General features: G+C 36.9%; 2 protein-coding genes across 3 annotated transcripts in view; both read left to right on the top strand.

Moving 5' to 3' along the window:
- UFL1 (UFM1 specific ligase 1) overlaps positions 1–6,877 on the top strand; it is a 33,623-nt gene extending 26,746 nt beyond the window's left edge. Inside the window, exons 14-19 of the mRNA XM_039225344.1 lie at positions 893–1,059; positions 1,141–1,271; positions 2,841–2,921; positions 3,203–3,288; positions 3,822–4,002; positions 4,872–6,877. Of these exons, the coding sequence (XP_039081275.1) occupies positions 893–1,059; positions 1,141–1,271; positions 2,841–2,921; positions 3,203–3,288; positions 3,822–4,002; positions 4,872–5,090 (865 nt within the window). The 3' untranslated portion in view covers positions 5,091–6,877. The remainder of the gene's footprint in view (positions 1–892; positions 1,060–1,140; positions 1,272–2,840; positions 2,922–3,202; positions 3,289–3,821; positions 4,003–4,871) is intronic.
- A 5,647-nt stretch (positions 6,878–12,524) lies between these two features.
- Positions 12,525–56,006, top strand: FHL5 (four and a half LIM domains 5). Of its 2 annotated transcripts, XM_039225343.1 has the most exons (7): positions 12,525–12,683; positions 13,298–13,318; positions 44,477–44,647; positions 45,467–45,641; positions 46,592–46,761; positions 50,789–50,975; positions 55,767–56,006. In XM_039225343.1, the coding sequence occupies exons 3-7, from the start codon at positions 44,489–44,491 to the stop codon at positions 55,928–55,930; spliced, it is 855 nt and encodes a 284-aa protein (XP_039081274.1). In that variant the 5' UTR covers positions 12,525–12,683; positions 13,298–13,318; positions 44,477–44,488; the 3' UTR covers positions 55,931–56,006. The 2 variants fall into 2 exon arrangements, with proteins under 2 accessions (XP_039081274.1, XP_039081273.1); XM_039225342.1 differs by lacking the exon at positions 13,298–13,318.
- Positions 56,007–72,089: the final 16,083 nt, after the last annotated feature.

Here is a 72,089-nt window from a genome sequence, read left to right as displayed (position 1 = left end):
TTATTTTACAGAAGTGAAATTGTGTATAACTTGACCATTACTACCTAATGTGATTTTCCTTCAAGTTAGTTCCAGTGTGTAAGCTATAAATGAAGTCCCAGAGCCCCGTGCATTTAATGTTGAATTTAGAATATAGCTTTTTGTAGTGAGATTTCTCATTTCACTGAATATTTTTTGTGCATGAATATATTACATCATCATGTTTTTCATATGTAAAAAGATGGAATAATTACTTCTAAGCATTTGCCATTACTTTTTTAAAATAATCCATTCTGGGGGGCACCTGGGTGGCTCAGTTGGTTAAGCGTCCGACTTCGGCTCAGGCCATAATCTCATGGTTCGTGAGTTCAAGCCCCGCATCGGGCTATGTGCTGACAGCTCAGAGCCTAGAGCCTGTTTCAGATTCCGTGTCTCTCTCTCTCTCTCTCTCTCTCTCTCTCAAAAATAAACATTTTAAAAAATGTTTAATAAAAATTTTTTAAAAATCTATTCTGAGTTTTTGAGCATAAAGTTTTTAATATGTTATTTTTTATAGTACTTTAGAAATTGAGAATTTGTTATTCCCAAGGATAGGGAACAGATTTATAGTCTATTCTCCAAATTAACTTTTAAAAACTACTTTGAGTTGAATTTCAATGAAGCTTCTGTTACTGCTATTCTTACTATCTTTAGTGCAATTAATTTTGAGGACTCTAAGATTGAGAAAATAATACATTTAAATGATAGGTCCTAGACTTAGAGGACAAATTCTTGTGAACTAGTCTCCAAATTAATCTTGTTTGTTTAAAAAATATAGAGGTCTTCTCTTAAGGCCTATTTTCATAGAAACAAAATTTCTTATATGCATAAATCCAGTACTTTTAATAATTTAATATGTTTATCTTGTGCACAGACCTCTAAATAAAACTTACCTCGAGGTGGTGCGTTCAGTGTTCATGTCTTCAACTTCTTCTGCCTCTGGAACTGGTCGAAAGCGCACTATCAAGGACTTGCAAGAAGAGGTTTCAAACTTATATAATAATATTCGGCTCTTTGAAAAGGGTGTGAAGTTCTTTACAGGTACATTTAGTACTGTTTCTTCCATTGATTCCCATAATTGTTCTTGGACATTCATTTTAATAGGACACCTTTATTTTCCAGATGATACGCAAACTACTCTTACGAAGCATTTGCTGAAGACCGTGTGCACTGATATCACTAACCTCATTTTCAACTTCTTAGCTTCGGATTTAATGATGGCAGTAGACGATCCTACAACCATTACAAATGAAGTATGATAGTGATTTGCTTGCCGTTCTTGATGTGTTTTGTTTCAAACTGAAAGCATGCTTTATTTTCTCGCATCAGAAACAGTCTAAAGGAAAGTAAAATATAGGAAAAGGTATTTAGGGAGAACATCCATCAGACTTTTAGTTTAAATTGGTCTGTTGAAAGTAACAATGGTTAATTACTTTAGAATCAGCACTTCTTTTTTTTCCTAATTGTTATGGTATCACATCTCCTTTTCCTGTTGAGTTGCAAATCCCATAACAGTGCTCTGTCTGGCCTAATCCCATAACTCCACAGTCATTTTCATTTAGTGGCACCATCTCTTTTCAATATTTATATAAATTGCAGTTTTATTTGTTAAAATTATAATCACAAAGTAAATTCAAAATTAATTTCTTCCCTTCTTGAAATATAAGGTAGAGTAGTGACCCCCAGTTGCCTAGAGAAGGAAAAGTGTGATCTGTCCCTCATATTCCTCCTCCTCTACTTCTTCTCTGTCTTTATATGTCCACTTAATGTTTGAGATTTAGGAATAATGAAAGGGGCAAAAGTGCCTCACAGGAATGACTGCATATCACTGGTTATGACCTAGGTCCAATGCTGTTGTCTCTTATGATGTGGCCGTTGCCACATAGATGGTGTAGGTTGTTTGGGGGGATGTTTTTTAGCATGTGACTTGCTCTCATAGCAAAGACCACCCCCTAAACTTCCAAACAGAGATAGTTATTTCTTCCTCCTACCGCAGCAAAGTACTGTCCCCCTTCCTCCTTCACCTCGACAGTGAATCTCCAAATGCCTGGACAGTTCATGTATCCTGCCTCTGTGCCAACCTCTCCTATGGGAAATATGTGGGTTCCTGTCCTGTGCCCTTCCGGGGCTACTGAAGGATTTGGTGTGACATGTGACAGGGAGTCAGTAGGTTGCCCTAGTCTTCTGAGACTCGCTGTAACTTTCAGGGCCTGCTGGCCAAGCCATTCCAGTAGGCCTCCACCAGAAATCTCACACTAGGTACGGCCATCAGACCTGTCAAGAATGCCACCACACTTCTTGAGACACGTCTATGTGGGCAGTGGTGCTGAAAAGGCCACACACCAAATAGTATAACAGCTGTCCATCCATAGAGCAAGTTCTCTAGTCTATAGGCATTCTTAAACTTTATTCAAGAGTGAGATCCCCTTCACTTGCCATTAGGGAAAAACACTCTTCCCACCCCAATGAAAAAGAGAGGGAGTACCGTCTTGTCTCAAATTCTCTTTTTCCCACAAGATGAAGTTCTCTCTCCCTCCTTCCCCCCACTACTCTCCGCGCATCTTCCTCTTGCATTGCTGGGCCAGAAGGGGGAAGCAGAGCTGTATATAGCCTCATTGGCTGGCGGGCTGTTGGCTAGCTCTCAGATATTAGAATGCTTTGGGCATGTTTTTTTCCCTGGTTTGAGAGCTAAAACTCAAAAACAAAGTAAGTTCTATTCAGTATTCTATTGCAGTACCAAATATACATTGTTTTGTCTTGTTTGATCTTATATCCACCATGTGTCAAAGTCACAATCCCAAAAGAATTTTTTCCCCTTATAGGTAAGAAAAAAAATTTTAAGTAAATTATCAGAAGAAACCAAAGTAGCTCTCACAAAACTCCATAGCTCTCTGAATGAAAAGGTAAGTAAAGTTTGATTCTGTTTAGATAATGGGGCTAGAATTTGTGACCTTTGAGTAGATTTTTACTGGAATAATTGTAAACTAAATCCTGGGAGGTGAAAGGGAAGAAAAGCTGGGGACATTTTATCCTCTTTAGTCATAAATCACAATGTCATGTTTAATAAAATGACCTTTTTAAAAATTTTATTTAGGGTGTAAAATTATAGAACATTATTAAATGACTATATTTCTTTGGACAACCTGTTAATAAAAATAAATTATGGCATTAAATACCTTTTCAGAGCATAGAAGACTTTCTTTCCTGTCTGGATTCTGCGGCAGAGGCTTGTGATATTATGGTGAAAAGGGGAGACAAAAAAAGGGAAAGGTAACAACACTGAATTAATCTTCATTATTAACAGATTCTTAGACATGTGATATTTCGTATCTGAAGTTGGTGACTATCTGGATCTTGCACAGAGAACTCTGGCATCCAAAGGCTGCATACCTTTAAGCATATTCAATACATAGGTGTCCCTCTCTGACCCATTTTGATAGGGTAGCAAGGTTCCCTAATCCCATAGTAGATCAAGGCTGGGAACTTTGTTAGCTTTGAGACCTTATAGAAAACTTACTTGCATCAGTGCACTTCTGTCTGACCCTTTACAACCCAAAATAAAAAGTATACTTTGAGTATCTGCTACATAGTTTTCTCTATCATTTTTTAGCATATATTCATTTATCCACACTATTAGGGTCAAGTGTATCTATGTTTCCTATTTAAAAAATCCCTTAAGATGCTTATGGAGCTAGATAATTTAACTAGAGAGGCTTAAAAATGAATACAGAAGGGAATGAGTGAAATTGGTGAGACCTTGTTAAAATATGATAGTGTGATTTTGTGATTTTATTTTTGTTTAGGCAGATACTGTTCCAGCATCGACAAGCACTGGCCGAACAGCTCAAAGTCACAGAAGACCCTGCTCTTATTCTGCATCTCACATCAGTCCTTCTGTTCCAGTTCTCAACCCACAGCATGCTCCACGCACCTGGAAGATGTGTCCCACAGATCATCGCTTTTCTGAACAGTAAAATTCCAGAGGTATTACATTGTCAATGCACTCGAAACTTTTAAAGCTTTTAGATTCTGAAGAGCTTGAATGGATAGGTATGAATCATCGTGAACAGTAAGTCACAAAACATGTTAATGTGATTTCCTGTTCAATAATGTGAACAGTGATACAAGATTGATTTTTAAAACCTCAGCCTAGCTTAAGAATCTTTGGGGATCCTACAGGATCTGTAGTAAAGAAATATTCTGAGTTTGAAAATTTAACCTTTCAAAAGAGATACAATAAAGTCCAGTCTTCCATTTCAGTTTATGCAAATTCAACCTGTCCTTCAAGGACCAGTTCAAAAAGTCTTACCCTTCACAGATTCTTCTGAGAAACTTCAGCTAAAAGTAATTTGGCTTCTTTGAACTTCCATATCACTTCTTAACCTCTAATGACAGAACCTAACTAAGTCGATTTACGTTAAAATGATCCGTATTCATGTTTTATCACTCCTAACCTGTCAACTTGCCAGCAAGGAGCTTGCTGGATTCAACTTTCTACTTACATGGCCCATAATTTGTAAAGATGTGTGTGCGTTGAAAAAATCATGCTTGTTCCACAGAAAATTAATTCAGGGGCGCCTGGGTGGCTTAGTCGGTTAAGCGTCCGACTTTCGCTTAGGTCTTGATCTCGCTGTTTGTGGGTTCGAGCCCCGCGTCGGGCTCTGTGCTGACTGCCTGCTCAGAGCCTGGAGCCTGTTTCAGTCTGTGACTCCCTCTCTCTCTGACCCTCCCCTGCTCACGCTGTCTCTCTCTCTCTCTCTACTGGAAATAAATAAAACATAAAAAAAAAAATTAAAAAAAAAGAAAATTAATTCAATGTTCGTTAACTTTTGTTCTCCTTTCTTCTTTCACAGGATCAGCATACTCTTTTGGTAAAGTATCAAGGTTTAGTTGTAAAACATTTAGTCAGTCAGAATAAGAAGACTGGCCAGGGAGATGATCCCTTGAGTGATGAAATAGACAAAGAACAAGAAGATATCACCAATACTACTCGTAAAGAGCTTCAAGAACTTTCTTCATCCATTAAAGACCTTGTTCTCAAATCCAGGAAATCATCTATGACAGAAGAGTAATGATCTTAATTTACTTTGTCATATGGTAAACATTTTTCCCCAGAGTTTAATAAGGTGAGTGGTTACCAAAAAGTATTCACTTCACAATCCTCAATTCCTCCCAGTAATGCACCCCCACACACACCCCTCACAATTCAGTCTAAACAGTAGTGTTGTATTCAATGTAAATCTTATAAAAAAAAATTTATAAATTGGGTTCAACCATGGAAGATTTCTTTTTCACATCATAATTCTAAAAATTACCATTTCAGTTTTATTTTTATTTTCAGATGCTGAATGAAGAATAAATGTTCTGATATCTTTCATCTCTAGAAAAGGACTCATTCATTGTGTTGTTAGATTTCAAGTGACATTATTACGTTTATACACATATTAGGTGAAAATTGAAAATGTAGCCATGTTTTTTTTTAAAAAGAATAAAAACCCTTTGGTGTCAACAATAAAAATTCTGTATTTTAAAATTAATAGACAATGATTCAAACCTAAAATACAGAAATCTGTAAAAAAGAATTTTTTATTACTAAGCCCCTGCTTTTTATTTCTGGCAGATAGAGGGCCTCCCATTGCCCCCACAGGAGTGAACTTTTATGTGGTTGACAGTTTCAGGGACACCATTACAGGTGGAGAAAAACACAAGAGGGGCCCATAGATTGCTGTGGTCTAGCCACTAACAAGAGTGAGAGAAAAGATAAAAATTACTTCTTAATAGATATAAGTCACATTAGAGTAACTAAAAATATAATACAGTATTTTTCTTCAACCCAATTTGCATTTCTGAGTGTTATTTTTTATATCAGTAGTCACTCTGGCACCTAATTTTTTGTTGTAGGAGGATCTATAAGTGCATTGAAGTCATTGAAACTTTTTTTTTCCAAAAACGAAAATCCATGTAAGAAAATAGGCATTCTTGTTTTCTAAAGACTATTAGTAGTTAAAAGCAACTAAAATAGTTCCTTGGAGTAATCATTTCAAGCAAATGAATCTTAAGCAACAATTTATTATTATCAAAAAGAAACTTATTTTGAATATAATAGTAAGTTAAATCTCAAATATTAAAAAAGTACTATTTTATATAATTCCTTATATGGCATTTAAAGCTTCATGTTTCAAAATGTTTGAATACAAATATCAGTCTACCTCTACTCTAATTCAGACAAAGTGTTAACACTGAGTGAAAGAAATTGATATAATTGCTAACTAAACATTATTATTAAAGTTGATAGGAATGTAATGTAAATTTAAAAATGTTTTTCCACTGATAGATAATTTTCTATTAATGTATTTTCATATGGGCAAAAGAAGAAAAATGACAAATTCTCTGTGACCAAAATCTCCATTTAATTTTGTTTATTCAGCTTTCAAAACATTATACACCAAACTTAAGGTTTTAGTCAGTCTTTAAGAACTTATCATTTATGTTTCAGCAGATACCAAAGTAATCCACATTTGTATCAAACTAGGTCATAGACAATGAAGCAAATAAAATCATCCTGACCTTCTTAATTTGTAAGAATAAGAATAGGAGAGACAACCATGCAAATAAAAAGAAAATGATTTTGTCTTGAATCACATAAGCTTTCTGCATTTAACAAAATGATTCATATTTTTCACAGTAAATAACAGTTTTTATTGTTTTTGAAAATAAAATGGCATAGCTGATTTTGTATGTAAAAATCTAATTTCACTGATAAAATAAAAATTCTTAAATGGCTATCTGCTATGATCTTGCTGGGCAGATTTAAGAATGTTATTAAAAATAAAGTCTATTTCTATTAAATTTTCTGGTACTTTGAGGCTTCCATTATTTTAATTACTACTAGGATTAATTGATGCATATGTTATATGTAACATATTTACATTTTAAAATTCTTTTTCTGAATATTTTTTAAAGGTGTTATTATATTTTCTTACACAAAAATAGTTCGATAGTCGTCAGTGTCTCATTTCTTGAAAGTGTGCCATTCATGAACCATCTTCCCTGAGTAAATCATTTTCAGTTAGCTACGTGGCAGCAAACGTGCAACTGTACTCCTACCTGCCACTTCCTACTATTGCAGGTACACTAGAGATATCGGGATAATGCATTCGTGTGTTCCATTTCCAGACCATGTGTGGAGAGTCAAGGGAAACCCACTTCTCACCATCAGAATGATCCAGTGAACAATGATCTTATCAAAATCAGTGAATTTTCAGAAAAGATATTAATATGAAACCAGAATAATAAATGTATAAGTCACTCAATCTGAACACAGAACCATCTTGATCTTTTTAAGGAATGTATTTTAGTCAGACCATAATGCACCAAAGATGAGGTCAGAGTGCAACAGTGATAGTTCGTGAAGAGGGAGCATGAAGCTGAAAGCAAAATACAAGCGGGCACAGTCCCCAACCCCTCCAGGAGAATATGTGTGATATTCCTTGGACACTTCTGGCTTCCCAAGAACAAAGGAAAAGAGTTTAAGTGCTTGCCATGGTAATGCAGGAGCCTAAGGAAATCCCCTTACTGCCTACAGCCCATTGACAAGTCCTTGAAACAGGCAGATTGACCTCCCTCTAGGAGCTCCGCTGCCTCAAGGATGACACTCTGCTAGGGGCAAAAGAGAATCTTAGTTTAACATTGTCGCAACTTCGAGGATACTGTAATTTACTTCCTTTATCTCAACTGCCCCAAGATATGTGCTGGCAATCTTACTCCAAGTTTAAGGCCCTTCGATACACATCTAAAGGGTCTCATGACTGAAGTTTTATTAAATGGTAATAAGTGGCATTGCCCTAGCAACAGCTAGCCCCTCCAGGTCCTGGAAACCTTGCTTACAAAATTCTTTAGAGACGAACTCTATCCCTGACCCCCTCCCAATCTGAGGATTTATAATGATATATAATGAGAATATATAATGAGTTACCCGTCATGACCCTGTGCAGCTCTTCAGGCCCATAGGTTCTGCCCTGTGTTTTAATAAATCACCTTTCTGCACCAAAGATGTCCAAGAATTCTTTCTTGGCCTTTGGCTCCGGACCCCCATCACATCAAAACTTCAGTGCAGCCTATAGATTGAGAGCGAACAGTTCATTCCTTCCCCAGAAATGCTACTTGACCCAGGCCAAATGGGTTAACATGTTAGGTAGAGGTTGGAGACAATGAAAGGTTTGCTTCTTTGACTAAGACCAATGAAGCCTTTACCCTAGTACATATGGGAGATGAAGGGAAAACATACATAAACTCTGGGATGCACATTTTCCACAGAAATCTAGGACACATTAAAGTGCCCATTAAAATGGCCTACAGATTCATACAAGTTGCTCTACCTTGAAGACCACTGAACAAAAAATTGAGTAGAACTTGGGAAAAATTTGTTCCAAACCATCTAAAAAAGAAACCTTGACTGTCAGACTTTCAGAAACACAACGTTTATTCAATTTACCAAAAAAAAGAAGGAATAACTACTTTGAATATGTATTAAATTTGTATAAGTTCCCAGTGTTTTATTACTTGTTTTTACCAGGCTTACTTCTGTTTGCACCTCTATTTCTCTTCAGTGATTAGTAATACAACTAATCCTCATGGTGGATATACGTTTAAAGAGCAGGAAGAAAGGGATTATGTTGTGGTGTGATGGAAGAAAGGGGAGACATGGTGAATTTCAATCCTGGCCTCAACAGTCTCATGGATCTTGTATGACTATGAAGAACTAGGAATACAAATGTAAATCTTAAAAATGCACTTTGACTTAGCATAATACACTCTAGTTTCATGCACGTAGTTGCAAATGGCAACATTGCCTTCTTTTTAATCACCTATTTGATCAAAGACAAATAGATGAGTTCACTCATATGTGGAATTTAAGAAATACAACAGATGAATAAGGGGTGGGGAGGGAGGAAAAATAAGATAAAAACAGGGAAGCAAACCATAAGAGAAATAGAACAAACAGGGTTGCTAGAAGGGGGTAGGATGGGCTAAATGGGTGATGGGCATTAAGAAGGGCACTTGTTGGGCACTGGGTTCTACTCCTGAAACCAATACTACACTGTATGTTAACCAACTTGAATTTAAATTTTTTTAAAAAAGATATTAGTTGAATAAATAAAGATATGAAAAAAATACACATTGATTTCCAGGAGATGGCAAGAATCAACAAGCAGAGGATGCTATGGGGGAAGAAATGAAAAGTCCAACTGTCTTGCACAGCAGGGAAGGGAACTGAACAGCCTGGAGATGACCTCCTGAACTGAGTCTTGAAAGAAAAGTAGGACAAGCTGAGTGAAATCAGGCATTTCCGGAAGAGAGAGAGGAGGAGATCTGTAAGTACTAAGACATGCCCTAATGAAATAATGAGACATCTGGAAACCCTAAGTATGAGACGTGAAAAATGATCTGGGAAAGCATTTTAAGCCTAAGCTTGGAGAGACCAGAAGGAGATCATGAACTACGTTATAAGTTCACTTGGCGAAAAAGTTTCACCATTATCCTGAAAACGGGGAGTTTAACAAGGTTCACCAGGAAAATAAGGTTATTAGATTTGTCATTTAGAAAGACCACCAATTCTGAAAGGCAGTTTGAGAACGTATCAAAATCCTTTAAAATTACTATTATTTGTGAAATCAATGTCTCTCCTGTCTGAAAAGTAAAAGGTGGACTCGATGTGTATGAGACTTTTTCCTGAGCCTCTAGCTGAAGAGGAGCATGGACAGCCTGTCTTGCACAGAATGGAGGGAGTCTTCATGGCTCTGGAAAACTCTTGCTTACTCAGATGCTAGTCCGCCCAGGAAAAACCCTATATCTGACTAGTCAAGCTAAGACAAAGTTCTCACGGGGTTTCTCATATGTTTCTTGTCATTCAATATGAAGAAGTAAAAGCACTTGATCAAACTGCTTTCCTACTGAGCTTGTCTACTCACCTAAAATGTACCTTTAACTTAATTCTACCACACAGACTTACAGATCCGGTAATTGCTAGAAGGCATGAAACATGGTAAGTATAGAAAATACAGTTGTTTAAATAGTATCTAATAAATGTAAATGAACTTCAAGTGACTGTGCTATATTTTTCTCCTTCCCCCTTTCTCACCAAAACCTAAGTCCTTGTGACTCAAACATGATAAATGCTAGAGTAAGTTTTGGTATTGAAGAAAATAAATCAGAGAGCGAGAGAGAGAGAGAAAAGAGAGACTACTATTCCAGAATATATCTCATGTGTTTCATTATATTGCAGCCTTTATTCACAACCACTTTAAAGATATTTGATTTGGAAAATCATTCATGGTATATTAGGTTAAAAAGAAAAAAAGGATGCAGAACTCCATATACTGTGGTCTTGGTTTTCTAATTAAATGTACTGTATAAACATTTGTATAAAGACATTTATATTAACATGTCCTTCTATAGTTTCCTGCATATACATGCCTATTTTCCAAAGAGATTTGGGCTAAGATTTGGCTTGTGGCTATCTCTTTTACTGCAAGTCATTTTAAATTTTCTTAATTTTTTCAGTTCTTATTCCAGGTGTTCTGCAAGAAGCATGCATTTTCTTTCTTTAAATATTTTTTAACATTTACTTATATTTTGACAGAAAGAGAGTGACAGAGTGCAAGCAGGGAAGGGGCAAAGAGAGAGAGAGAGAGACAGAATCTGAAGCAGACTTCAGGCTCTGAGCTGTCAGCACAGAGCTCAACATGGGTCTTGAATGCACAAACTGTGAGATCATTACCTGAGCCAAAGTTGAACAGTCAACCAACTAAGCATTCAGGTGCCCCAGAAGCATGTATTTTCTAATTTGATAACTGATATTTTAAAATATTGTTTTAGAGGGATGTAGAGAAATAGGGACCAGACTGAGACCAGACCAGTTGGTCTATAACTGATCAAGTAATCCAAGTGAGAAACTTGAGAACCGGAGTGTAGGGACGATGACAAATTTGAGGGAGAGCTAACCAAGTAGAACCAGCAGAAGTTGGGGATGGGGATGACTGAAGGGGATGGTGGAGAATAAGTGAGGACAGCCTAAAACGACGGCTTGGATGATTGCGTCCGCGCCATCAGAGAAGAAATCCAGCAGACTAGTGGGTTTGAAGTGAGGAGAAGAAGTGGAGGTTTATTGGGGACTGTTCAGTTTGAGGTGCTTGGGGACCTGTAGACAAAGATGGCCAACAGACAGCAGGGTAGAGGTCTGGAAGCTTAGAGAGTGATAACAATTGAGAATACATGTTTGGGAGTCATATAATTGCTAATGGTTCCATAGCTCTAGGGAAGGCTGAGATGAGTAAAGGGAGAGGAGGCTGAGGGTGCTAAGATCAAGGAGGAAATCCGGAGAGTATAACAGTAAAACCAAATTTAATGAAAGCAAATTTCTAAAAGAAACAGACGTGGCCAGAGATGAGAAAATTCAAGTAAGGTTAAAGATGGTGCCCTTTAGAGTGCTAATTAAGAACTTTTTATGAACTTACTGAAGCTTTTTTTGGTGGAGTGGTTCAAGTGGAAGACAGATTGCAACCATCTGAGGATGAAGCAGGAGGATCAGAAGTTATATCAGTGAATGTAGACTACCCTCTGAGGAAGCATGGGTGTGAACAAAGAAGGTGATGACCCCATAATTAGAGGGGAATGTATGCAATTTTATATCTCCAAGACTCCACTTCCTCACCTAGAAAAGGATAAAAATAATGCCTGACTAGCGATAGTGTCGTGAGGATAAAAATCTATCACTCATTGAATGTACTTGTGTCCTTTCACTGAATCAATGCTCATCATGTTTTCATTTTCATATCTGTTTTTTAAGTTTATTTATTTTGAGAGAGATGGAGAGAGTGCGAGCCGGCAAGGGGAAGAGAGAGGGAAAGAGAAATTCAAGCCAGCTCTGCTCTGTCATTGCAGAACCATGAGATCATGACCTGAACTGAAATCAAGAGTCAGACACTTAACTGACTGAACCACCTAGGTGCCCTTCATTCTCATCTCTTAAATCATAAAAGTCAGGTGAATAACAATGCACACAGTTGACTGGCTTTGCATTTCCCTAACTCAAGTTTGTTTGTTTTTTAACTGTATATACCTGAGTTCGATCCCACAAAATAACAACATATAATTTCTTTAGCACTTAGAACAAGAACAGGTTTTGTCTGGGAATAAATGGAGTTAGGAGAGAACATTTCTCCTCTTGCCCCACATTATAAAGTGAAGAAACAGACTCAAGTAGAAATTCTAGGAGCAAATGTCACTTGCTTTATGTGTCAAACTGATCCACTGAGAATTCTCATTCTGGATTACTTCAATATGCAAACATAGTTTTAGATCCAACCCTCAACATCTCTATCCACTTTTCCTTTTTGAATTGAAGATTTCAAAAGACCAGATGAGCCTGTGTTTACATAAAGTCATACAGCCATGACTGTGACATAACAATTGTTGCCAGCTCATAGGGCAATAGGCAGAGAGAAGCAGGGAAGGGTAAGTCCACAGTGCAGCTGCAGGAGGCAGGTAGCTACCTGGAGTTATTCTAGTCAAATCCAAGCCTCGAAGTTCCCAAATTTCCCAAGAAGACAGTAATAGAGACCACAACCCAGGGTTTATCTCTCATGCTACCAAAAATTCTGCAGGTAAGAACACGGGGCTTCATCTCTTTCCAGATAATTCGACAGAAAAGGTCTGTAGTGCAGCCATGTCTAACCTAAGAGATGGGATCAGATAGTCGCCAAAAAAAACAAGAAAACGAAACAAAATAAAACAAAGAAAGAAAAACAGATTAATCGAGGAAAAGAAAAATACATCATCCTTTTGGAGATTTTTAAAAATTTAAATATGCCTTTAATTTAGCCTAGGCAGTGGGAATTTCTTGAGTGTGTATGTGAGTGGTCTGTATATACACGTTGTACTTTAACATTTTGGAACTTATCCAGATATTTCAAATACTAATTTTGGCAGAATTTCCCTTTAAGGATATCCTGCAGAGAATTTGTTACTCACAATTTTAAGTAAAAATTGACAAGGAGTGCTTTTTCAGCCCAGTAGGAGTCAGCTACGTGCACATCACAAGACTTGTAGGAAACCCACTCACCCTCCTATTTTCTTCTACAAAGTTAAAAAAGCTGCAATTGGGGGGACCCTCAGATAGCTCTAGCGGTTCCTTCTGTTTCTTTTGGAGTTGACATTTGGATGTGTTGAAGGAAAAAAAATCATCATATATTCTCCTTTCCTACTCTTTAAATCACAGGAAGAAGCAGCTTAAGAAAAAGTAAGTTTTGTTTTCTTTTCCATGTTTCCTTTGTGGTTTTTATGTGGTATTTTGGCGTTCATTTTTTTTTTAAGTATGAGCAACTCTTATAAACTTTCTAGAAACCACTTATGAGAACATTTTTACTTGGCAAGTAAGTGTATATCTTGAAGTTTCATAGGAACTTTAAAAAGCCAGTTGAGCCAACAGTTATTAAATTTTATAAGCTGAGGTTTTCAGATTTCTGACTTCAATAATATGTGTGCGGGGGCCACATAGTGGCCAGATAACTCTTTGGAGTTGCCTCCTGAGTTGTGAAAATGGCTTTTATACAAGTTACAGCTTCATTGCCATAAAACAAAACAACAACAGCAAAAAAAAAAAAAAAAGGTGGCAGAATTCTGGGGATTTATTTCGCTTAGTTTCTTTGAATGACTAACTTTATCACTGTGGTTATTTTATGGCTGGGTTTATATATTCGGAGCACAATTTGAAGTCATTTACAGATTTGAAGTGAGTGAGATTCCTGCAATTTTCAAGAAAAATCTGCGTGCTTGTTCCAGAAGCAAGCTTAAAGACCATTCCTTTTTGTAAAAAATTTTTAACATTTATTCATTTTTGAGAAAGCACAAGTGGGGAGGGGCAGAGAGAGAGGGAATCACACAATCTGAAGCAGGCTCCAGGCTCTGAGCTGTCAGCACAGAGCCCGATGTGGGGTTCGAACCCATGAACCATGAGATCATGGCCTGAGCTGAAGTGGGATGCTTAACTGACTGAGCCATCCAGGTGCCCCAAGGCCATTCCTAATGTTAGGTTTTCTGAGATTGAATTGAAATGTCTGTGTGTCTGGCCCATGCAAAAGTATACATTCCATATGTGTTTATGCTTTTTCCCTCACTAGTTTAGTCAGACCGTCTTTGATATCTGTCAGCCATTTGAAAACTAAGCTGTTAGTTTGGGTTTCAAACATGTGGAAACTGAAAAGAATCATGAATAAAATGTGTAATTCTTATAAATAAAATGTAATAAAATCCTCACATCATTTTAGCTGTCATTTCACACTCACAGTATCATCATGTATAAATTCGAGCATTTTCATCGGCAAAGCCTATAGATTAATATTTAACACAAATATTGCAAACATGTATCTTACAAGATATTTCTTAACATATTTGTTATGATATATGCCTAAAGCCATAATCCAAATTGTTTGATGGGAAGGTAAACTCTGATGTCTGTTTTCTACACTTACTCAATTTCCACATGTTACCATTTGTTACCAATACTAAATAAGAACAGCAGATTTGAGTTTCAATGTCATATCACCTCACTGACAAGTTTACCTTTGATTTTTATTACACTTGCCAACAACATTTTGAATGAAGGTGGATTAATTTGGGTTCCTTAAACAAGCCTCGCAACTTTTGACTATAATATTGAAAATAAATGTTCATCTAGAACATGTTGGGAAAGCTTTATTTGTTTTTTATGTTTTCAATCTAGGAAACATGATTTCTTTAGAATTGAAAGCCAAATACTTGGGTTCACATGGGAAGTTCTCAGTCAGATGACAGTTAAGCAAACTTGTATTTCCATGTTCTTGTAATTGTCTTTTTCCTCTCTGATCGTCATCATTTTTCTTGGTTACCTTTTGGTACCCTGGAAATGATCAGCTTGAGCACTTATCTATCTCCACAGACTACAGATGCCCTTAAGAATCTCTTAGAATCAATGGACCCTCCTTTTAAAAAAAAAAAAAAAAAGCCCATCGCAAATAGATTTTTCAATTACATTCCTGGGGTTGATAGATGCCTGAAATCTGCCCTTGAGTATTCCCTGAGGTCCTTATTATGAGCCACTGGCTTCTATGAAATCAGAGACCTCAGCTTCAGACATATCTTGGTGTCAGTGAGTTCACCAAAAGATTTGGGCTACGAGTGGAAGTATGCCTAAACTGTCTCTCTAAACTTTCTTCACTTGAAGACTCGGAAGGCTAAGGTAAGGATTTTAGTTTAAGGTTTGGTTTTTTGTTTGTTTGTTTGTTTGTTTGTTTGTTTGTTTTTTAAGAGAGAGCAAGAGCACATGCAAGTTGGGGAGGAAAAGAAGGGGAGAGAGAGATGGGGAGGGAGGGAGGAAGAATCCCAAGCAGGTTCCATATTCAGCATGGAGCCCAATACAGGGCTTGATCCCACGACTCTGGGATCATGATCTGAGCAGAAATCAAGACTCAGAGCCTAACTTTACTGAGCCATCCAGGTACCCCAAGTTTAAAGGTTAAATTTTAGGGGCTCCTGGGTGGCTTAGTCGGTTAAGCGTCCGACTTTCGCTTAGGTCATGATCTCGCGGTTCGTGGGTTCGAGCCCCTCGTCGGGCTCTGTGCTGACTGCCAGCTCAGAGCCTGGAGCCTATTTCGGAGTTTGTATCTCTCTCTCTCTCTGACCCTCCCCTGCTCACGCTGTCTCTCTCTCTCTCTCCTAGAAATAAATAAAAACATTAAAAAAAGAAAAGGTTAAATTTTAAATCAGTTGCTTAGTTAATTCATGGCCATACTTGTCCTGGGCAGTGTGTACTGGAAACAAAAGTGGAGTTTTCAAGGAGCAGAACAGTTTGGAAAGCAAGGCTTAGGATGGAACGCTGGTAGGATTAACCCATTAAAGACCCCAGAATGTGGAACAGATGACTGCAGAGGAGTCTTCCTGTTTCTCTGGCCATCCTCCTGTATCTCCGTACCTACCCACTGGTAGACTGGAACACAAAAGGAAGATCTATACAAGTGCCCATTACCCTTTAAGGGATCGCAGTCTTTAATCTTCCCTTCTTTAGGGGCTCCTTTTATCGGCACTCAAACATGCTCAATTTCCTGTCTTAAAACGTTTCTCCTGGGGCGCCTGGGTGGCTCAGTTGGTTAAGCATCTGACTTCAGCTCAGATCATGATCTCACAGTTTGTGGGTTCCGGCCCCACATCAGGCTCTGTGCTGATGGCTCACAGCCTGTTTCAGATTCTGTGTCTCTCCCTCTCTCTGCCCCTTCCCCACTCATTCTCTGTCTCTCAAAACTGAATAAATGCTAAAAAAAAATTTTTTTTAAATGCTTCTCCTTCATTTCTGAGCTCCTCCAACTCCCCTCTTCCTCAGCTTCATAGATCAATATCTCGAAATGTTTTCTACACTCTATTAATCTCCGCTTCCCGAGTCCCACTTCTCAGTCTATTGTAATCTGGCTTTAGTCCTCATCAGCTTTTCCCTGCTCTCTCGGAGGTTATCAATCACTAGTGTATTGCTAAAACCAGCAGACATTTCTTGTTATCTATTCAGTGTCTAGAATCAATTTTACTCTATTCTCCACTTTCCCCACTTTGAGACACTCTTTACCCAGGGCTTCCATGAGATCAAACTGTTACTTCTCTCCCATGAAAACCACTCTTTTTGGTCTGATTTGCAGATTTCTCTTCTTTTCCCCTGTATCCTAGACTCCTTTTCTCTTTCTGGGCAATCTCACTGCTTCATTCATCATCTGTTGTATAAGCTTATGAATCCAAAATCTCTATCTCTAGCTGAGATATCTTTTCTGAGCCATAGACCTATATGTTTAATTGTCTGCTGAATGCATAACTGCCTGAGTAGTCTTGGACCCCAGTGAATTAAGTGGCAGAGGAGGAAGGGGTATCAGGGACAAACCAGGACTTGCACGAAGACCCCTTCCAACATACCCAAGTAATTTATATGGTTTCCCTGCCATTAATATGTGGTTTCCAGAGCTTTCTTTGGCCCTGGCTAAACAGCTCTACGTGGCTACCCCCAAAGTCTTCTCCAATCTCATCATTTAATCTAAAAGTAAATTATCATTTCTTACTCCCCACCCTATTTCCCTCAGGTATACTCTTACATAGTAATTGACACCATGAGGAAACCAGTTGCTCAAACCAGAAACTTGAGTAACTAACTCCTTCCCTCCCTCAATTCAAATACTCAAAGAATCTCTAAGCTCTTGCAAGGCTGCCCTCTGCATTCTACCTATGTCTCTCCTTTTTTGTCACGGCCACCACCCGATTTCAGGCTGCCATCTTCTTTTACTTGCTACACAGTAGCCCTTTCACTAGTCTCTGCCTCCAAGATTGCCCTCTGCTACTGCAGGCTCTATACTGAAGCCAGAGTGATTGACCTAAAACAACTGGTGTGAAAACACATTTGACTATGCAAACCTCTTACTTCAAGCTTTTCCCTGACACTCCACTGCTCTTAAGATGATGTCCAGATTCCTTCTCAAGGTTAAAGAGAAACAATAATAGAGTATAGGGGATTACAACAGATCTCTGCAAACTTTAAAGTGCTTGGGTAGGACCTGGTCTTTGTTAAAATGCAGATTCTGGTTCTTTAGGTCTGGGTTGGTGCCTGTGTTTTTTTACATTTCTAACAAGCTTCCAGATGAAGCTGATAATCCTAATCCAAGGACCATGGTTTGGATGGTCATGCTAGATTGGCTGAAGCTCAAGTCCCAGTTGTGTAACTCCCTAGGTCTGGGAACTTGAAGTTACTCCTATGTTTCATCTTTTCCTTGTATATAAAATGGAGATCATGATGGTGTACCTTTTTCTTAGGTTTGTTATGAGGAATAAACATGTCACATTAAAATTACTTGTAGGGCACCTGGGGGGCTCAGTTGGTTAAGCATACCACTTCAACTCAGGTCATGATCTCACAGCTTATGAGTTCGAGCCCTGCATCAGGCTCTGTGCTGACAGCTCAGAGCCAGGATTCTGCTTCAGACTCTGTGTGTGTGTCTCTCTCTGCCCCTTCCCTTCTCTCTCTCTCTCTCTCTCTCTTTCTCTCAAAAATAAACATTTTTAATTTTTTTTAAAAAAATCACTTGCAACAGTGTCTGGCCCAGAGTAAATGTTGAATGGCCTTATTATGGGGTGCCTGGGTGGCTCAGTTGATTAAGCGTCCAACTTCAGCTCAGGTCATGATTTCACGGTTTTTGAGTTCAAGCCCTGCGTCAGGCTCTCTGCTATCAGCTAGAGCCTGGAGCCTGCATCAGATTCTGTGTCTCCCTCTCTCTTGCCCCTTCCCCACTCACGCTTTGTCTCTCTTCCTCTCTCAAAAATAAATAAGCATTAAAAACATTATAAAATAAAATAAAATAAATGGCCTTTATTATCACTAGTCAAGACTTTGCATTACTTAGCCTCTACTTCCTTCTCCAAACCAATTTTACTACGACATTGGTTGGTATGCATGCGCACACATGCACACACACTTTTGCCAGACTTACCAAATGACCTTCAGCAAATTAAGAACAGAACAAATGCCTCTTTTCAGCCAAGCTTCCAAAGGCACTTTTTGGCAGAGCCTCTGCCTACAGAGCTAACTCAACTCAGTCACCCCCATCTTTTGGATCTAGGCTTAAGTGCTGCCTCCTCTGGGAAGCATTTACAGAACACCCTCCACCCAAGTCCATATTTCATATCACTTTGAGTATTCTCATATTACCAGTGTGCCTCCTGGTCTCACATTATAATCTCATTTATTTATCTGTCTCTCCTATAAGACTATCTGCCCCATTAGAGTGAAGGACTGTGGCAATTTTGCTGTATTTCTAATATCTCAAACATTCTTGCAGGTTGCAGGTGATCAGTAAAGAGTGAATGCATTTTAAAGACACATTTCCAAAGACCTGTAAAATGAGAAATGGAGTCAGGGAACAGAAAGCTTTAAGATCTGGTTTGAGTAAAAGGAAATATTGAATGTAATCCAAATGCTGCTTCTGAGTTGGACTGTTAGCACACTAGAAAGAGACAAAGAGTTCTAAATTCGTAAAATAAATAAACAAGGCTAAAAAGTCAATGCAGTGGTGATAGTATGACACAGAGAGTCAAGGCTTTGAAGTCTGGTCCATGTTGAGTCTTCTGTGAACTCAGGCAAATTAGTTTGCTTCCCTGCCTTAAAGATGGAATAAAAATACCCATTTTGTAGAATTTTGTATTAAAGTAATAGTAACATTTTTATTTTACTACTTTTGTTTGTTTCGATTTTTTATTTAAATTCTAGTTAACATACACTATAATATTGGTTTCAGGAGTAGAATTTAGTGATTCATCACTTACTTATAATACCCAGTGCTCATCATAACAAGTGCAATCCTTAATACCCATCACTCATCTAGCCCATCACCCATCCACCTCAGTTTGTTCCATCAACCCTCAGTTTGTTCTTTATCACTAAGAGTCTCTTATGGTTATTTTTATTTCTTCTCAGATTCTTCTGTTACAATACTCTTGCTACTAACAAAGATTTGAGATATTCTTTGGTTTGTTCATTTTGCCAGAGCAGTACTCACCAAATGTATTCTGAGTTTTATTTTTCAGTAGATCATTTTGATACACCAGATTCTCCCCTCAACATTATTTAAGAATATACTTCTTGGTTTTATTTACAATTTAATCACAATTATAGCACTGAAGACGGTGGGAATGGGCTTCTGGGCTCCTTATATCCCAGCTTGATTTTGTTCTCTTCAATGATTCCTTACAACTCTCCATAAGACAATTTAATTAATATGGTCACATTACCCCTAATATGTTTTAAAAGAGTATTAGGAGCACCTGGGTGGCTCAGTCATTTGAGCGTCCAACCTCGGCTCAGGTCATGATCTCAGAGTTCATGGGTTCCAGCCCCAGAGCCTGGAGCCCATTTCAGATTCTGTGTCTACCTCTCCCTCTGACCCTCCCCTGCTCACGCTCGCTCTCTCTCTCTCTCTCAGAAATAAATAAAACATTAAAAAAAATTTTAAAGAGTATTAAGAGTTGCCCTGATCAAGATATCAAACTATTTTTTTTCAGAGCCAGAAAGTCATACATAAAGGTAGTTTATTCATTCATACATTCACTAATTCATTCACCAAGTAGATCAAGCCAGTATAGTAGCTACAGAAAAATTGGTCAAATTGTTTAATTTTCTTTATATCATGGATCTATGCATTATGTTGATGACCATTTCATGAGTCTCCTATGAAAAAGGAATAATCTATCATAAATTTTGACCAAATGTCTCTCAGTATAGAACTAACAATACTTCAGTTTTGTGGAAAATTGTTTCTGAACATTAAAATCAACACTTCTTTAGCAGACTCATGGGTATAATTTGCATGCAGGAAAGAAAAGAAAAAGCATCTGACACCAAAGGCTTGCTACCTAAACGAAGTAAAATTTAATTTTAAAAAATGATTTCTGGTCCTATAATTACATTCAGTCTATCAATTCATTCTCTTGAACACATTTATAGTTATACTATCATAGAAGATTCTAATCTTTGATAGTTTTTTTTATCTGAACTGTACTCTAATTTTGTTCATATTTTATTTTCCTTATTATCAAAGAGATACATCATATAATTTATGAAATACTGAGCATTTTTAAAAATCCATAACTTCAATCAAGAGGCCTAACATTTGAGCATATTTTCTTCTAAACTGGTTTTCTCCTCTTTAATAGTATTTAGCAGTTGAGATCACACTGCTTATTCACTGATACTCTATTTTTGTCCTTAAATCAATATCAGAACCATTGTGCCATGTCATTACTTTCCAAACACCATATTAATAATATCTAGTATCATTTTAAAAATCATTTAGTCAATAATTTTGTATTCTTTTAAGCAGTGTATAGAAGGCCCTTTCAAGTCCTAAACTTAAGCATAACTGAACAAACACTCAACACAATATAACTAAAAAACACAAAATATACTTTGAAACTTTAGATCAGGGATCAGTAAACATTTTTTCTAAAGGGCCAGATAGTAAATATTTCAGGCCTGAAAACTACTCAAGTCTGCCATGGTAGTTCAAAGGCAGCCACAAGGACACCTAGCTGGCTCAGTCAGTGGAGTGTGCAACTCTTGATCTCAGGGCTGTGAGTTTGAGCCCCATGTTGGATATAGAGATTACTTTAAAAAAAAAAAAAAAGCAGCCACAGACTGTATGCAAATTAAAGAGTATGGTCATGTTCCAATAAAACTTTATTTAAGGACACCGAAATTTAAATTTCCTATCATTTCACATGTCAAAACATTGTATTCTTCTTTTGTTTTTTGTTTTTGTGTGTGTGTGTGTGTGTGTGTGGCTTTTTTGTTTTGTTTGTTTTGTTTTTTGATCATTTAGAAATGTAAAACCTGTTTAGGTCTCAGGCCATGGCTAGATTTAGGTCCTTGGGCTAGAGCTGGCAACCTCTAATCTAAAACCTGATTCCCAGAACCCTGGTTTCCCCAGGTATGAGAAGCATCTGTGAACACATGCTTATGTACATATTCTTAAATGATAAGTAGTTTTCATTAGATGCTAAATAAATTCATAAACTAAAATGTTTAAAAATTGCTGTTTCAGATAATATACATGAAAGTACTTTGTAAACCATAAATCATTATCAAAACACCTATTGGTACTTCACTCTTGATGTTAATCAGTTAAACCCCAAATGATCTGAAAAAAATAATTAATAGAAATAAATATATGCCATTATCAAAAGTGCACCTGAGAAACTGATATTCAAAATCCAAAACCCCGGGCTCCTGGGTGGTTCAGTCGGTTAAGCATCTGACTTCAGCTCAGGTCATGATCTCACCATTTGTGGGTTCGAGCCTCACATCGGGCTTTGTGCTGACAGCTCAGAGCCTGGAGCCTGCTTCGGATTCTGTGCCTCCTTCTTTCTCTGGCTCTCCCCCGCTCTCACTCTGTCTCTCAAATTAAATAAATGTAAAAAAAATTTTTTTAAATAAGAATTAACAGCCATTCTGAAAAAAAAGAGAATTAACAGCTATTCTGTCTCTCAAAAATAAATAAATGTAAAAAATTTAAAAAATAAGAATCAACAGCTATTCTGAATATATTAGAATATTTATTGTTTTACTTGTTTTCTGACTGAGACAAGAGCTTACAAATAATGCTATTCACTCCTTCATTTTGTTTTTAAGTTTTAAACTACAAAGGTAGCATCATCAGAGAATCCTAATTTCACATCCTGGTTAATAAAAGCCAGTATGTACCTTACTAACTCTCTCTCTGTCTTCCTCTTTCCCCACATATCCGTACACACAATACAACAAACAATAATAAGAACAAGCCACCTTTATTGTAACTTATGTATGGATTTGAAAGTTCCACTTAATCACATATCTCTACTTTTAGAGTTCTAAGACAATTGTGAAGTAGACGCAGGTGTCATATGTGAAAAAACTTATTACCAATTTTATTATTCTTAAAGTTGAATTAGAAAACAAGGTTTTTTCAAAGACTGCCCCTCCCAGCCTGAATTGAGCTCACTCCCAGAGGAGATAGAACATGGGCCCTGCAGGTGACAGTGCTCCTTCCCACTGCCAGGTAGCTACAGTGAGTTGTCTGGAGGGAGAGGAGCAGAGCTGAGGCCTGTGCACAGTCAATTCCACCAGAGTGATGGGAGAGACTGGGTTACACAAGAGAGGACCCTTTTGCCCAGTTGCTTATCAGTGAAGTCATGCTGCAAGTATAACAGAATCAGTGAGCCAAGGTAGGAACACTTATCCCCAATGATTTCAAAAGAGCAATGACAAGTATAGAAATTTGGGAAATAAGAGCTTCTATTATACGATTTTTAATTCAAGAAAACATTCCCAATTTTTTTATAAATTTAAGTCATCCATGTAAATTGCAGAAATGTCAAATAAGATTTTTAGTTAACAGTGTATGTTGCAGACCTGCTTTTACAGTGTGGTCTTCCGTTGACCAAGAAGCAAACAGTAGGCTAAATACATTTGTAGCAATGAATACCTGGGTTTTTAAAGCTCTGACATGTAAAAATATTTAGTTTCATAAGTGCTGCCTTCCAGGTTTGGTTCTTAGAGCAGCTCTTAGTGTGCTCACTGGCTTGTCGTCCATACCCCTTGGCATGCTAGGTCACCACCCGCACAACAATGTGGATTCCCCACTGCTTAAGAACCTTCCCCTGCTTGGGGCGCCTGGGTGGCTTAGTCCGTTAAGCTTCTGACTTTCGTTTAGGTCATGATCTCTCGGTTTGTGGGTTCGAGCCCCGCGTTGGTCTCTGTGCTGACTGCCAGCTCAGAGCCTGGAGCCTGTTTCAGTCTGTGACTCCCTCTCTCTCTGACCCTCCCCTGCTCAAGCTGTCTCTCTCTCTCTCTCTCTCTCCTAGAAATAAAACATTAAAAAAAATTAAAAAAAAAAAAAAAGAACCTTCCCCTGCTTTTCCTACAGATTAGCTTTATTCAGCCTTTAGGACACTGCTCTAGAAGAAGCTTTACTTGAAGCTTTCTAGAAATTTTCTGAAGTCTCTAGAGTGCCCCATGCATTTATCCCAAGTGTTTCCACATGTTCTCTCTCCTTCTGCCCTTTCTTCCATCCACAATGTTTACTGAGTACTCAGCACATGCCGGTGATAATGCTAGACATCAGAAGTCTGGTGGGAACATAGAGTCTGTCCCACCTGAAGTTTACTGTTGAGCAGGAAAGATGATTAACTAGAGCCAAGACGTACTGTGGACGGGCGGGGGTGGGGGGGTGGGGAAGTACCAAGAGCCTTGCAGGAGAAATTAGAGCCAAGGTCCTCATCCGGTGGAAGAGTCATGGAGTAAAAAAAGTTATTTGTGAGTCTCTCTCCCATGCCAGCATGGACACTTTCCATAGGAGAGACCTGGTTTTATCTTCACTGCCAACACTGTGGATGGCCCGGAGTTGGTACTCCAGAGCTCTTTGTGAAAGGCACAGAACTAAAAGCACCCTGTATTCAGAGAGCTGTTGGATAATGTTGAGTTTAAAGAAATAGATTATGAAAGGTCTGCAATGTTATGCTAAAGAGCTTGGATTATGAAGGTCACAGAAAGTGGTGTGATTCAAACACAAGTCATCTAAAGACTCTGGGTTGGCTTCTATTTTTAAAAAGGGAAGAGAGAGGCTGTTTGGCTCTAAACCTTTAAAATTCTGTGGCCAAACATCTGACTTCTTTCTTCCTGCATTCATTTAACACATATTTGTGCCAAGCTCTGTTTTAGGTGCCAGGGACACAGCCTTGAACAATGCAGGAGAGATCTCTGCTCCCGTGTGTATGCCACATCCGCATGACTTAAAAATTCACACACTGAGTGATGCTTTGGGTGAAAACAAAAACAACACTAAATTGTAACCAGTATTTGTCAGCTAATACTGTGAACATTTGGTTTCCAAGGGAATAAAACAGATTTTGCCGTTTACTCTCAAAATTAGCATGAACAACCTGAGATAAACACATTGTGTTTCCAAAGGTGAAAACCACAACTGACAAGTGAGGCTGTGAGCACTTTAACTACAGTCATTTTCCTTCAACAGACGCTGACAACCAACTTTGTCTAAATCTCAAAGACCAAGAATAGATAAAAATTAAATTAAAGCTGGTTTTAAATGTCACCATACAACCATTCAAATGGTCACCCCTTCCATCACCAACAAATTTTAAACCGTCAAGGAAATTATTGATTAATGCTATCACCAAAGCACAGGATACAGTCCTGCCTTGTATTGTTTTAAATCACAGTCGGGTAGGAAGATTATTTTGCCTTAGGCAGAAATACCAGAAAAACTAGTTAACATCAACTTCCAGCACCCACTACTTACCCCCAACCCACACCCCCACCCCCACCCTCACTCACACACTCTGCAAAGCACATATATTCACATACACACACATCACTACCTCATCTTTTTAGGTGAGAATTCAGAAAATAAAACCAAATGTGGTTTGGGTTTTTCTTCCCAACCAGTAATAAGTGTAATAAACAAAAACCAATAGAAATTGAATTGCCTTGAATGTTGGAGGGGACATGTACTTGCTGTTGAGGATAATTGGTTTGTCTTGTACAGCTAGTGGTGGCTTGGCTTGAGCTCTGGAATGAATCTTTCTTTGAATGTGAGGTTGTTACCTGGTCAGTAATTCAAACCTGGAGGGTCAGTTACAAATGCTTTTTTTTTTTTTTTCTCTTGGAAAAATCACAGCAGTAACCAAACCTGTCACTGCATACAAGCTTTTTGCCCATCTATATATGAAAACAATAATAAATGGCTTCCATGAGGAGTTGAAGATCTGGACTCTGGTAGAAACCTTTTCACTAACTACTTGGTTGGCTTTAATCATCAATTTGCCTTCCTGACCTTCAGTTTTTCTCACTTGTTAGATAAAAGACACAAACTAGAGAATTCCAAAAATCCCTCCCTGCTCCTAGATTTATGGGTTCTGTAAAAATAGGATTGGATCAGAAGCATGCTTTTATAGGGAAAAATATCAAAATGACTGCATCACTAAGAGGCTTTATCTCTAAATATCTTTCTATGCCCAGAGGGGTTCCTCTTCCTGAGTTTTCCAAATTTCTCTTCAGGGCTCCCCCTCCTCCTTCCTTCCTCTTTCTCCTTATTTCTCTTTTGTCTTACCCTCCTAGTTCTAATGGTAGACATTTATTTTTAGCAAACTATTAGAGTAAAGACTAGTTGTGCAGCTGATTTGTTGGAAAATGGAAGTTAATTCTTTCTTCCTCCTTGAGAAAACAAGGTCACACAGAGCAGAGCTGAGAAACAAATTGTGAAAAATTACCAAAATGGTGGTAAATGTAAGATTTTTTAAGTGGGTCGCTAACCTGGCACCCAGTTTTGGACAATCTTAAAAAAGATCGTTCATGTTTACTTAACAACCTGGTCACTCACTACAAACTGGTAGTCTAGTCTAAAAAGAAGGTTGTTAAAATTCATGCAAACGACAGGTATGGTAATAAAGCAAAGTAATGTGTGATATTTTAAAATTTCACGTTGATTAACAATTTAGGTATTTTCTATTAAGTGCTTACAAAGTTTTATTTAGAAGATATATTTAAATTTTCCTTATCTTTCTGGAAAGTAACTATGAATGCTATCTTCAGAATTTAGTTTCTATATCTGTAAAATGAGTTGAACTGATCTATCTCCTCTAGTTCTTATATTTTATGATAAGGAACAAGAGAGTCAAGTGAAATAAACTTAGTCTTTTGATTTGTGTTAAGATTTTATTTAACTGTTAAAATAGGCCACGCGTGCATTTGGAGCAAAATGCAAAAGGTACAAAAGGCTACCTAGTGAAAGGTAAAAAACACTATCTTCCCTGTCTATCTTATCACATTGTATCTTGTGGTTTCTTCAAGGTGACTCTAGGTATTTTTAAGTGAAATATCAGTTGATGAGAAGCCAAGATTGGTTTTGATCAATACCAAATATCACAATACCATTAGCATAACAAGTTGTAAACGTTCTTAAATTTTTTTCTTTTTTCATCTATAATTACTCTAATTCCTACATACTTTCCTTCTCAGCAATGTTTATACTTGCATAGCTCCTAATTATTAAGGTATTTTGATATGTATTATCTCATTTGCTCTAAAGTACCACTTATGGATACCAGTTACAACTTTATACCTTGCAAGGAAGACAATAAATGCCATTTTTAAAACCACATATGTATTTAAGTGTTGCCAAAATGCCAAATAGGATGACGATAATTGAGTGGCTTTACAAAATGTTATTGTTAGGGGCACCTGGGTGGCTCAGTCAGTTAAACGTCCAACTTGGGCTCAGGTCATGATCTCACGGTTCATGGGTTCAAACCCCGTGTCGGGCTCTGTGCTGACAGCTCAGAGCCTGGAGCCTATTTCAGATTCTGTATCTCCCTCTCTCTCTGATCCTCCCCTGCTCATTCTGTCTGTCTCTCTTTCTCAGAAATAAATAAACAATAAAAAAATTAAAAAAATGTTACTGTTACCTGTCCCAAAAAATCAACTGAAAGTTCAGAATTTGATGATAGATTTGAAATGTCATGCATATGACAAGGGGTACATATGCCTTGTGACCAGTGCTTAGTAGCAGGCTGCTGGGCTTCAACAAGTGCCTGGGATCGCATCTTCCCCATGTCTGTGAAGGGCCTGGGAGAACTCCTCCCATCAAAGATCCAGCGCTTCCCTCCCCAGCCCTCAACAGGCTTAATAAGAGCCTAAAGTTGCAGGAACCACTAATTTTGAAAACATAATAGAAAGATCCAAAGAGAAGAAAACACTCCATGCCTCCAATCATCTGCAAAACTGCTGGTAGACTTGCAAAAAGATAGGATAATTTGTTATCCTCTGATGAGGCCAAAGAGTTCAGAGGAAAAGAAAGAGTAACTCAAGCCTCCACCCCAGAGATCAAGAAAAGAATGCTTGAAGAGAGCTTTTAGTCACTAGAGAATCATATGATGTCCCAGCAGAAAAATCCAATACTGGAGGAGCTACAGCTTATTTTCCTGGTTTTGAGCCATCATCACTTTTAATAAAAAATAGAAATCCTTTAATAATTGCCATCAGTTTTATCTAAGACATTTTTAAAGATCACCCACTAAGTAAGGGGCACTGCTCGGCTTCCAGTAGAGCACAGAAATGAATAAGACACAGTAGTTGCTCTCCTTGAGCTTACATGATGGTTATAAGAATCACAACAAACCTCCAAATCATTTCTAACACAAGATAGAATATAAATGATATCTAAGAAAAACACAAAGGAGCATTCATTAAACATATCACAATACATAATACATAATATAATACAATTTATAAGTGCCATATACATATCACAATACATAATACAATATCATAATACAATTTATATAGGTGTTTTCATACACCTTAAAATTCAGTAATGTCTGCAGCTTTAAGTCCAAGGTGAAATAGAACTTGTTGACAGGTTCTCCGAATTTCAGAAGGTCCAAAAACGAACTCTTCTTTCATCATTGTGTTTTATGAACTTGAAGATCATAAACCAACAGAAGCTATAATACACATTAATGCCAGGATATATCATAGCCAATGTATTGTATGGTTAGACTTATATTCTCAGGAAGGAATTATGTGATCGATTGTGAAATCTTATTTATTGCTCTTAGTTGAATGCCTGAAAGTTCTTCCTAACTAATGTGTTTGACTGGAGTTGTCATTTAGGTAAGTCAGAGATTTAAAAATTTACTTTGTAGAGTCTATTAGCTAAAGAATACATCTATCATTTCATATTGGCCACCTTCCAAATAAAGAGCCCTTCATTTTCTTGGACAGTTTCTAATACTATTTTATTAGAATAGACATGGTTTATTTCTTATATTTAAAAACATACTTGTTTAAAAGAAAATCATAGAAAGTATTTTTTGCTTGATTCTCCTATATTATAAAAGACCATGTACTTTTAGTTTTTCAAGATTGTATGGAGTTCAGATGAGCCAACTGTCCTGTGGTGATTGGACCACTCAGCATAGTGCCTGGGTCCATGGTTATTAACCTAACCTGTTCTCATGTCATTGTTTAAATTGAATATGTTTGTCGTCCTTTTAAGGTGAATGAATTGAGCAAGGATTGAGCTTTCTCATCTCTAATTATGGAGGGAAATTAGAATTTATTTTCAAACATTTGGGAAAATTAAATAGTCATCTTGGCTTTACCGTAATCAGTTCACAATCTCTTTAAAACACATGATATTGAACTCTAAAATGGAAAGATGAAAAAGGTACAAAAGACATTGTGTTTCCTCTCTGGTGAAGTATAGTCCCCAGATCATAGCAAAATTTTCATGTGGTCTTATGCAAATGCCTGGCCCTGTAGGGGTGATTGAGCTGATTAGTGTGTATTACAAACACGGTCCTGGTTACAGATTCAGTCTTTCCTCAGTAGACTTAGGTAGAGTTAGTTTTTACAATGACAGATCACGCTTACTGCTAAATAAGCAAATGCCATGAGATGCAAGGGGATCAGGTAGAAAGTGTTAATAGATGAATCAATGGAGCTCTCTCCTCAGTGCTCAGAAAACAGCTACTAGTGTTTACATTCTATTAGTAATAAGTATGATGAAGATGATCTTTAAATAAAGGAAGACCAACAAAACAAAACAAACTGATACAATTACTACCTTTAAGGAATTCCATAGAGTATTTGTTGAATTTCCCAAAAACCATAAATACTTCTAATATTTATATTAGATCTGCAGTGTCCCCATAGATACCGTCTGTAGGAAATGATGTTGATCTCCGAGATTCATATACAAGAAATACTCACTCTGCTGCTACCATGTGTTGACATTGTGCTAAATACTTTTAGATAAATTGTCTCTTTTAATTCAGTCTTTATGTTTATTAAACCCTGCGCTTAATCAGAACCTCAAGGCAAGGCTTTTTTTTTTTAATTGTTTATTGTCAAGTTGGTTTCCATATAACACCCTGTGCTCATCCCCACAAGTGCCCTTCTCCATGCGCATCACCCCCCTCCTCCTCCACCCCCATCAGTCCTCAGTTTGTTCTCAGCATTCAAGAGTCTCTCATGGTTTGCCTCTCTCCCTCTCCCCCACCATTTCCCCCCTTCACCCTCATGGTCCTCCATTAAGTTCCTCCTAATCCTCCTATACGTGCAAACATATGGTAGCTGTCCTTCTCTGCCTGACTTATTTTACTCAGCATAACACCCTCAAGATCCATCCATGTGGCTACACATGGCCAGATTTCATTCTTTCTCATTGCCATGTAGTATTCCATTATATAGATGAACCACATCTTCTTGATCCATTCATCAGTTGATGGACACTTAGGCTCTTTCCATGTTTTGACCATTGTTGAGAGTGCTGCTGTGAATATTGGGGTACATGTGCCCCTATGCATCAGCACTCCTGTATCCCTTGAGTAAATTCCTAGCAGTGCTATTGCTGGGTCATAGGGGAGTTCTATTGTTAATTTTTTGAGGAACCTCCTCACTGTTTTCCAGAGGGGCTGCACCAGTTTACATTCCCAATAGTGTAGGAGGGTACCCGTTCCTCCACATCTTTGGCAGCATCTAGAGTCCTCTGATTTGCTCATTTTAGCCACTCTGACCGGCATGAGGTAGTATCTCAGTGTGGTTTTGATTTGTATTTCCCTGATAAGGAGGGATGCTGAGCATCGTTTCATGTGTCTGTTGGCCATCTGGATGTCCTCTTTGGAGAAGTGTCTGTTCATATCTTCTACCCATTTCTTCACTAGATTGTTTGTTTTTTGGGTGTGTTTTTGGGTGTGGAGTTTGGTGAGTTCCTTATAGATTTTGGATACTATCCCTTTATCTGATATGTCATTTGCAACAATCTTTTCCCATTCCATCGGTTGCCTGTTAGTTTTATGGATTATTTCCTTTGTCGTGCAGAAGCTTTTTATTTTGATGAGGTCCCAATAGTTCGTTTTTGCTCTTGATTCTCTCGACTTTGGGGATGTGTCAAGTAAGAAATTGCTGCGGTTGAGGTCAAGGAGGTTGTTTCCTGTCAAAGCAAGGCTTTCAAGAGAGGCTCTAAGTGAACCCAGGAACCAGTTCTGCTCTTCCAGAATATTTTTTACAGAAATAACAGCAATTTTGCAGGAAGTAGAAAATTCAACTTATACATACTTTGAAATGCTTGTGGTTCTTTTGTGAAAAAAAAATTGTAGAGGCAAACTTAATGACAAATTAGAGAAGAAAATTGGGATCAGAATAGACAGAGATTTAGATAATCCAGTTTCATCTCTAAAGGAGTATTCTTTTGGTCTTGAAAATTTCCCAGTGAGGAAGAACATCAAGGATGTTATTAAATCAACATATTTTATAAGAGTTCTACTTCTTTTACTTTTAAAGAACATAATGTTTGATAAAATATAGTTGTATATTACCATTATATATTTTACCATTTCAGTAATAGCTGCTATAATTACATGATTCTGAACGTAATTTCTCCAAGAAAATCATCACTTTTTTTCTTTGTTAGTATCTACAGAACAAATTAACCAAATGGAAAGCTCTAGTCAGCTGTTTTGTTTCATGGGAGAGTAGTTCATCAGCTCTCAGGAGATTTAGTATTTGACCTCTCCACACAAGACATTCAGCTTCCAACAAACTGAGCTTGCAAATATGTCCCTAGAGGCTAATATCAAACATTCCACCACCATTCTATGATGCTTGTTTTAGGTTATTTTTTGATTGATGGCCTGCAGTTATGGCCTTAGTTATTTTTAAATTGTTTGTTGAGTTTTTAAAAAGTAGTGCATGAGGGGGGAAGAAAATAGCCTCCTTCTTCAAATTGGGAGCTGCAGTTATAATTACACATTTTCCATCAAGTCAAGTATACCTACAGATGACTTACCCATGACTTTTCCACTCCTACATCCCCCTCGATTCTTGAGTGGGATCATGAGCAGCTATTATTGTTCTCATTTATAGTTAAAGGACATAAGTGCCAGAAAGGTTAAATAGATTCCACAACAGTGGATAAGTTGTATGCTAGTGCTAAAGCAAAAGGTGCATCAGTCTACAGCTCCTGATTTCTAACCTAATTCTTCTCAATATGTTATGTCTTGGGTGACAAGCAACAACAGATAAGGAAGTACACACAAGTCTGCTCAACTCAACCCTCAGAACCAAGAAAATAAAAAAAAAAAAACTAAAAGTAGAACTTTTTTATACTAGTTATCCTAACTCCTTCATATTTTTTTAAATATGTGCATTTTAATTTCTTCTGCTGTAGAGCATATACTTATCCCATCTGGCCTAGTTTACACAGTCTTTGGAAGATTTATTTTTCTATATAGCACACTTAACTCCCCTAAACTTTGTCAAATTCAGTCACTCTATCAAACAACGATTCGGCTAACATCGTAGATCGCAGAAGACAAAGATCTTATGATCTTGGTAAAGACATGGTTCATCTCAAAATGTTATGTGCACAGACCCAAAAAGTCTAGTGTAACTTCCAACAGAGAATTGAAGAATCTGAGTCAACACTTCCAAAACTGTTAATGGAAGCTTATCAGTTCCTCTATTAAGAGAAAAAAGTCTTTAATAATACCAACAGATATACCACCTACTTCTGCTTCTCTGATTTCTTCCTCAGTTGGTAATGGGGGAGCCCCCCGGCTATCTTCCTCAGCTGCCCTCACAGGGAAAGTGAAAGAACTCTCCTTGACACAGACAGGCCCTTCGGGCTTTACCTTCTGTTCCCTAACCTTCATTTTCAGTCCTTGGACATATTTGCCACATATGTAATAGATACAAATTAATTCACTAGTCAAGTGGATATAGAGTATACAAATTCTTAGTTCTTTACTAAGCCTGTATCTTTTATTCTGTTGAAAGAATCTTCTTTGCATATATGTTTTCATCAATACTTCCTTGGACTCCAAGCCCTTAAAAAAACGGGAAATTTTCCAGTCATTTGTTTCTTTAGTTATAAGCCAAGTTCTGAGGTTCTGCTATGCTCGAACTTGACATACACCAATGAAGTAAGCAACGTTCTTCCTCTTTGAGGAGCTCACAAGTGAGAGAGACACACATGGACACAAAAAAACTGTTATGAAATGTGGCAAAAGAAAAATAGACATATATATGAACTTATGAGAGCAACTACTTTCTCCTGAGATATATGAGAAAGCTATGGAGAGAAGGAGTTTTAAGTGGACCTTGGTGGATGAGGAGAATCATCATGCAAACAAGGTCAGTGAGACAAGAAGGAGGTATTAGACTTTGAAAATAAGCCACAGGTGAAGGCTCAATGCCATTAAAGGATGTAGTACGTGTGAAGAATAGGGAGTCTCTGGAAGTGGCTAAACCATAGGTGGGGTGTGTGTGTATGTTGGGCAGTGCTGGGTCTAGGATGGGCTAGAGGAGGGGGAAGTAGACAGAATAGTAAAGGGTCTCTATGCTAATGCAGTTCAGACTTTCTTTTATAGTCAAAAATAAGCTGTTGGAGATGTTTCCAGTGACGGGAGATGATCAGATGCATCTGAGAAACGATTCTTCTTGAGCATGTGGAGGCGGATGTTCTGAACTCCCTGGGGAAATTGAGCTTATCATTAGAGAACAAAAGCCATGTAGTAGCAATGTGCTTGGTTCCAGTGAATAGAGGAAGAAATCTTGAGTAATATCTCCAGGTAGATGTAAACCACGATGGCCCATCAGAGATATGAGGAGGGCCTAAAATAAGATTTAAGGGATGCTCCTGAAATAGAATCAATGGGATACAGTACCCAAGAAACATATTTAGGGAGTGCAGGCAGGGAGGGAGGAGAGAATGATGGGAACAGTCGCCTCAGGAGACTAGGTGATTATACAACTATGGGTTCTGTAACCGCAGAGCATAGAGAAATATGCTTTGTTCAGTGAGGTTTCCAAAATGCTCCTGACTGGCCATCAGAGCAACAATTCAAACTAAAATCCTAAATGGGAAAATGGCCACAGGTAAATTCAGTTAAATATATTGCAAATTATGATTCTTCATCCAGTTTTTATTTCCATTCAAGTCTGGTGTATCAATCACACATTTCAAAGACCTAAATATTTTGTACTAACAGTTCCCAAGAGGATTTTAATATTCCTTACACCGTTTAGATTTAAATTCTCCCCAAGTTCTTCCCTAAAGAAAAGCAGAAACAAATCTACTTTACTGAATCAATGAAAGCCTGAACAGGCAGTTGAAACAGTCCTGCAGTACTCTCATAGGACCACAAACGTATTTACACAGGCTGAGTGAAAGTGCTTTGAATAATGGGATGGAAATTAAGCCAGGTATCCCAGCAAACTTTCAATTAAAGAACAGTGCACTTTGACCTATGTGCAAAAGTAGTGGGTATGGCATTATTTGCATCTATTTAGCAAAATTTACAGATCATGTATTAGAGACAGAAGTAGTCTTAAATACCATGCATTGTATATCCTTTCTTTTAGGAAACATAATGTGTTGATTTTATATAATATTGTCTGTCTCCATGGGGAACAAAAAGCTGTAATCAAAACTATGTAAGATATAAAAGCTATTTAGAATTAAAAAATGGTGATAATTCAACTACCTCAAGAAAGTGAAATTCCTCAAAAACGCATTGGCAATAGAGACATTATTGGAAACCAGAAGGCTCAAAGCGTATCCTTGTACATTTCAACTCCACCATAAGAAGGAAAAGCCCTCTCAGTTTTCAAACTTGTAATTCATGACAGGAAAGTAATAAGACACAGACAGCTTATCCTTGGTTTGCATAATGCTCGTGCACAAAGCTCATGCATATTGCTACCATGCTCCCACTTTGCACACTTAGTACTGTGTGAGAGAGACAGAGAGAGAGAGCGAGAGAGAGCAGGTTATTGCTTCCCTCTCCTCTCTTGCATCTAAAATGGTCCCCCTAAGGTTCCCTTTGATTCAGTCCACATGCATCCTAGATATTCCCACTTTGGACAACTTCCATGACCATCAGCAGCAGTCAAAACCCTTCTCTAGAAACTGCTACCCTATCTGGATTATGTCTCTTTTGACAAACGTAAGAAAAAATAATTTGATATATAACATTCTACTTACTTATCATCTACTCATTTTTTGAAATATTAAAAAAATAAAGCATATCATATGTAGGAAAGAATATTTACAATATATCTGCTAGTAAAAGAAATAGCAATTTATTCTAAGAAATCAAAACTTTCCTATATATTTTTTATAATTTCAAGTTTTTATTTAAATGACAGTTAGTTGACAGGTGATGTAATATTAGTTTCATGAGTAGAATTTAGTGATTCATCACTGAGACATAACACCCAGTGCTCATCACAAGTGCCCTCCTTAATAACCATCATCCATTTAACCCATCCCCTGCCCACCTTCCCTCCAGCAACCCTCAGTTTTTTCTCTATAGTTAAGAGTCTGTTTCTTGGTTTGCCTATCTCCTTTTCCTCACCATGTTCATCTGTTTCATAATTCCACATCTGAGTGAAATCATATGGTACTTGTCTTTCTCTGACTGACTTATTTCACTTGTCATAATATACTCAAGTTCCATCCATGTCATTGCAAATTGTAAAATTTCATTCTTTTTAATGGCCAAGTAATATTTCATTGTGTACACCACATCTTCTTTATCCATTCATCAGTTGATGGACATTTGGGCTCTTTCCAAAATTTGGCTATTGTTGATAATGCTGCTATAAACATCAGAGTGCATGTATCTCCTCAACTTAGTATTTTTGTATTGTTTGTGTAAATACCTATATCCTATATATTTGAAATCTTCTTTGCAACTTCTCAATGCCCCATCTAAATTCAGAATTATATAATAATAAACTGCATCCTGATTTTTGTGTTTATCTTCATCATACTTTTTTTTAATGTTTTATTTATTTCTAGGAGAGAGAGAGAGAGAGAGAGAGACAGCGTGAGCAGGGGAGGGTCAGAGAGAGAGGGAGTCACAGACTGAAACAGGCTCCAGGCTCCGAGCTGGCAGTCAGCACAAAGCCCGACGTGGGGCTCGAATCCACGAAGCGCGAGATCATGACCTAAGCGAAAGTCGGACGCTTAACCGACTAAGCCACCCAGGCGCCCCATCATCATACTTTTTAAAATAGCTTGAATAAAATTTATTATGTTTAATAACATGCTAACATATTAACATATGTTTTAATGTGTTAATAACCTATTATAATTCCTAATAATCTGTTTTGGCTGTTTTTGAACTTTATAAAAGTGTATTTAATTTTACAACCTAATTGCTTCATTCAATATTGTGAAGTTCATCTACACTGAGGATGAGTTACCTGTAATTCATCTGTTTTTATTGCCATACGGCAGTATGTTGTATGATCACACATCCACTTGTGTATCCATTTTTCCCTTTGATAGATATTCAAAGTTTCTTTTTATGGCTACTATAAAGTATACTTCAATGAGCATTCTTGCACATGATCTCTGCGAGATTTTCTGATTTACACACTTAACAGCTGCAGGTGCTGAGTCATACAAAAGGGACATGTTCAGCTTTACAATATTATGAAATATTGTTTTTCAGAGGGGTTTTCTCTTTCCATCTTTTACTTTTCAGTGAGTTTCCATTGCTCCTTATCCTCAACAATATTTGATATTGTCAGACTTGTTTTTCTGATCCTGTGATTGTAAATATATTTTATTATGGTTTGTAAACAGATCATCTCAAATTCCATGGAGAAGACAGAGCTTTCTTTAAAATATCTGTCATTTAAGGGGAGCCTGGGTGGCTCAGTCAGTCGAGCATCCGACTTTAGCTCAGGTCATGATCTCACAGGTTCATGAGTTTGAGCCCTGCATTGGGCTCTGTGCTGACAGCTCAGAGTCTGGAGCCTGCTTCAGATTCTGTGTCTTCCTCTCTCTGCACCTCCCCTGCTCACACTCTCTCTCTGTCTCTCAAAAATAAATCAACATTATATATATATATATATATATATATTAATATATAACAATTAATTATATAACAATATATATATATATATAATGTTAAAAAGAAACATGTGCTTATATCCTTTGCCCATTTTTCCATTAATTTTTAATTCTTATTGATTCATGGCAGTTTTTAAAATATTTTCTGTACTGTAATCTTTTGTCAGTTATATATGTGACAAATAACATCTGTTAACCTGTTATTCTGTGATTGTCTTTTAATAGTGTCTTTCAATGACCAATAGTTTTTCAGATTGTCAATCTACTTATGTATGCATCTTTTAAAAAAACGTTCACTAACTTGAAATCACATACACTTACTCTTAGATTTCAAGTTTTGCTTATATTGATGATGGAATTATTTTGAGTATAGTATAAGGTAGGGAACCAACTTAGTTTTAGCCATGTAGGTAACCAATTATTCCAGGACCATTTATTGAATGATTTCTTACTCCTATTAAACTGAAATTTCATTCTTTATATATCAATATTTATAAATATAAATATAACAAAAGTAAATATATCATTTTTATCTGATATGATTTGGTTCTGATTTAGTTCATACTTGATTTTATTTTCTCCATTCTGTTACACTGGTCTCTTAGTTTATCTAGTTCTAATGCTATATTCCTTAATGACTTTGAGTTTTGAGATTTCATATGACAGGTCTTTCCACTATTCTAAGGTTTAGAAATACTGTGTTACATTTAATACAAATATTATTGTTATTGCTTTCAAACATGATAGTTGTTTATTTTTGTATATTGATTTTGTTTCAAGAAACTTGCTAACCTCTCAGTAATAATGAGCTTGAGCACAATCTCATGTTTATTAGTATTTGGACATTCTCTTTTGTTCAATATCTATTCAAGTCCTTTGCTTCTTTATTGTATTGTTCATTTTTCTTATTGATTTGTCAAATTTCTTTATGTATTCTGGATATGATTCCTTTGTTGGTTCATGAGTTACAATATTTTCTCTGACTCTGTGGCTTTTATTTTCTTTCTCTTATTTTGAATCTTTTTAAAATAGTGGCCTTGAGGCGCTTGGGTGACTCAGTCGGTTAAGCATCCATCCAACTTGGGCTCAGGTCATGATCTTACATTTCATGAGTTTGGCCCACGTCAGGCTCTGTGCTGACAGCTCAGAGCCTGGGGCCTGCTTCTGATTCTGTGTCTCCCACTCTCTCTGCCCCTCCCCCACTCATGCTCTTTCTGTCTCACTCTCAAAAATTAATAAATGTTAAAAAATAAAATAACATAAAGTAATTACTTTAATTTTAATGTAATCTATTTTATTAAATTCTCCCTATATGGCTGCATTGTTTAAGAAATTTTTCCCTATACAAGTTAATAAAGACATTTTCTTATATTCTAAAAGGATGAGAAGAGAAATAGCACCTTCAAAATAGTGAGTTTCCAAGTCAATGAACATGGTCTAGCTTTCCACTTATTTTCTTTATATTCCTTCAAAGTGCTCTGTGTAGGGGTCTCATACATGCTTACTACTTTTACTATAAGGCATTTGAAGGGTTTTTAATGGTATATAGTTTTATTTCATTTTGTTTGTTGTTATTTAAGAATACAGTAGATTTTTGTATATAGACATTTTATCTAGCAACTCTGTTAACTCACTTACAAATTCTAATTGTTTATAGAATCATTTAGATTCTCTTCACACAAAATCAGTCATCAGAAAATAATGACAGTTTATTTGTTCTCTTTCAATTCTGATATTTTTCTTTTTCTCCTCTTAGTGCACGGGCTATGATCTCTGGTATAAAACTGAATAAAAGTGATCACAGGCATTCTTTTTCTGTTTCTGATCTGACTGTAAAAGCTATCAGCATTCACCATTAAAGATGTTTGCTATATATTTTTAAATTACATTGAGGAAATTGCTTATTCTTAGTTTGCTAAGTTTTTTATTTTGAATTGAAGTCAAATTTCAGCAAAGGCCTTTTCTGCATCTGCTGAGATAATTATATGGCTTTCTCTTTTATTTTATAAATGTGGTGAAATACAGTAATTCTCTTTTTAATTTTAAACCAAAATTGCTTTCTTGGGATAAATACAATTCAGCATGACATGATTAACATTTTTATATATTACTAGAGTTAATTAGTTGTTTTTCAAGGCAAGATTGTTGTATATACTGCAAAATGTATTATTTATTATAAGTGTAATTGGCCAATAAATTTTTTCTCTAATGTTTTCAGATTTTGGTACCAGTTTAATGGGTTCAAAACTAACATGTTTCCTGCTTATAATATTTGGCATGATTTATTAAGATTGGTATTATCTCTTAAGACTTGGTAAGAGTCACAAGTGAAGCCATTTGGGCTTGCGTAAATAGGCTTTTAATAATAAATTCAGTTTCTCTAATAGTTACCAAATAGTTGAAATATTATATTCTTATATCAGTGTTAATGGTTATTTATTTTAGAAGTTTTCCATTTTATCCATTTTTTCTAATTCTTCAGCTAAAGTTGTTCCATTTAGTAAATATTTATTTAAATACACCTATATATAGTTGTTATTGTTTTCCAGTGCTTGCCTCATCTCTGAGCTTCAATCTGAGATCAATACTTTTTTGCCTGAAAAACAGTCTTTGGCATTTACTTTAATAAGGGTGTGCTATTGATATATTCAGTTTCTGATTGTCTGAAAAATGTCCTTTTTTTACCTTCATTATCAAAAGCTATTTTATCTGAATATAGATTTCTAGGTTGGCTTCTAATTTTTCAGCAATTTTATCTTATCTTTCTATTGTCTAGCTCAGAAACACTCAGAAACTCAGAAACAGGAATATGAGAGATCACTGGCAGTATTTTTACTACAAAATACCAAGGGATAGGAAAGACTGCTCTTTGCCCACCTCTACATCAATTCTGCTCTGTAATCCAGAGGTAATAAACCTGCTGCAGCTGCCACAATGATACCATTACCACAATCTCTCACAGCCAAAACTCTAGTCACTGACCCCTGGACAACCTGAGCCCAGGCTTTTCAAACTAGTAGAAACCACCCACGCATGTCTGAAACAGTCTGCCAGCATCAACAGTGGCAGGAACATGTCTTCTGTTTCCCTCCCATCTTCCAGTGTTTACACATGGCTTGAGTTAGCAGAGCCAAATCTGCATCCTGAACACTAGCTGTAGAGGGGACAGGAATTATTTTTAGCTTCCTGACCTCTCCAATTAGGGGGGTAAAGCCAAGGTTGAGAGAACCAGTCCATAACATCTACTGCATGATTCATTTAAATGCCACCTTCTCCAACTTGTTCCCAGATTTTTCCTGGCTAAAAGTCATTGTGCTTTCTCTTCCTATGAATTGGTGGTTTTCAAACCTCATTGGACATTAGAACCACCTGGGAAATGAAAAATACTTATTCTTCATCTCCAGAAATTCTGATTTAATTGGTTTGGGTAAGGTACACTTTGGAAATTTTTAAACTCTGTTGTGCACTCTGTGTTTAGAACCGCTCTAAATTCTTATAATCTTTCATTTCTGTTTATTTATAAAATATTCTTACTTTCCCTACTAGACTATAAATTCTCTGAGGATAGGATTTGAATTTACTATTTTATGTCTTTCACAACTTCTGGCAGATTACTTTACAAATAAAAAGATACTTTATGTTTATTGACTATATGATTAAATGAATGATGTATGATGCCTTGCAAACAAAGGCATATTAGCAATACCAGGCATGGCATCAGGTCCCTGCCTCGCTCTTGTCTGACATTCTCTCAAGTACACTTCTTGTGAATCTATTACTTCTGCTCAGCATAGTAAAAATGTAAGTGGATATGTTGCTCGCAGCATTAGCCTTCTAATCAATAATTCACCATAAAATATAACGTGACACAAAATTATTCCTGGTTTAAAAAATAACATCTAAGAAACAACATTCTCAGCTATGGGGACTATTGCCAATAAACACACATCCTTTTAGGCAGAAATCTAAAATAAAGGAGGAAACTGGAAAATGAAAGTCAAGTCCATTCAAGGCATTGCAGTTCTGAGGTATTTATTTATTTTTTTAGGTTCTTTGATATATCAGTGTATCTCTAAACCAATCTTCTAAAATCCGTATGCAATGATAAAAAATTCTTCACTTAAATTATTGTATAATTGCAGAATGACCTTGAAAGAAGTTTGGCTGGAATATATTTAGCTGATATATATAATCTCTCTGAAAGAAGTTTAACAAGAATGTCTAATTGATACTGATACTAGCATTTCTGAGTTTGTACCTAAAAATGTTAAATGCTATCCAATTGGGTTACATTGTTAATATTATGATTTCTTATGCTTCGTTATTATAGATCAGCCTTGCTGGAGGATTTTAAATATTTGAAAGAAAAACTTTTCCCAATATCTTTGCCAAATTAATCCTCAGACAGGGGCTCCTGAGGTAAGAACCATATGGTTCTCATCCTCTTTTCTACAGCTTTACCTATTAGGGAATGACTTTAAAAAAGTAAGCCATTTGGTATGCTCTATAGATACAGAGTTATTTGCTGAGTATTTAAAAATATTAATGTTAGGAATAAAGAAGAGGAAAAGAACAGAATGATGTTTAGAAAAGAATAAGGCTAGGGGCGCCCCAGTGGCTTAGTCAGTTAAGCGTCCGACTTTCGCTCAGGTCATGATCTCGCGGTTCGTGGGTTCGAGCCCCGCGTCGGGCTCTGTGCTAACTGCCAGCTCAGAGCCTGGAGCTTGTTTCGGAGTCTGTGACTCCCTCTCTCTCTGACCCTCCCCTGCTCACGCTGTCTCCCTCTCTCTCCTAGAAATAAATAAAACATTTTTAAAAAAAAAAGAAAAAAAAAGAAAAGAATAAGGCTAGATAAAAAGTGATTTGGCTAGGGAAATTCTCTTGCCTCTTTTGCCTGCCCCCGCCCCATTTAGAACTGCTTCTATTAAAAGTTCAAAAAGTTTTAGAGGCACCTGGGTGGCTCAGTTGTTTAAGCATCCAACTTTGGCTCAAGTCATGTAGTCTGTGAATTCAGGCCTCACACTGGGCTCTTTGCTGACAGCTTGGAGCCTGCTTCGGATTCTGTGTCTCCCTCCCTCTCTTTCTGTCCCTCCTCTGCTTGTGCTCTGCATCTTTTTCTCTCTGAAAAATAAACACTAAAAGTTAAAAAAAATTCAAATATCTTGAAAAAGCTTTAGTTTCAAAGTCTTCCTTAATCCTGCATGTACCAAGGTGAAAACATGTTCACAAGACTCAACCATTTCCCAACATCAGAAGAGAACCAATACCATACCCCTATTTGTCTTTTCCTCTTACTTTCCCACTAAATCAAGAACAATCCTCCCTCCCTCACTTCTTTCCTTCCCTCCTCTCTTCTTTACTGAGTTCCAACTGCTTAACTTCCTTAAAGTCTTTCCGAGAAGACTGATATTGTAGTTCTTGATATTGTAGTCCTCACCCTCTTTCTGTTAGTTCCCCAGAACACCATGGTTCTGGTAGAATATGTATCATTTATATGGTTATAACACCTCTATTTTAGAAACTCTATTTATATGTGTTCATATATCCATAGTTAAATGAGAGACTTCATGAAAATGAAGGCTGAATTTCTCAGTGTATCTTTCTCAACCAAGAATAAGAAAGTGAACATTCAGTTTGTTCTCTTACCTCAAATTATATTCACTATTACCAAGGTAAGAGTTAAGCTAGAAGAATCCAGACTTCAGGAGGACAGGGAGTTCAAATGCTACAGAGTAGATATTCAACACATGTTGACCTAGACTTACTGCCCAATCTCACTGTATAGTTCTATAAAATGTAAAATCACAAGGTTTTGAGATGTTGAAATGACTGTTCTCACTCTACCCAACTCTCTTGATGTTGCTATAATTAAAAAAAAGATGAAATAAGAAGTAACTTTCTTCTTTAAAAAATAATAAAATATGGTCCATTTTGTTAAGAATTTTCTATGGAGTAAGGCCTATTATGTGGTTAGGATGGGAATACTTATTTAGAGAAATATTTATGTTTATTGATATACATGTTGGTATCAATATTTATATATTTTTAAAATAAATATTTATTTAGATATTTAAATTTCTGACCTGATCCCCAAATGAGATAGAGGTTTTATAATGATGTGTTTAAAGTACTGAAATACTAATAATTTTCTAATCCCTTTAGTTGTTTCTTCATTTCATAACATACTAAAAGACTCACAAGATGGAACGGGCCTGTGAGGTCCTAAGTCCTGAGGGACCTTGCTCCATGATGCTATTATATGCATCAAAAGCCAAATAAATATTAATAATGAAAATTACAAAATGATATTGTGATGGAAGTTAAAGGTCTAGAACTTATTTCGCTATTAAGAGATAAACACATGATCACTGTAAATGTGATTAAAGCTTACATTTGAAAATCTTTCAAGGGAATCAGATCTATTTTCCTTCTGTTTCCAAGCCCCCACTAACTCTCTGAGTGTGTTTATACTCACTTGGAAAGGACATTTCTGTGGAATTAATCAAATAGGGAATTCAATGTCCCTTGCAGATAATTTTGGCATGTTCCGTTGGGAACTTTCTAATAGAAGTTTTCATCTTTCCTGGGAAAATATCCACATGTTTCAAATCCTCAGTCTCTTCTCTGTTAGTGAAGAACAATATAGCAAAACTGCTACATACAGAATTAATGACACTATACATTCAGCAAGACAGTCTGCTGGAAACCTCATCATTAAAACAGAAGGCAAAAATGTATGGGAATACAATTTTATTTAAATGTATTAAATAAAAATTAGCATTAAAAATGCTGTGAAAAACATCACAGTAATTGATTTTCTGATTTTGCTAAGGAAACAAATTTCTGAGATGGAGAATTAGAAAATATTCATAGCTCCTAATGTATTCCAGTAAATCCAGAGATAACATGTCTCATTTTCCAAGAAAATCAGTGGTACTACTTTTGGGGACAATGAAAAACTCATGTTCAAGCTAAACCTTTGAAATGCGTATGTTTTGTTCTTTAATGGTTTTCCTATGTATAGAGTAACTCGAGTTCTTATCCTTACCTTGGCTTTATGTTTCATATCAGGTTTTCATTCTGTAAGATGCTGCTGCTGTTAACCACTCTATATCCATGTTAGTTTGGTCCTAAAGCTTGAAGGAGCCTGGAGCTCTTTTCTACCACTGATGGTTTTGACTGCACTTCCACATCTAGGCAATGGCTCAACAACAGTCATAACAACCTAGGACTTGGACTGAATGCTCCTGGCTCAGGAGTTTAATTTGCCAACTTAGTGTAGCTTTAGCTACAGATTTTGGAGTCAACAGCATATTTGGGGAGGCTGAAGGCACAAATAATGGGGATGTCTCAATGGAAAGTATGTAGCATGGGGAGGTCTTAGGACTGATGTGCAGAAACCTCATTAGGTGCCCAATAAAGATTTGAGAAATAAAAGAATGGCCTAGAAATGACAATGTACTTGATTATTAATTTCCATTTCAGTTAGAATAAAAGAGACTGTTGTGGTTTCCAAGGAACTCTGCCTCCAGAACTCTCCAGCAAGTTAGTAAGTGATGACAGTTAGTGAAAGCCCTATCAACAGTTTGTATTTATATCCTTGGGGTGAAACATCATCTTTCAACACATATCACATTCTTATTGAAGTTCACATTAGTGAATGATGAATAAAAGATGTTTTTCACAATTTGACTGCTGGCTGAATGCATTTTGTTAACAAAACACACAGGAACTGCCAAAATAGAGGAGAGTAGCCTTTCCTAAATCATTCCAAATGTCACCATGACTACAGCATATTTTCTTAATTGGTGTTTCTTTGCTTAAGTTATAAATTCATTCAAGTACTTGACTCCTATCAAGGCTTTATAATGTATCTTATAAAAATTGTTTTTTATGCATATGAATCATTTTCTCATTCACAGAACTGAACCAAAATGACAACTGCCCAATTCGATTGTCAATACTGCACAGCATCTCTTCTTGGGAAGAAGTATATACTGAAGAATGACAATCCATACTGCATTTCCTGTTATGATCGTATTTTCTGCAACTATTGTGAGGAGTGCAAAGAACCAATTGAATCAGATTCCAAGGTAGGTTTCACTTCAATTCTCACAACTATTGAATGTGGACAAGCAGACAAATGCTTTGCAATGCCTAGTTTCCTTTAGTATTGACTATTGATACCACGTTGCTCTATTGCTGGGTATAAGCATCTTCAAAGTTACCATCAATCTCCAGGTACTATGCTCAGCACTATGAAATATGACATATATTTTAATCCTCCCAATGATCTTAGAAGATAGTTTAAGATGCTAAAAATTAAAGAGGTTAAGTTATTTGCCCAAAGCCACACAGCTAAAACATTGATTTATTTCTGGAATGACAAGAGTATAAATGAATGAATACATAAATAATTGGAAATGTAAACTCTATGTCTTCTGACTTTAAATCAGCCTCATCTCCACTAAGTTCACTGCACCCTGATACAGTCCATTCCTCTCACAATGCACATTATGGTATTATTTTTTCTTTTTTGTCTTTGTTGTTGTGTTGACATTTTGTTTAATCTCAGACAATAATAGGATATCACAACCTAAAAATAAAAATCCTTCCATGAAAAGCCCATCTTATAGTTTATGAAAAGAAGGAAGAGGAAATTTGAAGAAATAGGAAAGAGTTCACTTATTTTCCATCTATCTTTAGTGACCAACTAAGAAAGCCGCTGGCTCTAGCTCTTAATTGCCCCAGAGAGTCTCCTCTCTGTGGGTAATAGTATCAATAACAACTTTCCCTCAAGCTACCAACACAAACTACTGGCACCAGTGTCCCAGGAGTGTTCAGTTTTGTCTTATAAAATGACCTGTTTTGTCACAAGCACATTTAATTAACTCATATTTACTGTCTCGAAGGATCTTTGTTACAAAGGTCGACACTGGCATGAACGATGCTTCAGTTGTGCCAAATGCAATCATTCTCTGGTGGAAAAGCCTTTTGCTGTCAAGGATGAGCGGCTGCTGTGCTCAGAGTGTTATTCTAACGAGTGCTCCTCCAAGTGCTTCCACTGCAAGAAGACCATCATGCCTGGTGAGATCACAAGGGAGTTCAGGTCTCTCACAGAAGCTGTAACACTTTGAATAATGTCCAAATATGGGAAGAGTCTAGTAGCTAAGAAAACCCTACTTTTGAGAAAGACTTCTATCTTGCTATCTCTTGATTTCACTTAGTGTATTTTAGAAGTAAAAAGATCATTTTTTTTCTGTTTTGAATGGGTAAAACACAACATTCTATGTATTTTCATAAAGTTAATTCATACAGGCATTTTCAACCACAATCTGAGCCATACAGATGAAATCTAAACCAATAACACTAACACTGCATTAAGCACTGTGTCCTAGGCATAAACAATGGCATCAGGATGCATAATCCATCATAGAAGAATGGGGCCAACCATCATTTTGTAGCAGGAGAAAATATAGTTTGAGGGTCAATCATCTTTATTCCTTTTAGGGAAGACAAGGATTCATGTACATCATTATACTTTCAGGCAAGCACTTTCACTGTTTTGAGTCGCTACTAAATCCCTATGGACAGCAGCATAACAACACAGTTCTCTCCCATTTTCTTATTATGAATTCAAAAGAGTTTCTAGAAGACCATAACTGCACAACATCAATCTTGAGCTTTTGTGCCCCAGGCATTCCTAATATCCCAGTACTGATAATTATGACCCAATCTATCTAAACCACATGCAGCCTTTCAGAGTCTCCACTAGATATACTTTCAAATTGCAAAATTGTAGCTTATACAACATAAGTGTTTTCAGTAAAAACAGAGATATGCCATCATCATGACTGAACTCTACCTTTTTTTTCCTTTTTCTGATAAATGTTTAAGAAACCAACAAAATACTATTTTTCTATAAGGACAATTAGCTTATCACATTAATGTTAAAATATATATTCTAAGTAATTTGACATATCTTTACTTAAAAATGATGTTTCATTTGTACTAACAGTTCTTATTTGGGGGTACAGGTTCCCGCAAAATGGAATTTAAGGGAAACTACTGGCATGAAACCTGCTTTGTGTGTGAGCATTGCCGACAGCCAATAGGAACTAAGCCTTTGATTTCCAAAGAGAGTGCCAATTATTGTGTGCCGTGTTTTGAGAAGGAGTTTGCTCACTACTGCAGCTTTTGTAAGAAGGTAATTACATACAGAGGATGAAGCTTGTGGAACCTTCCAGACCACTGCTTTTTAACTTCACTCTATGTTTTTTTTAAATATTTTTAAATGTTTATTTATTATTTTTGAGAGAGACAGACAGACAGAGAGAATGAAGGTAAGGGGCAGAGAGAGAGAGAGACACAGAATCTGAAGTGGGCTCCAGGCTCCAAGCTGACAGCACAGAGCCTAATGCAGAGCTCAAACCCACAAACTGCAAAATCATGACCTGAGCCAAAGTCAGACACTTAACCAACTGAGCCACCCAGGTGCCCTTATATTTTGAATGAACTGATCCTATCATGTAATGTCCATCTTTACACATTCATGTGAGTTTTAAATTCCAGCATGTCCAGGAGCACACTGCCTGTCACAGTGAAGTTGGCCACCTATTTTTATCATCATAAAATTCCACCTAGAACATGACTTTAGTTCCAAAAGCTATAGATATTCCACTTCCATTCTTTGCTGTTACATAAGACTTCGTGTATTCTGGTAGAGGGCACACATCTCTTGTTGAATACAAGAGACTTCCTAGAAAATAAGTTTTGATCCATTTCACTTCAGAGAAATATGAATTTGTCTCACAGTCACTAAGGGAACCAATTTAAACAGAATGTTTAACTTCTCACATTATGTCCCAGCAACACAAATGTCTTCTCGCCTTGAAGCTTTTAAAGAGAAGATAGGTAGACTCAAGAGAGTGATAAGACCACTAGGGACATTCATTAGACATTAAGGCAGAAAGAGGACTAAGGGTAAAAGAGGTTTCCTTCCCTTCCAGTTCCAGAGTGTCATTTATGGCCTTTTGACTTGGATACCCATTCAAAACATATCTTCCAGTAAGAAAAAAAGTCATGCTTTTCAAGTAAACTTTGTCCAATTGTTTTTTTATCCTTTGAGCTTTTATGTGAAAAAGTCACTTCTCTCTATCTCCTTGATAAAACCTGTCTGTATTTCATAAAATAGATATTGATGTACTTGAGGAAATCCTTGACCCATAAGACATCGTAAGTTTAAAACACTATAAGTTGTGATGAGCATACAGTGTAGCCTAAGCATTTTTGACCTAAGAACTGCTTTGGCAGATCTCAAGACTATTTGTATAATTGCATCTGGACAGCTAGATGTCTCACTACCTCTTCCTATGGGAACATGCGCACACAGTAATTTTCTACACATGTTTAAATACTAGTACCACACTTGCAGGGGCATCAATAATCTCCTAAATTATAATCATTGGATTACACTATAATGATGGCTGAAATTACAATTGATAGTAATATAACGTAAAGTCATCTTATACCCAGAGACTTCCATTACTCTATCAGAAACACTGACTCAAAAAATGACTTTAGAAGCAACCCTCAGATGCTATGACCCTGCGATATATGAAGCTCAGAAGACCCACCAGAGTCAATGGCATGCATTTTAGCAACAGATGCTGGGAATAAAATAGTAGATTGATCTCACTGTTTTGAGGAACAAGTTGGCCATGTTCAGGTTATGTTTCTTAAATATTTAAGCAAAATATCAATGCAACCTGTGGGAGTTATCTCAAAATCATTTATTGGACATACAATATAAACTTTCTTTCAATGCTATAAAGATTCAAGAGGGGGAATTTCTCCAGCACATCAATGCTAAGAACTATTAGAGGCCAAAGCACTGGCATTTCCCAGGTCATAGGAGCCTGTCCTATATTTAGGACATGATCTGAAGTCACGAAAACTTTGTGAAATATTTATATTGGGTAGTAGACAAATCACGACATGCCAGATTATTTTCTATTTAATTTTTAAAACCACAAGTCATTTAAGGAAAGCTGGATATAAATGTTTCTGCTCAAAATGACCCACGTTGAAGAAAAACAATTTGTTTCAACTCAAACCAAAGACCAAATGTAAAGCAAACAAAATAGGCAAAAAATATTTGACAACCAGGCCCTTAGAACTTTTTTCATAGATTTTATTTTTGTGAAACTTAAACTTACTTTCTACCAAAAACAAGTAACCTCAAACTACTAGTGCTTTGAATTCAAACTCCTTGAGCTTCCAACAGAGTGTCCCTGTGATTCATTGGCTCTTGTCTATGAGCACAAAACCAATGCTGCATCCACTTTGCCAGAGAGGAAACCTGTTCCAAATCCTGGGATCAATCAGTGGCAAACACCAAGCCTAGATGTTATATTTCATCTTAGCCCGCTTGCCTCTTCAAAAGGAAAATAATCATAAGCAAACTATTTTTAATGTTCCAGAGTTTCTTCTTCCTAATTAAATAGTCTTTGGTCTATATATCAAGTTTTATTTTGCTGTGAATACATTTTTCAAGTTTTGAATCTTTTAAGCATTGCCTGCTAATAATTTGACTGAACAAATGAAAGGAATCTTCAATTCTGCTGTGCCTGCGGTAAGGCATTTGAAATCAGTAGGGGGTATTTTAAATTGCTTCAGTTCACACACACCATTATGTTTCCCATTTACTTATTTAGAATAGTATACATTTTTTTCCTTTAGGAAAAATAACTTTTCTATCAAATATCTTTAATTTTAAGAGATTTGTTGTAAGATTTAAAAATATCTTTGGAACAATCTTTTCAAAAGCACGTATCATAAACAAGAGTTTTAAAATTTTTCATCAATGAGATGGCTTAGCATAGGCTCCACATTTTCTATGTCCAGTGAAGTTGAATACAATGATCGCAGGAATCATCTCAGATACCACATGAGCACCTTTCAGTTTCCACAGCTATTCCAGTAGCTCCACAGCCATGGATTTGAAAGATGCTAGGACTTCAAAATTGCTATCCACAAGAGTTGCCCAATATTTACCGATCTGATTCTAAATAAAGATGTTTCAGCCTATTAAAAAGTACTATCCATGAATGAAAAAGGTTTATATAAACCAGTTTAGTCCATGGAGAGAAAGTTATATATGTAAATATATATAATGTATGTTTTATATATATACGTATGTCATATCCATGGAGATATATATACATGCATATATATATGTGTATGTGTGTGTGTGTGTGTGTGTGTGTGTGTGTTACGGGGGAATAATAAACTTCTCTGACAAAACCCTAGCACATCACACATTAAGGTTCAACATACAAGCTGTGTTCATTACTTAGAGCTCTAAAGCTGAAAACTCTCACACCTGACAACACCCCCACACCTGACAAACACCCCCCCCCCCAGCTAGAGACAATACTGGAACTGCTATCCAAATGTTTTCCCCATTGGTGTTTGTTCACTCATTAGCAAAGACTTACCAACTGTCATTAGCGGAAAGTAACCTTGTCTTAATATTGTATTACTGGTTAAGTACACAGGCTACGGAGTCAGCTTGCATAGGTTTGCATGCTAGTTCTGTTTGACATGGCCAATGAACCGACCATTGTAACCCTCAATAATTTCTCACCTTTTGAAGGAGAAAAGATAATAGTCTTGGTTGTGTCGGGATGTTAGGAACGTAAGAAAAACTCATTCCTTAGCACATGACTGAGGACTGAAAACGCACTTCAGAAATGTTAATCATTGTTTAGTGAATGATAGTGCTTATCCACAATAGTCAGGGTTGCTATTGATGGAAGAAATGTTTCACAGAAAAGTAACCTTTTTCAACATCCTTTAAAGTTAGACATGGAAGTAAGAACATGGTATAGAAAATATCTTTGTTCTAATGGTAGTAATTTGAAGACCAACAGGAAAGTTAAAGACAAGAAAAGGAATCAAGGCTCTAATTCTTTTTCATTTTCCTGAGTCTGTTATGGACTTACTTCTTTTCTATTCCATGATAAGAGAAAAATTTGGGTATTTCTTGCCAGTTCTACTTAATCCCTATAGCCTTTGCTTCTCATATTGATTTTTAAAAAATCACAGGGAAAGGACATCTTGACACAAGGGGACAGAGTAGCCCAAAGCACCACTTGTGAACACAGAAGAGGATCTGACAGGTCTGAACCGTCATAACCTCCATGGTCACTGCCTTTGTGGTCTTTTGGCAGGTGATAACTTCAGGTGGGATAATGTTTCGCGACCAGCCATGGCATAAAGAGTGTTTTCTGTGCAGTGGCTGTAGGAAAGAGCTCTGTGAAGAAGAGTTTATGTCCAGAGATGATTATCCATTCTGTGTGGACTGCTACAACCATCTTTATGCCAAAAAGTGTGTGGCCTGCATGAAACCCATTACTGGTGAGTTCTTCAGTTTAACACTGTCCTATAATGAGACAGCTGTGGCTGTGTAGATGTTGTATAGTTAATTAGGAAAGGTGAGTAAATATATATATATTTTTTATTTATATATATTATGTATTATATATTCTGTATTTATATAATATATATTTATATTTATATATATAGTTTTCTCCTTATGTTTCTTTTTGAGATACACACATGGCTACCTACATAAACACTATACAGATCCCTCAAGACAAATGTATAACGTCATTAGGGTAGGACTGTTCTATAGAGGGTAATTAATACTAAACCTAATGGAGGGGTACCTGGGTGGCTCAGTCATTTAAGCATCTGACTTTGGCTCAGATCATGATCTCATGGTTAGTGACTTCTATCCCTGGTTAGTGAGTTCAAGCCCCACATCAGAATTTCTGCCGTCAGTACAGAGCCTGCTTTGGATCCTCTGTCTCCCTCTTTCTGCCCCTCCCCTGCTCACTCTCTCTCTCTTTCTCAAAACTAAATAAATATTTTAAAAATAAATAAACAAACCTAATGATAATGACTTTAAGTAAAGTAATAGTTCAGGGAAAGAAGAGAACAGGATGAGCTGAGAGGTCAGAGAAGAACTTTACAAGGAGGCCTGACACTTACAGATTTGAGTGGCAGGAAGGGATACTTATAAACACAAATCCTGCTTAATTCCAAACAAGGGCAAAGGTGCCCTAAAATAGAAACGGTTTTAATTAAATGCAAGGATTGTACAAATCTGAAGCTGTAATAATTAGGGTAGCGAAGGTCAGGAATTAATTAAACTTCATTTTAAGATGCTTCTAACAAGTGTATCATTCTGTTTTCTCTCTATTCACTTGTGATTCATTTTAATTATGAATAGATGAAATAAAACAAGATAGCATTCTGCTGAAAGAACAAAATACATGTGACAAGATTTGAAAGTATCACAAATGATAAATTGATCCAATTACATAGATTTTTCAAGGTAAAATAATGCATTATTATTTCCTCAGAGACAGTTCTGAAGAATGTTAATCCTATACTTAAAACATTGAAGTTGGCATAACCTGAGAAACCCAGCAGCTTTTCTTTTATGCAATTTATAGTCACCTAATAATGTGGCAGGACTATACTTCTATTCTCCATTCCTAGTATTCTTAGGTCATATTTTATTTCTTTTAGTTCAGTTTATGTAACACAGAATTAAAGATTATTTTAACCTTCTCCTCCTCCTCCACCTTCAAATATATCACAAAATAAAAGTTGACTCTTCTCACATTTTCAAAGAAAGAAAAGAGTTGCACTGCAAACCCAGATTGGCAGGTTTTCACTGACCTGCAAGGGGAAAGAGAGAGTTACCCGGACAAACAGATAAGGTCCAATTTGCCTGCACAGGGCACCATGTTTTTCAGAATGTCACCCAGTCCATGGCTATATCTGGCTGGCAGGTGTGTTTTGTTTGGCCCGCACATGTTTGGAAACAATTAAGGTAAAATTCCTCTCTGCAGTCAAAAGTAAATGAAGAGCCCGCCAGGGATGAGCAGACTACCCCCATATTCCCCAGCTAGGTCTCTGTCATAGGCTCAGCGGCTGCCCCATTGCTCTGTTCCTCACACCTTGTCCCCATCACTCAGCAATGTCACCTTCCCACCCCTTGCATTGGATTGCATTGGCAATCCCAGACTATCGGGCTCCAAAGCTTGGGCTCTTAACCGCTCTGCTCTCCTGCCTCTACACATCTGGCAACCCCTTGGTCAGTCAAGAGACTCAGCCACTGTCTCCGCCAGTTTTAGTTAGAAAATGGGGCTTCCAGAAATGCCTCAGTACTGACAGCTCAAAAATCTCCTTAGTAGAATCTGCAACTACTGTCCAATGGATGCATTTGATTTATTCCATGACACTTTTCTTGAACTATCCACAAAAACAGGGGGGCTTCCATGAGGAAATAAGAAAATTAAACAACTCAGAATAGGTTGAAAAATTCCCTGGGTACTCAGTGGCTAATACTCATCTGCAAAGAGTCTACACAAGCCCTGAACTTGAGTTTCAATTCTGATCCATCACAGATTCACGTATCTAAGTGATTTTTTTTCTGTTGGTTTGTTCCATGTCAATCTCTGCGCCCAGCTCTTTGAGGCTCAGACAGAAAAGCCACATTGCTCTGCATGTAACATAAGGATAATCAGGAACCATAGATTTGACCCAAAAGTAATCCAAATACAGGATTATGTATTTAATTTAGAATAATCAGTCTTTTGATAATTATCTTAATCATAAGATTTGCAGTCAGTAGTGTTTCTTTAAAATTGAGCTATTTGAATTAATGTACCATAGGGAGTTCTTACACTGCCATACACTTATCTATTGGAAGCTGTACATTCATGCAAACAATGTGTCACCCTAAGAAACTATATTAGAATGTTTCAAAATACATTTTTTTCAAAATACTTTTTTATATTAACTAAATCTATCTGTGAGTCTCCAGGTGTGATTTTTTAAATCTCATCAGAATAAATTCAATTCATTTGAACAAACCCAAGTTATAATTACAATTTTTTTCTCACCCTCTAAGATAGGATTAACCTTTCAAAATTTCTGGAATAAGTGAAGCTGCTTGATGTCGTGGGAAGTGCTCCAGACTAGGGAGTAAAAGACTTGGTCTTGCCTCTGGCCCTGACTACTGTGTGGCCATGGGCAAATAACTCACCACTGAGGTTCTCATTTGTCTCACTTACAAATAACGAGTTGTAGAGATCACATCTTACCCTTCTTCCATTTCTGTTTACTTTGAGTAAAAGGAGTTTCAAATGTTATTTCTTCAGAAAAGAATGCTAATGTTCCTGGTTATGGTCTTTACAATAGATAAATTCAGACTTAATTTGGTAAAATTAAGAGCATAGGCTCCACAGCCAGATGGTCTGAGATTGAATCTCAGATCTGCCACATACCAGCTGGCTGATTTGGGCAAGTGTGAAACCTCTCTGTTCATTAATTTTTCTCTGTCAAGTAAGGTTGATGATAATATCTATTCATGAAGGTAAGGTCAGAGCTGTGAAGCAATATATGTAAAGGGCTTAGAATAGTGACTGACTCATTTTCAAGTGCTCGACAAATGCTAGCTCTTATTCTACTACATTTTCAGTAATAAATGAAGCCAGAGACCTGGTTCCTGGGGAACTTCCCTACTGCAAATGTTCATCATCCCCTGAGAGAGTAAATGCATCCAAAATTGAAACATTTTATAAACATCTCACATGCTGAGTCAGGCCTTTCTTAAATTCCTACTGCCACATGCTTCTATTTCTCTCTTCTTTGTAAAACTCTAGAAGAATTATTTTTACAGTTACCACTTGTATCGGCTTACTAATAAAATCAAGAAAAACTCATAAGCATCAAAATTCAAGATATGTAATAATTAGTTTTATGAACAGAGATGATTCATGCATATATAGAACATGATTCTTGCAGTTAGCTTATTAATGTTTTGAATAACATTCAAGGAATTAATTGGTTCATTACTGATTTACTCTTATTAGCAAGTAATGATAATAGCATCATAAAAAGCAAGCAAAAAATTTAATCAAGGAAAGTAGAGAAATTTGATGTACATTTATTTATGAACTAGTAAATTATATGTAAAGACATCAAATAACACTTCTAGTATGGAAATAAAGTTCATTATCATATTTAAGGGTAGTTTATCTGAAATAGAATGCTTCTTCACCTCTTTTGCTTCCCCAAATGGAACATTTGGAAATTGTCTATGAATCAACATATGAACTATTTTAGCCTCATTCTATGAGTAAGGAGCAAATCACAGGAAGTTCACAGCACTATGATCACTTGGCAAAAACGTGCCAAATAAAGAAAGGCCGAAGGTATCCTGACCCCTTCCCAATCCCTACACCTTTTCCCCTTTTCAACTCCTCAGAATCAAATCCTTAAACTATAATCCGGATCCATATTAGGGATATAGAAAGAGATTCTCACTGAACACTCAAATTCTTCTACCTTTCTTAGAAATGTTACAGCTCAGGTGAAGCCCAGGTTGAAATGGTGGAGGGTGATAAGTCACTTCTTAGAGACTAACCATTGGATGACATGGCCTCAGTGGTCAGAGTGATTAGATTCACAGATCTGTGTTGCAAGCCTGGGCTGAAGTTGTCTCTGGGCAAAGTAGGAAGGTTGTCATGTTAGTTTAACTCCATGATAGTCTGGATGAAATTTTCTATTTGGGGCTTTTGGAAAATTGTGTCCCACACCACCATATGACCATGGAACTTTACCTTAAGCAAACTTAAGCATAGAAATAGATGAAACAGACATAAAAGTCACTAAAACATCAGATACGAGGCTAGGAAGTATACATTTAGTTTATTTTATCTTAATTTTGTTTCTAAGAAAACAGGGTCATGGAGACAGAAAGATATTCACTTAAGTATCTCTAACCTCAAAATCCATCCCCTCTTCCCAAGGGTATTCTACTGTATTTCCTTATTTGTCTTGGGAAATCTTTATCTGTTTCCAAAAATACCTGCTTTATATATTCAGATTCTATCTACTTCTGTAGATTATGGAAAAATTTGACTGGGAATCAGGCTAGATCTCATAGGAGGAACTTGCCTACGGCAACATTCCCAGATGGACAGGGGTAAGGAAGACAGCATTCTCTTTTAGGTTACATGCTTCCACATAGTCTTGCTCTGCTGTTATTTCCAGTTCCTAGAAGAGTACCTGATGGAATGGTTAATGTCTTCATTGAAAGAATATTCTTTTTCCGCAATTCCTTTACAGGTCTCAAAGGGGCCAAGTTTATCTGCTTTCAAGACCGGCAGTGGCACAGCGAATGCTTTAACTGTGGGAAGTGCTCAGTCTCCTTGGTGGGGGAAGGCTTCCTGACCCAGAACAAGGAAATCTTCTGCCGCAAGTGTAGCTCTGGAATGGACACAGACATCTAGAGGGAGACAGTCTGGCCTCACCTGAAATCCACCTTGCTTTTGTTCTCACTAAATCCAGAACTTGCTTGAAGTAGTATTTCTGACTTAAGTTTTAGCAAATATTAATGTAGAGTTTATAGCAGAAGAGTTTTTGCATACATTCTGATTGAACTGTATCATAAGAGCTCAAAAAAGCACAATCTAACATATGATTATATTCATCCTAACTCACAAAGGCATCTCTCCTTGCAAAATACTGCACTCTGCTGTTAAAAACATAGGAAAGTATCTTTTTATTGTAATCAACAATATGACCTATACCTAGAAGCCATGGATGTTATAGAAGGCTGCTGTTTTTAAAACTACAGAGGAAAAATGTAAATTAAGAGATCAAATTGAAAGGCATGCATGAGGCTAATGTTCATATTCTTAGCTAGCTAGTTATAAATAATGTACTAACTTGGCTATTAATGGTGGAAGAACAAAACTGATCAGGGAAAACTGATTAGCAATCATCCTACTTGAGAACTGTGTCATTTTATCGTTGTTTTATTCATACATACTGACTTTGGAGTTGCAGAACAAAGCTGCCACTTGCCCTCATCCACACTGCTTCCACAGCTGGTTGGTTCTATGCTTAACAAATGGAATTGAGAAGTTGGACACTACGGCTCTCATACTTTGCATGGATAGAAAGGGGCTTCTCTCCCTAGGGATAGTCATACCATAGGTTACAACACATTTTGTATCAAATGCATTTTCAAAGCCGCCAATGATTTTTCTAAATACTTACAGATTCCATGAAAGAGAAGTCTATTCTTTCAAATGAGCTAACCAGGATAATCATTGTCCCCAAAGGCAAACCTTTAAAGTAAATAGATCATTAAGTCATCACTCGTGGAAAGGAGTTTTAGGAAAGGGATTGAGTGTCGGAACATGACTTTCATCCAGATATCTAAAGGCATAATAGAATGCATAATTAGCTCTGAGCTTCATGCATTTTGCCTTCCAAAATTACATAGATGATTAATGGGAAGACATAAAAGTGGGCTTTAACGAAATCTAGTAACAATAAGAACTGAAAAGAGTAATTCACTGTTAATAACTCAGGACCTGTGAAGCAGTACAATTGAGTATTATGGGTTGTAGATGAGCCCTCCCCACTGTTCTTCCACACCTGTGCCATCCGCCTCACCTCCATGCCAACCATGCCCCAGACTTCCAACCTTCTTCATAGCCCAGAGGCACACTCCCAACCTAAGTGACCAGTCTACAAATCAGTCAGTGTTTATTGGTCACAAGATAGGTGAAAAGTCTATCATCATACATGCATCTTTCTAATAGACCTCAACCGATGATGGCCCTACCCAGCTGTTCTTCACCAATATTTTCCACATTATGTGGGACAAATGGAAAGCAACCTTTTTTCAGCATGGTCAATTGTTATAGTGCCATGTGTCTGGTGTAGCAGGGGTTCAGGAGAAGAAACCCACACAGACATAACATTTTTGTAAATGTCTACTCTCAGATTACTGTTAAAGGTCCTGACTGAAATCCAATTATATGATGTGGCTGGTTACAATGATTAAAATAGTATCACAGGAGATTCAATTAAAATTGTAATGAAAACACAATTTTTGAAATGGCTTAAAATGCAAGGATATTTGGAGATGCTAACAATTTAAGCCACTAATAAAAGGTCAGGCTACAAAAGCTATTTGAAAGATATAACTGTCTTTTTTTTTATGCAGTAACAATAATTTGTAGCCACAATAATTTCTCACATTCACAATATAAAATGTAGGTAAAACTATCAATATTTTTCCTGAATTGTTTGAAATTACACATGTGGAACTAAACACACCAATTGTTCTGTGATCTAGAAAATAATAATGCATTATATATTTTGAAAACCAAGCCTCTAGAACTAGATAAATATATAATATGTAACATTGTCTCCGTTAACTAATTATAGATAAACATGCAAATGTACTACTTTCTGAGTTAAACAATTAATAATGTTTAAGCATTTTGCCTTGTGTGCGGAGTGATCTTACACATGGTTAGGCTTGCATTGTATCTGTACAATTAAAATTCACAGAATCATTTCTAAGATAGAGATTCTGTTATCCTTTGGAGATATGTATACTTAAGTACATATTTTAACATATAAATAATTCCATATTTAGAATAAAGCTTGGTTATCACACCTGTACTAAACACGTACTGTGTGCAGAGTTAAGAGTTTGAGCTGTTGTGGTTCTGGGGTGGTGGGAGGGTAGATCAGGGTATGGAAACACGAAAATGCCAGATGTAGAGATCCTTCCCTACAGCTGATAAACGGTGTCACTGTGGACACAGTACACATATACAAAACAATTAAGAAAGAAGACCTCATTAGACTGCCATGCACACAAAGATAAAAGTGAAAACCTCATGCTGTATACCGTAATTGATTTCAGGTCAGTAAAGAGAAAAGCTGTCTAACTGACCTATCCAAAGGAGGACTGGACTGCCTCAGGAAGCAGTGAGCACCCAGTGATCCAAGGAGCGACATCTGCAGAGGCAGGAAAGCCGTTAGAAGCAAATCCTGTGTGCTAATAACAACCAGATGGCTTGGAAGTGGCAGAGAGACTGTGCCAAAGAGCAAGAAGAAATGAGATAGCTAAAAGAGAAAAGGTCAGATGAAGACAGAATATTAACTCTTAGGATACAAGCTTTATATTTGATATAACAGGCAATAGAAAGTTACTAACTGCCCTTAAATAGAGGAGAAAAGCATTATGTCAGGGTTTGAGGAACATTATGCTAATGATTCTGTGTGGCCTAAAACTGAAGAGGGCAAGGTTCCAAAGGCTAAGTCTCTTAATGCAGTAACACATTTGGTCCGTGGCTGCAGAAAATAGAGAAGAAGCAATAGCAAATGCAAGCAAAGAGCTATATTTGTTGATACAAACAAATCAAATGTTTTATGTTGTCATATTAGGATTAAAGATGACAAAGAAAAAGGCAGGAAGGGATTTCTGTGTCCATAATAACAGGTAGGGTGACCAAAGTTTCAATTTTCACTTAACAAAATCATAAACATGTTATATTGGAACAATCTAGGTCCTTTGGTTATCTAAACTATGATAGGGTACCATGATGGAATCAAAACTTACAGAGTAACTGTAACTTTAAAAGAAACGTTAAGGGGAAAAAAAGAAACATTAAGTTGTACATTGGAGTGAAAGATTGGCCAACGATTGTGAAAATGTATAACATTGTCACAAATGGCCTTGGCTAAAAATCATTGCAAAATACAGAACCACAAATGAAAAATTAACTTAAAAAAACATTTGATATTAATAATACCATTTTTGAATTTAAGAAAAAAACATTTCTAATCTCTTTGGTGTATTGATAACAATTCATATTTTAAATAAGAAAACAATTGTTACAATATGTTTTAGTTCTATTTAAGTAAGTACATAAATTATTATCAAATACATTTATAGATAGAGGTTTACTATTGTAATGATACAGTTTTTACTTGTTTTATAAATTGTTGTTTTCAGAAGTTTCTTATACTGAATAAATTTGCATAGTACAAATTTCTCAAATTTGTTTTAGAGATTTATTTTTTACATTAACTGTGCCAATATGGAATAGCTTTTTGGCGTTTCTCTTTTTTTTTTTTTTACAAATAGTTTATTGTCAAGTTGGTTTCCATATAACACCCAGTGCTCACCCCCACATGGTGTTTCTATTTCTATTACGTAAGGTAACATGATAACTTTTACCTTCTTGTCCCATCCATTTTTACAATACTCAAAGTAACTATATATTCAGATATCATTTCAGGGCATTAATATAAAAATGGCATAACTGAATTCTGTCTGATCCAAACAGTAATGCCTCTCCTGTTAAACTAAGAGAAACACATCTGTGCTCTTTTCTTACAGTGATCAATTTTTTTAATATTCTAAACTAAGAATTATTTTAGTTCTAATTACTATTTCTGTTATTCTAAAAAATATTCTATCGGAAAAAGGCCATGTTAACTTGATTTTCCTGTTTTGACTAAGATAGTCTTTAGTTAATTTCTTATTATTTCTATATTGGAGGAAATTCTGGGGTGCTTAGCGGTTTTAAATATATATAATTAATAATTCTATAATATATATAATTACATAATATATATACTTAGTAATATATATTATTATAGTATTCAGCCATGAAAAAGAATGAAATCTTGCCATTTGCAATGACATAGATGGAGCTAAAGAGTATATTGCTAAATGAAGTAAGTCAGTCAGAGTAAGACAAATAGCATATGGTTTCACTCATCTGTTGAATTTAAAAAACAAAACAAAGGAACATAGAGGGAGAAAAAAGAAAGGCAAACCAAGAAACAGATTCTTAACTATAGTGAACAAACTGAGGGTAGTTGGAGGGGAGGCAAGTGGGGGAAAAGGTTAAATAAGTGATGGGTATTATGTAGGGCACTTATTGTGATGAACACTGGGTGTTGTATATAAGTGATGAATCACTAAATCCTATATGTGAAGCGAATATTACACTGTGTTAACTAACTGGAATTTAAATAAAAATTTGGAGAAGAAAAAAAGTTCATGGGTACAAAGAATATATTGGTGGTTGCCAGGGGTGGGGGTGGGAGGAGGTGGTGAAGAGGGTCAAAAGGTACAAACTTCCAGGTACAAATAAGTCATCGGGATGTAACATACAGAATGGTGACTATAGTTAATAATATGTATTGCATATTTGAAAGTTGCTAAGAGCAGCTCTTAAAAGTCTCATCAAATAACTATGTATAATAACTTGTGGGTAATCATTTTGCTATATATACAAATATTGAATCATCATGTCATATGCCCAAAACCAATAGAGTATTATATGTCAATTAGATCTCAAAAAATCATCATGGTTTCAAACTCTTATTTTATCCAAAGCAAAATTTGCATCTGTAACATAGCTCTTAAGAAACTAGCTAGCTAATCACACTATAAGCATTAAGTAGGTTCTCTTCAGAGTTATGTCAGATTATGGGTTCTTTTAATGTCAAGGTGTGTTCCACAAAGAAATATTTGGAGAAACATCTCTTACCAAACATTTGCTTTTAAAATTCAAGTCAGTTAATGTATAGTGCAGTACTGGTTTCAGAACTAGAATGCAGTGACTTATCACTTACATAAAACACCCAGAGCTTATCCCAACAAGTGCCCTCCTTACTGCCCATTACCCATTTAGCCCATCCCTCTACCCACCTCCCTCCAGAAACCCTCAGTTTGTTCTCTATATGTAAGAGTCTCTTATTTTTACCAAGCATTTCTGGTTCATTTTTGAAAATCATGTGGCCTTGAATTATAATGAAATTCAGATGGGTACACAAAAGACAAACTGTATGCCTTAGAATAGTGTTATAGTGTTTCTTCAACAAAAGAGTCAGAATATCACTAGAAATTATAATTGCTAGGATATTACTTTTATCCTGAACCTCTTTTCCCAGAGGCATCAAACCTTTAGATCTTCATTATTTGACCAGAAACATTTTCAGGTTAGCTGGGATAACTGTAAAATGATTGGGGAATGTGATGACCTCTTCTTAGGGAGAAGCAAAGAATATCTATCAAAACTTGGGAAAATATGTCATACTATCGCCTTGGCCTTACAACTTCTCAGAAATTATTGTATCTTGGATATTTTTATGCCAACATGACACCAAGAAGCATGGATACCAAAAGTCTTCACTTAAACTACCCAACTCAAGAGAAATTAGAAATGAGTCTATCCAGAGACATCTGCATGGCTTCCTAGATGGTACTAAATATGAATCATCCAGAGAGAATTAGAGAAGTTATTTTCCAGAATTCTGACCAGTCTGAATTTTCCAAAATAACCAGCTTTAGGATCAGCTACCTTGTTGAATAGGAAGGTGGGGGAGAGATTTCTCAAACTGGGAACAAGTAAAGAGTGAAAAGAAATGAGATTCATGTTCAAGTTTGAGTCTATAACAGAAATAACAGGATTCATGTGTATCTGGAATGACTGGATTGTATATCTCTGGGTTGAAAAGGAAACAGCTCACTGTGATAGAATTATGATTCATGTCACAGAGGAGCACAGAGTATTTGGGTCAAATATTTTCCCACGAATGGTAATAAACTTATGGAGGGATGTCCATAAAGGGTTCTCTGAATAAGAAACAGTAATGAGCTCAACAGACATCCATTCAGTGACTCAAACAGTGACATTAAATTCTATTTCCATCCCACACAAAAACAAAAATCAAGTTTGATATTTATGGAAGTCCACATACTAAATCCCAAGGGCTTATTCTTTCTTTATACAAATGACAGCCCATCCCTGGTTTTTCTCTTCTCTGATGAAGCTGTTGATCTTAGAATTCCAAGCCATGTCCTCAAAGAGGAAATCAATGAAGGAGTATGGATTAAGGAAAAATGGAGAAAAAAGAGTGATAATAAAAATTGACACTCCTGAAAAATAGAAATTTAAACTGAATTTTTAAACTTTTTTCCCTATATAATAAATTTCCAAAACTACAAGGCATTCATAGGAAACAAAATTAACGGACAAAAAATTGCAATAAAATTTTGTTCTTGAGAACCACAACATGGTGTGTGTCTCCTCCCTGCAATGGGAATTACTCTTTCAGATGCCACCAATGGTTATGTAGTCACCAAAGTCAATCATTTCCTCTTCAGTTTTCTATGCTGTGGTGAGATATTTATTATTATTGACCTCTCCTGGTTTTTTCAATAATCTGATTGTAGCCATCTTATGTGTGACAAATGATCATGGTGTATGTCTTGAATACATATAATTTTTATTTTAAAAAATTAATTTCAAAAACTTAAAAAAAAACACAGAAATGCCCAGAGGCAATCCCATCAGTAGATGCTCATAGCAGTCTTGGAAACAGATCCTATAAGGGGCACCTGGGTGGCTCAGTTGGTTAAGCCTCTGACTTCGGCTCAGGTCATGAGCTCACATTTGCGGGTTTGAGCCCCGTATTGGGCTCTGTGCTGACAGCTCAGAGCCTGGAGCCTGCTTCGGATTCTAGGTCTCCCTCTTTCTTTGACCCTCCCCTACTCATGCTGTCTGTCTGTCTGTCTCTCTCTCTCCCTCAAAAATTAATAAAAAACATTAAAAACATTTTTAAAAGAGCCTTTAAAATGTTTTCATAAGCTTTGACCAAGATATTCTGATACCTAGGAGCTCATGCGGGTGAGGTCACTGAAGAACCACATAACTATCTCTACACTAGAATGTTTACTGCAGTGTTGTTAAAACATCTCCCCCCAAGAAACCAACCTAAATGTCCAAAAAAAAAAAAGGATTTTTAAATATGTAAACTAAAAAGGGAAAATTAATTATGGTACATAACTGCAATGAAATGCTTTTAAAACAGCTATTTAAAAGAAACTTTAAGGCTACTTAATGACATGAGACAATGTTCATGATGTAAGGTTAAGTGGAAATAGAATGTTATAAAATAACATGTATGATGCGATCCAATGTTGCTACTTATGTGTGAAGGAAAAGTCTGCAAAGAAGGAAAATAAAATGTTAATATTAGCAAACAACATTTTTCTGCCAATGGCATTTATGGCACCAGTCTTTCCTATGTCTGCTACAACTTCGTACACCATTCACCTCTTCCTGAAAAACAGATATTTCTAAATAGCTTCTCCTCAAGCTCCTTGAGCTCATTTTCTATGTTGATGAACTCCTCTTGTTTCACGATTTCAAATGCCCTTTTTGTGCCCCTAAGTCCCAAATCTATGTCCTCTGCCTTAAATCCTCAGTTCCAACCCCATATTTTTTGCTGCCTTCTGGATACATGGAACTCAGTGTTGTGCAGACAGTTTACGGCAACTCTATTATCCTTCCCACAAATCACACCTAACCTTATATCATGAGACAGGGTGCCTCTCTCAACCGGCATTCGCTTGTGTGTCTTGAGACACTGCTCAGGCGTCTTGGAGAACTGCATCTCGAGTTTTCCTCTCTGTCATCTGAAGCAGATTCTGCATACACTGCATAGCTTTGGGTTAAGCCAGACCGCCCCATGCCTGCCAACCGTGGAGTCAATCTGCCCCCCAAGTTTTGTATCATGTACTTACAGACAGTTAGAACTGTAATTGCACTTGCTTTGCTTAAACTGCAAAATGCATTTTCTGCGTCTCTCAAAAGTGCAGAGGATTTTAGTTTAACCAATTGCTGACAATGTGTAGTTTTGGGCATCTTAAATTCTCTTATCGTGCCAGAACAGCACGCATGGGCTGCCTCAGTCCTCTCAGGGTACAGAACTCCTCCTTATTAAGCTTCCCCTTTTCTTGATAGATACACCTCCCCTGTTTCAGTGTCCTCTTTCTCTTAAAGTGACTGATTCCCTCCAGACTTAGATTCCAACTATTCACAGAATTGCTTTGGGTGGAATTCCAGAAAATAAGCATCTAGGCACTTTTTGGATTTGTATTGCCTGTTTTTTTTTTTTTAATGTCTATTTATTTTTGAGAGACAGAGCGTGAGCAGGGGAGGGACGGAGAGAAAGGGAGACACAGAATCCGAAGCAGGCTCCAGACTCTGAGCTGTCAGCACAGAGCCCGATGCAGGGCTTGAACTCACAAACTGTGAGATCATGACCTGAGCCAAACTCGGCGCTCAACTGACTGAGCCACCCAGGTGCCCCTTTACTGCCTGTTCTTTAACTGGCACCCACACTTCTGCTGCCTGATGGATCTATATTAAGCTCTCTGTGTAGCTTCGAAGGATGGGATAATAGAGGTCAGCAGCCAACTAGTAGTGTTCAGAGACAGGCCCTGAGGTTGGGAGGAAGAAAACATTCTGGACATTGAAACTTTAGTCTCATTTCACTCAGATTTTTCATGAAATCTCTCTTTGTCCCTCATGTTTACAGCCACTGAAATGAGCATAATAATATCAAAACTCACAACTATTTTGATTCCCAAAGGCAAAATAAGATCCTTTGATTTGTAGTTCATTTTCTAACACGGAGTGACTGTGAAAATTTCTCGGCTAATTATCTTCTTTGTGAATAATTGTTATCTTAAGGTGAGAGCAAATACCCCTTCAAGTATATCTGATGCCAAATGCAGGCAGGTGGAGGTGACTCTGTGTTACTTCTTTACTTCCCCAATTCTAGACTCCAGGGTCAAGTGTTCACCATATCCCCAGGAATGTGAAAGCGATTGTCTTTGTTTTCCACAATGATCTGATAAAATGGTACTTTTAATTATTCCTATTGTACACATGAAGACACTGAGGTATAAAGAGATAAAATAATTTCCTTCATTCATTGCAACACAAGGCAGGTTTGACTCCAGAGTCTACACTGCCAGCTCTACAAATGATACACTCTGGATACATGCTGCCTCCTCTCAGCAACCAACCTAGAATCGTCATTTCCCACATGCCCACTTCCTGCTGGTACCAATCTTCCACCTCTTGGATATCCTTCTATTTTGTCCTTTTTCACTTCCACGGTGCAAGACTTTTTTACATCTCACCTGAACTCTTCAAATTGCCTCCTATTGAGTCATGCTTCTGGGCGCCTGGGTAGGTTAAGCCTCTGACTTTGGCTCAGGTAATGATCTCACAGCTCATGAGTTCTTGACCCACATAGGGTTCTCTGCTGTCATCTCAGAGCCTGCTTGGGAACCCTGTCTCCCTCTCTCTCTCTGCCCCTCCCCCACTCACGTGCACTCTCCCTTAAAAATGAATAAACAATTAAAAAAAAAAAGAAATATGTTTCCGTGCCTTGATGGCATCATTCTTTTGTCTATCTTATACATTGCCTTCACCAGATAAATATTTCTTAAGTATTTCCTGATCATGGTTTCATCTGGCTTAGCAGCCTTTGTTGGGTCTCCATTAGATCCTCTCCAAAATCTAGCCCCACCCTCTCTTCTCAGGTTTCTATCCCAGTCTATCTTCCACACTAGAATACACATTCTTGAGGACAGAGTCTTTGTCTATTCTCTTCACAAACACACATGTACCGTCTCAAACAGAACCTGACAGAGTAGGGACTCGAATAATAATGAAGAATCTTATGGTTTGGCCAGAGCTCATTACTCACTGCTCCCAAAATAAATAAATACCAGACTTTTTTCCAACTTGGTTCCTGTGCTTAAAATAGTCTCCTACCTAGGGAGTCTTCCCTGCCACTTCCATTTACACAATTTAATTCCTATTGAAATTTACCCATTATTTAAGTTACAGCTCACAGGTCAAGTTCTCCAGCTGGAAACACCCTTCCCCTCCTCCATACTTTGTTCATGATAACTCTGGTCTCACACTCATTGTATTTCCTTGAATTATAGTTAATTCTCCTACATTAGTTTATGAGAACATTGACTCACAAACAGGGCAATGTCTTATCCAGCTTTGCGTCCCACATAATGTTGAATATAAAATAAGTCGAAATAAATGTTTGTTGATTATTTAAATTGAATTAAGTCTCAGTACAAGCCAATTCTGAACTTCATCCTCATAATTAGTAAATATGGGTACACATGTACACAAATAACAATGGTAAAAATAGTAATGACTATTGAACACCAAGTGCTTTGCACAAATTTAATCCCTCTAGCAGCCCCATGAGGTAGGTATTATCATCATCAGATGGAAAAGCTGGAGAACAAATAGATTAAGCTCTCCAAATTCCCATAGTTAGCCCAAGGGAGATCCCCAATTTTAAATCAGGAGGCTTGACTTTACACCCCATGCTTTTAACCTTGGATATAACTGCCTCCTCCAACATTGGAGAAAGGAGAATTTTTAAAAGAGTCAAATATAGAGCCACATTTATCTATGCCACAGGCCTGTAGCTATTCAAAAATTTAGAAATTAAGCATACAGTAGCTGCCCCCTCCCCACGTTATCTGCAGAGGACACATCCAAGACCCCAAGTGGATGCCTGAAATCACAGATAATACCAAACCCTATATATACTGTGTTTTTTCCTATGCATACATACCTATGTTTAAGTTCAATCTATAAATTAGGCCAACTAAGAGGTTGACAATGATAATTAATAATACAATAATAATACAATAGAATAATTGTGACCATATACTGCAATAATAGTTATGTGGATGTGGCCCCTCTCTCAAAATATCTTACTGTACTGTACTCACCCTTATTCTTGCAAAGATGTGGGATGATAAAATGTCTACATGATGAGATGAGTGACATAGCATTAGGCTACTATTGACATTCTGACATGTCAGGAGGAGGACCATCTGCCTCCAGACATCAGGTCGCCCCCACGGAACTGAAAACACAGAAAGCAAAACCGTGGTAAGGGGGACTATACTGCATTTGGATTTATATTTTATGAGTGTCCACAATTACGTCTAGCAACAGTAAAAGAAGTAACAAGACATAATGCATTTTCTTACATTAAAAAAAGAAGTCAAGAAATCAATAAAAACATAATATTAGATTTGAGGCACCATTTGTGGAGAGCTATTTGTTTTGTTGACACGAAAATATTCCCTTCGAGCAGCAGGAGGCTGGGAAATCATAGCTTTGTGATCTTAAAATAAAGACATAGTTTATTCTTTGAACTATCCACTAGATGGCAGAAAACTGTTACTGTCCACAGCAACTTTACTGGATTTGTCCCAACTCCTTTCTTAGCTTCAGATTTATGCCAATTGCTTTTACCTCTACCCCTAGCAATGCTGGCCTTTTCACATATGGCATTTTAAAGCAAACAACTATTTTTAAGCTGGGAAAAATCAGAGGTTGTCACAGGAATAAATATTAGGCATGAGCATACTAATTATATGTTTGTGTTGCTCTGCTTTACACAGTACGAACAGATGCACAGACTTGTGGAAGAAGGGCTGGGATCCCACATAAAATGTTCCATCTGGATGTTAGATATTAAAGTTAAGCAGAAGTCTCCAGTGGGATGGTTTTCTGTAACTTTGAAGCTCAAGTTCTCATCTCGGTTCCACGGTAGACTCACCCTAGGGGACCCTACCCCAGACCCCAAATCTCTGATGATGGAGCCTAGACATCACTATTTTTTAAAGTCTCCTCATATACAATAAAAAGATATGAAGAGACATTCTAGTCTTTTTTCCAGCATTAAGTTCTAGAATAGATGCCTAGCAACATACTCCATGAGTGCAAGAGCTATTCTGTTATAGATTCTTCATGATTATTAACTTGGTCAGTTCACAAAACTATGACAGAGCTGGAGAAAAGTGAGACACAGGAAAGTTTCATGATGTGCCCAAGACCACATGAGATGTGACCAGGCAATCTGGTTCTAGAGGCTGAGCATATAAAGTTATGTCATAATTCCCTCGTAAATAGTTTATTAATGAATAAACTATATCCATCTCTATTTTTCTACCTAAATCTAAAATTGTACCTGCACTAACAGTTATGGTTCCTAGATTGTTATTTAAGTCATAACTGCTAATCAGTTTAGAAAATTAGCACAATAAACCTAGGGACTGTGCTATGGCAAAGGACAACCCTAAAAAAAATCAGTATATTTGAGAGTGCTGTTTTTCTGGGTGAAACTATAATCGAACTCAGTATCTCTGGTATCTTGCAAAAGATGACCATTTGAAATGCATTTATGGAAATTTTCTAGAAAATTCTAATTAAGTTAATCATATGAATAACTATTGACAGGGGTCTTACTCCAAGACTCATAAAAGACTACTAAAAACTAAATTCTGTCCACACTCTGCTCTTTTTTTAGAATCTCACTTTTTTGGAACATTGAACATATAGGTCTCTTGACCCAGCAGGGAGAACTTCCTTAGAAGCACAGGCGAACGTGGTATAGATTCTTCCCCACTTGGCTTAGCAAGCTAAATTCCCCAGAGCTTTGGGAAGAAAAAAAAAAAAAAAAAAAAAAAAACCTTTTTGTCAGCATTGCTTGCTAAATGAAGACCTAGGAGACAGAGGTAAGTAGTAAGTATGATGTACAGTTGCTGTGAACTTTTGAATGATCATTGAGAACAATGATGTTCACAAGAACTAAATTATCCTGTGTGTGACCATCATAAGATACTATTTTTTTACTTTTTATAATGGAAAAAACATGAAAAAGTGAAATGAGTAATGTAATAAACACTCCTGTACCCATCACCTAATTTCAACAATTATTAACTCCCTGTCAATCCCTTATCTGTACCTTTATCTAAACCCTTCCCCTCACAAATGGATTATTTTGAAGCCAATCACAGACATGATATTATTTCATCTGTAATTATTTTAGGATGACACTCTAAAAGAAAACGGCTCTTTTTAAGAGGACATAATCATTATATGTTATTTAAATTAATAATTACGTTTTTAGGATCCATTTGTCTAGATCCAATTCATTATTGGAGGCCCTGGCCTTGAGAAGTGTAGGTTAGCATTGAGGAATCAAATTTTTAGTTTCAGAAAGTGTTCAATCTGATCAGTTTTAACCAGGAAGAGTTCCTCAGTACAGCACCAAAGTGTTCCTTCTTCTCTCCTACCACTTTGTTTAAACTCTAGACTATGCTTGATTCTTGCTAACTAGTTGTAATCTCCTTAGTAACCATTTCGTTTTAGAAAAAAAAATAATTTTTTAATTTTATTTAAATCCAAGTTAGTTAACATATAGTATAATAATGGTTTCAGGAGTAGAATTCATCACTTACACGTAACACCCAGTGCTCATCCCAACAAGTGCCCTCCTTAATGCCCATCACCAATTTAACCCATCCCCCCCACCCAACACCCCTCCAGCAACCCTGTTTGTTCTCTGTATTTAAGAGTCTCTTGTGTTTTGCCTCCCTCTCTCTTTTTATCTTATTTTTCCTTCCCTTCCCCTATGTTCATCTGTTCTGTTTCTTAAATTCCACATGAGTGAGGTCATATGATATTTACCTTCCTCTGACTTTTTACACTTAGCATAATACACTGTAGTTCCACCCACATTGTTGCAAATGGCAAGATTTCACTCCTTTTAATAGCTGAGTAATATTTCATTACCACATCTTCTTTATTCATTCATCAGCCAATAGACATTTGGACTCTTTGCATGATTTGGCTATTGTTGATAGTGCTGCTATAAACATTGGGGTGTATGTGCCCCTTCAACTAGCATTTTTGTATCCTTTGCATAAATACCTAGTAGTGCAATTGCTGGGTCATAGGGTAATTCTATTTTTAATTTACTTGAGGAGCCGCCACACTGTTTTCCAGAGTGGCAGCACCAGTTTGCATTCCCACCAGCAGTGCAAAAAGTGTTCCCCTGTCTCCACATCCTCTCCAAAATATGTTGTTTTCTGATTTGTTAATTTTAGCCATTCTGACAGGCATGAGGTGGTATCTCATTGTGGTTTGCTTTGTATTTCCCTGATGATGAGTCATGTTGAGCATCTTTTCATGTGTCTGTTAGCAATCTGGATGTCTTGTTTCTTCTGGGTTAAATGTCAGTAGCTTATGTTGTGTTAGGTACTGGAACACAGTGATTTAACAAATCACAGAAGCCTACTATACATCCCCCAAACTGTAGATTGGGTGATAATTTTTAAGCTGTGAGGAGACTTTCATTACAACCAGACAGTGGAATGGAGGGATGCTGACTTTGACTCTCAAAGTCTCTCTCTTTTTGAGGGAGTCTCAAAAAGGAGATGGCCTTGACAACAGCCCTTTGGGCTCAGACTTTCTCTCATTGAGACACAGAATTAACATGGAGGCTGTCTCCCCAGGCAGAGCTCTCTGTGTGCAGTTAGTTGCTTGTCCATGAAGTCCCTGAGGTGTGGACCACGGCAAGGGTTATTTCTCCTCTTGTTGTGTGCAAGATTCCCCAAGATGACAAGCTTTTTTCTAAACAACTGTCCCAGTCAGGACTGGCAGCCACCCAATATTTATTAGGAAAAGCCAGGCATTAATTCTGGCCTCATAACGTGAAGAGGTGTGGAAAGGAAAAGAGACAATTTATAATTGAAGACTCTCTATCTTTGAGGTTCCCAAAAGGCCATAATGGCCAATATTAGAGCGGGAATAGGACTTGGCACTGCATTATGGCTCTGGTCCCTGAGTGCACTTTCAGTGGCAGAAACCCAAGCATGAGAAGTGAGATACAGCAGGCTACAGGAAGGTGATGCTTCTATCAGCCTAAACCTAACTGAAAATTATGCACTGATACAATTCATCACAGTGACCCATTCTGTCTTAAACAGTTATACAAAACACCACATCTGATGGTTTCTTTCAAAGACCTATTTCAGTTTTCTCCAGCTGTCATTGAACTGATTCATAGTCAACTGTCTCTTTCCTCCTCTGTTTCTCTAGGAGTCTGCTTTTCTTAATCTTCATTCTGGCACTGTCCTTTTCTTTCCAAGTATGCTATTTAAACAAGTTCAGCCGTTGTAATCATCTTAGCCATGACTTCCACATATAGTTTATATTACCAACTGCTCCCCTTCTGTCATGTAGCCGCTCCTTTTCTCTTCCTCATTCTCTATCTGGACAAGATCCCAACACATCTTGCAGAACAAGACAATAGAAGTCATCTCTCTCTCTCTCTCTCTCCATCTCTCTCTCTTTCTCTCTCTCTCTCTCATTAACCAAGATACCTCAACTACCAATTACCCCTGGTAAGAGTCACAAGCATATCTTTCTCCCTAATGCAGAATCTCAAACCCTTTGTTCTTTTTTCTCACATTCAATTTTTTTTACATAATGGTTTTCATTGTTTCTATAAAGAATGCATTTCCTTCATGATGACTCAAGCATTTACGATAACCCAGGCACTTCATATACAGACTACTGTAAACTAGTCAGTATATTACCCATTTCTCACATCTGTCCCCATGAAATCTTCAGGAGATGTGCTACATGTTGTCAATCAAGGCATTGACCTCTATTTTCCCGAAATTCATGCAATAATTCCTCAGTGGATAAGCAGAACAGCAAAGAGCATACACTTTGGTGTCAGAAACACTGGATTAAATCCTATCTATCTAGGTGACATTGGGAAAGTTGTTTACCGCACTTAGCTTTATTTTCCTCATCTACAAAATGGGTATGACAATAAAAAACTTTCGTCATAGCATTGTTACAAGAATTAACTCAACTAACATTTAAAGTACTTACATGGTGCCCAGCATGTAAGTTTTAA

Source organism: Hyaena hyaena, unplaced genomic scaffold (assembly GCF_003009895.1).
Source record: "Hyaena hyaena isolate Hyena2069 unplaced genomic scaffold, ASM300989v1 scaffold_2052, whole genome shotgun sequence".
In the NCBI taxonomy this organism is placed as follows: Eukaryota; Metazoa; Chordata; class Mammalia; order Carnivora; family Hyaenidae; genus Hyaena; species Hyaena hyaena.
This window is presented reverse-complemented; position numbering and strand designations above follow the sequence as displayed.

Coding starts and splice junctions, on each gene's coding strand:
- FHL5 (XM_039225342.1), top strand. CDS start 44,489: ATGACAACTGCCCAATTCGATTGTCAATACTGCACAGCATCTCTTCTT. Junction 44,648..45,466: donor CAATTGAATCAGATTCCAAG/GTAGGTTTCACT, acceptor ACTGTCTCGAAG/GATCTTTGTTACAAAGGTCG. Junction 45,642..46,591: donor CAAGAAGACCATCATGCCTG/GTGAGATCACAA, acceptor TTGGGGGTACAG/GTTCCCGCAAAATGGAATTT.